This window comes from Spinacia oleracea, chromosome 2, assembly GCF_020520425.1.
Source record: "Spinacia oleracea cultivar Varoflay chromosome 2, BTI_SOV_V1, whole genome shotgun sequence".
In the NCBI taxonomy this organism is placed as follows: domain Eukaryota; kingdom Viridiplantae; phylum Streptophyta; class Magnoliopsida; order Caryophyllales; family Amaranthaceae; genus Spinacia; species Spinacia oleracea.
The window spans coordinates 16,121,666-16,193,754 of NC_079488.1; the positions used below are offsets into that span (position 1 = coordinate 16,121,666).

Consider the following 72,089-nt stretch of genomic DNA (forward strand, 5'->3'; position numbering starts at 1 on the left):
TTTCTTTCTTCTTGCACTTGAGAGGACAAAGCTGCAAGAATCTACTCATCACATGATCACATAATTTTTCTAGATGGTAACTTTTTAAAGCTTTGACGTCTATACTAATGCTTTGAGGCTCCGGCTGTTGTAGTCTGTAGAGTAAATATTCTGTTTAGTCATAGCTTGAAGTTGTAATCTTTTGCAGTTTATTCCTAGAGTATGCCAAAGATAAAGGATGGTTATAATATTATGTTTTGTGATGGCTTGAAGTCGTCCGTTTTGTTTTGACCATTGACATTAGTCTTTGGTGTAATATTTCTGAACAAGGGACGTAAAATATAAGTTTTGATTGCACAACTTATTCAAATATTCACATCTAATAGTATCTTACAAGATGTGTACTACTTTCATGTAGTATTTTACTTACGTGATAGTCAATTATGCTCGTGTTAAGGTTGTACATGCTGCTAGAGTGCGTGCTCGAAATTTTAGACTTGGTTGGGATGCCGGACTTTTAAGCTTGAATCATGAGGTATTAGCTCTCATTTTGACATTTCTCACTGAATTCTTTTCTGTTTGATTTGAGAGAACACAATTACCGCAGAGATCTGCTAGTGTGTGCTTCATGTTTGATGGAGAACAGTTATAACTGGTTTGGAATGCTGTTAGATTGCCTAGATAACAATCTTCAATAGCTAAGTGGTTGTGGTGGGATTAACGCCCGATGGTCCTTATGTTATCATGTTATGTCATCTCAACAAGAAAAATACAAACGGTTGCTGTCAAGACATGGGGTTTCTGTGTCCTGCCCAAATTAAATGGCTGTAGAATGTAGAATAAATGAAAAATAGTTCATATTGTGTTGTACTATGTAGTATACCTATTTCCAAATCCATGAATTTCGGAAATAATAGATGATTACGAACTAGGAAAAGGCTCGAGCTTAGGCAGCTCAGCCCAACTAAGGTTAAACCATACTCAAGTTCAATCAAAGTAGCCTATGGTTAGTTTATAGGGTTAGGGTTTTTGTGATTTGATAGCCATTCTAATTATCCTAACGAATATACGGATTTTCTAAACAGGATTTTATTTGAACTATTTACCTCTAGTAAAATACTGAAGTTTTGTTTGTTTGAATCTATTTACCGAATTGAATTGTACTAAGTATGATGGTGGATTTGTTATGGATGTTGTTGCATCTTTGTATAAGAAGTATTGATTTTATATTATCCACATATCGAGGTTGGATTAATTAGTCATCGAATGTGATCCTTTTGTATTGAATTTTCTGAGTATTTTTTTGACAGCAAATTATTTTCTGAGATTAGAGAGCTCTAACTTGCTTTGAAGATCTGCACAATAGCTGAACCTGCAAAGTTGTTAAATATCAACAAATTATCCAACTGGTGAGTAAACGATGGATGATATGTGTAAGCAGACATTATCCACATAACCTTATCTAGCCCAAAACCATATTCCTAAATCTGAGCTGCCTGAAATAAGTTTGATATGTGTAAGTAAATCGACCTCTCGAATGCTCTCTTCTCTGCCCCCTATTATGTCTTATGGTTTATGCGAACATGAATTGTTTGATCGCAAGGTCAAGTATTGGGAATAAATTCTTTCATGCATCCTTAAATAGATTTTGCCATCACCGGTATGGCAACAAGAAGTAATTTTTTTATGTATCTCTTGCAAAAGCCTAATTTAAGCAATGATGCTTGTGTGTGACTGTATCTTTACCAAATTTTGTCAGCCTGTAAATAATTTTTTTATGTTTCTCTTGAAAAAGCCTAATTTAAACAAAGATGTTTGCGTGTGACTGCATCTTTGCATAAATTTTTTCAGCTTGTAAGCAGATGTGTACTTTTGAATTTTTGTTAGTTCTTTTAATTCTGCTCTGTCCCTCTCCTGTACACTGCCCTGCATTATGCTATTTCTGCCTCAAGGAAAGGTCCAACTTTTAGAGATTCCGAGTTGGAAGTGGGAATGTACGTATCTCAATGGACTTTGTCACTTGTTTACCCTAGTCAAAAAGTGGAAATGACACCATTTGGGTAGTGGTGGATAGGATGACTAAGTCGGCAGTGTTCATACCGATGAAACAAACCTGGAAAATAGAACAACTTGCCAAAGATTACATCAATCATGTAGTGAGATTACATGGAGTTCCTAAGGATATCGTATCAGATAGAGATTCTAGGTTCCTTTCGAATTTCTGGAAAAGTGTGCAGAAGAACTTTGGTACAACATTGAAAATGAGTACAGCGTTCTACCCAACCACAGATGGACAAACCGAAAGGACTATTCAAACCTTAGGGGATATGCTAAGATCTTGTGTGATTGATTTTCAAGGTGGATGGGAAGATAGCCTAGATCTAATTGAGTTTTCATACAACAATAGCTATCATGCCAGTATTGGAATGGCACCATTCGAAGCCTTGTATGGGCGAAAATGCAGAAGTCCACTATGTTGGAGTGACGTTAGTGAAACCGTTGTACTAGGTCCCCAAATGATAGAGGACACTATGAATCAAGTTAGGACTATTCAATCCAAAATCCAAGCCGCGTAAGATCGCAAAAAGAGCTACGCAGACTTGAAGCGCAGGGATGAAGAGTTCCAAATAGGTGACAAAGTGTTGCTTAAGGTTTCACCAATGAAAGGTGTGATGAGATTTGGGAAGAAAGGAAAGCTGAGCCCGAAGTACATAGGCCCATATGAGATCCTGGAACGGATAGGGAAGGTAGCGTATAGATTAGCCTTGCCCATGGACTTGCATAGAGTGCATAACGTGTTTCATGTATCTCAGTTGAGAAAGTATGTCCCGGACAAGTCTCATGTACTACAACCGGAGACCATAGAGTTGACCAAAGTTTGACATTTGAGGAAAGACCTGTCAAAATCCTCTATAGTAAAGTGCGTAGTACACGGACTAAGGATGTTAAGATTTGTTGTGGTCTAACCATGAATCTGAGGAAGCTACCTGGGAAGCCGAGGAGGAAATGGGAAAGAAATATCCCGAGATTTTTCCCGAGGTTAGTTGAGTTACGGGGCCTTAACTTGTTTTCTTTAAGGGGGTAGAGTGCGGTAGAATTTCGCTCTTTTTACCTTATTTACCTAATTTTCCCCTTACGATATGCCTAAATTGTTGTTTCCAGTGAAGTTTCACTGTTTATTGTCATGTTGAATTACTTAAAGAGTACAGCAACTAAAAACCTTTTTTTTTGAAGAAAACGCACTAAAGTCTCATTATAGTCTCAAGTCTAGTTTTAAAGTTGTGATTTCCGTGCCCAAGTTTCGGGACGAAACTTCTTTTAAGGAGGGTAGACTGTAATACCTCGTATTTTTCTATAATTATAAATATATTTTATTATATTTATAAAGTATTTCGTTGTATTTGTAAAGTAATTTTATAAATTTAATTCCATTTAATGAGAATTAAACGCATTTTATTTTTAATTAATTTAATTATTAATTAATTACGAAAATCGTATTTTTATTAAATAGATTCAACGAATTTATTTAATCGGGATTTGTTGGGTCGTATTTTGAAAACGAATTTAATTTAATTAAAGCCCAGTTAATTCCCCATGATCAAACCCAACAAAGCTTGCAATGATTAAATTTAATTGAGCCCGGAAGTAAGCCCAACTCAAACTACCAAATCCTAGCCCATGTGGGAGAGAAAAAAACTATAAATACACCATCTCATTAAACGCTCACAAAATTTTCAGCACTCCCTCTATCTCCTCTTTTTCCTCTCTCCTTCCGGCACCCTCACCCTCTCCTTCGACCGTCCCCTTTCTTGCAGCCCAAGGCAAGAGCATTACTCGAGTGCCTTTCCTTGTCTTGCCTCGCCCCGCAGCCCCGCAGCGCCCACTCGTGCTGCTGCTGCCTTGTGCGCCCAGCACTCGCGTGCTCTCTCTCCCGTCCAAGCACTCGCGTGCCTCGCCCCTCTCGCCCAGAACTTTGCGTGCCTCGCCCCTCTCGCCCAGCACTCGCGTGCTCTCGTCGCTGCCCCGTTGCGCGTTGCCGCGCTGCTCGCGTGTGGTGTTGTGCGTGTTGTTGTTGTTGTTGCTCGACGCCCCACACACACAACACATCAATTGTTGTGTGTGTGTGTGTTGTTGATTGGTGATAATCAATTTTATACTTTTTGAACTTTAATTTCAATTTTTGAATTGTTTTAATTATTATGATTATTTAATAATTTGGGTTATTTAAATTGATTAGAACGGTTATGAACACCGTATTGGTTTATTGTCGTATTTAAATTAAAGAGATTGGTTTTGATTAATGAAATTATTATTTTCAGATTTAATGAGTTAATAAAGTGTCAATTTTTGAAGTCAAAACATGGTTTTTATGATAACCTATTGTTAGGGTTTTAATTCCAATTGATTAAGCGATTGATTCACATAATTTAATGACAATTTAAATTATGGGAATCAACTTAAATTTTCAGATTGTTTATAAGCTTTAAAAAGTTGGTTTTTAATGGTTATAAAGCTAAAAGGCCAATGTTTTTATGTTAGGACTTGAGTTGACTAATTGAGACTATAAATTAACGATTAACGATTGATTTCTAATTAAACTAAGGGTTTTAGAATCTTAAATAGTTGCTGGAAATTTAGTAAACATGCATAATAATTTAGCTTCTCCTTTGTGTTTATAGGAGTTGATTTCTAGTGAGTCATGATTCGCACAGTGGCCTCCGTACTTAGGTATTCCAGGTACATACAAGACTAGGGTGACCACCCATCCCTTGAGGACTTTGTGAAGTGTATTGAATACGAATCATGTGAACTTATATGTTGAGAATTCATGTTTGATATGTAGACAAGCATGTGGTTATTATTATTGAATCTATGTGAACGAGCATGTTATGAATTGAATTATGCTTTATAGATTCTGCTGAACTATCATGGTATGGACTTTATAATCGTTGAATTCTGTCAAGCATGTTGTTCAAGTTAGTTTGCATGTATGAGTATTGCGCATGCAAGTCATTATTATTATTATGCTATAGTACAGGATGTCTAGCATATGTTGAGCCTACTGAATATTGCCGGAGAGCAATATATATTCTACCAAGGGGTAGAATATTTTAGAGAGTCTATGTGAATTGAATTAAGGACAATTCGTGCTAAGGGCACACCCTGCTTGTTAATAGGCAATGTCGGGTTATCTCAAACAGTGTTTTTGAGAAGGAACAATGGGAGTGATTTCACTTGAGTTTATGTTTGATCACAAGTTCTAAAGGATAAAAAAAATGAAGTGTCATTGTTGAGTTGTTTAATGGTTTGCATGTTATGTCTTGTGTAGAGTCTTGAGCCGCCTTGAACATAACATACTAATTAACGTAAAGTGTAACCCGAATGAGTTTCAAAACTCTTGGAACGTATATACCTTGAGTATGAACAATGGGGGGAGTCTTGCCGGAAAACTTGTACTCCTTGAATGATACAAGACGTTGTTTCATTCTTCTTTTTATGTCGTTGTGCATTGGAATTCCGTCGGTATGGCCCGACTGTCGGTAGTAGCCCGACTTATTATTATTTGGTGTATGGTTGGCTCCCATCACCCTTTTCTTTCCTTTTGAGGATACTTTATTTTACCCGTTCGAAGCTACTTCTTTATTAAACTGTGAGTCAACAGTGGTGTCAAGTGTCGAATCTTGTCCGCATGTTTAGTTATTTATTAAATGGCTTTTGCATGTGGATTTTTAATTCGTTGAGTAAAGCATGTTAGGATAGAATGTTATTCTAGCTTGTTTGTACTCAGCTTTTGCTGACTTCGTGCTTCATGTCTTTTGGTCATGGCCTTTGCCTTAATGACCCTATGATGATCCATCAATTGCATTTGCGTTGTTGGGGAGTAGAATTTTAATAAAGCAGGTTTGTAGAGATAACTTGCGGGAGAAGTTATCATGGGGTTTGTGTTGAGAGTTTAATCTTCCGTATTTTATAAAGTACCTTTTATTTATAAAGTACCTTCTATTGCTACTATTTATAGTTAATGGATTTTTAAATGGTTTAATACTTTGGTTTTGGGCCTCAGTGGTTCCAACTTGTTTTAATAACCATTAACTATTTATTTCATATGTTTTGAAAGTTAGTTAATTCCGCTGCGTAATTCTGGTAAATAACCTTAGCCGTTATCACGGTGGCGGTAATATATTGGTAATTCCTGTGTTTTAAGTCGGAAAATGTTTTATAAAAAGAAAGGAATTATTAGGGTGTTACAAAGTGGTATCAGAGATCTAGTTTGAGAGCTGCTTTGCATTAATTAATAGTGCAAAGTGGTAAATCCTTAAACTACGATTGCGAAACTTTAGGAATTTTCAAAAATTATTTTCCTAAAGTCAAAACGCTGTTTTTGAGTACTCAATATTTCGAAAAGCCAAATACCAAATAAATTCAAGTATTTGAAATGTATTAATTTTATTTTTCGAATTTATTAAATTCGAATGAATTCGAATTATTTTTCGAATTTTCGAAATTTTTTCTTTCCTTTTCGGAAATTCCGGATTTTTCAATATATATATATATATATATATATATATATATATATATATATATATATATATATATATATATATATATATATATATATATATATATGGATTTCCCGAATTCAAAAAAAAAAAATGCCGAATTAATTAATTAATTATTTATTTATTTATTTTCGGAAAATGATCGATTTAATTAATTAAATTATTCGATTAATCATTTTAAATTTCAATTTTAATTTTAACAATTTCGTGTATATTTGAAGTTATTTATTTAAATTAATTTCGATTTTTTTTTATTTTACTCTAAGTGAGGAAAGGGTAGATTAAGAAGGGAATATTTAGACTAAGTATGCATTTAAGTTAAGTATGCATTTTAATCAAGTGTTTACGTGATGATGACTTGATTATGTGATCTTTTATTTAAAGTTGATCATGTTTTGTTTTGCTTTATGTGATTAATTGCATCACGATTCATGATTAAGCATGTACTTGTGCATTGAAATTGTATGGCTCAACGAACTTACTTTGTTTTTGGAACACTTTAGTAAGACTTTGTAGTTGCTAATTTTCAGGATTTAAGATGTTGCTTTCGAAGTACGCAAACCTAGGAAACCTAGAGAAGCTAGACTGTGAAATCCCACACATTTATGTGAAGAAGATCGAGTTTGCTTGCAACTATTTTGCTACAGTGCAGAACCTGTCCGAACTAAGGAAGAAGGATGTTATGGCGGAAATTGTTATTCATTGCTTATCCTCTAGGAACCCATACATAGAGCTTAAGAATCGGTTTCGTGATATGCAGTTGGACAATGGTATTCCTAACTATTACAAGTATGGTACTCCAGATGGTAGATGGAGATATGACTTGGAGATTATGACCACGATCATAGAGCTTGCGGAGGAAAGTTTTGATGATGGTAAAACAGTGGAAAACATCAACCTTACAGGATTAGATAATGAGGCAGAAACCCAGATGGATGAGGATAGTGAATGATGTTGTTGAAATTGAAAACCCTAATCCTATCATTCCTGAGCCTACTATTGAGATCTCCAGTGACACAGAAATTGAGCCTGAGACTAACAATGATTAAGTAAACGGTGAGCTACAACAGAATAATGAGGATATGGAGTATGAGTCTGAGACGGGGGAAGACTTTGATGACTTTGAAGGCCATGAGCACTCTTCACCAGTTTGTAGAGGAGGTTGGATAGTAGAGTAACATTTTGAAGACTTTTCTAATGTAATAGGTACTGCTTAAAATTTTAGTGAAGTAATAAAGTAGTAAACTACTATTTATGGTTTTAGTGGTTCAGTTTTGTGGTTTCTCGAATAAAGTACGATCCAAATGATGTATTATTTTCTCATTAAAGTAATAAAGTTTAGAGTTCTTTCTTTTACCTCTAATTCTAAATTTACGTTCTCTTTGAGCGATTATCGCAAAAGAATTTCATGTATTTCTTCAATGAAATTGTACTTGCAAGGTGGTTCAATTTTTCACCACTTAAACTTTGTGATACGGACTAAGAGAGGAAGCGTCCCAATAATAGGAGCCTATCTTGCTTAAGGGTCCGAAATTTTCGTGTATGTTGTACTAATTGTGTGGCTTGTTAGTGCAATGTTTTAGTAAGGCAGTGTCCAAACTCAGTTGTTGAAGTTAGTCTTTTGTTTTATTCAGGAGAAGGGAAATGACTACCCGAGGGATTGCCGATGTGGTTAGGCAACTAGCTGAAGTAGTGCAGAACTTAGCACAGAATAGGAATAACCAGGGAGTTGATCCAGCTGTTGAGATGTTTAAGAAGGTGGCCTAGAGTAAGCCTCCTTTGTATCAAGGGGAAATAGACCCAACTGTACTTGAGAACTGGCTAAGGGAGTTCGATAAGCTTATCCTAGCTGTGAATTGCCTTGAAAACCTTAGGGTTAATAGTGTTGTGTATTACCTTAGGGGAGAAGCTGATTTGTGGTGGCAGAGGTGTGAGAATTCTTTGAGAGCTACACCTGGATTTGGATGGGAATCATTCAAGGTAGCCTTAAGAAACAAGTTTTACCCACCATATCTGAAGAAGCAGAAAGCCCAAGAGTTCATCGAGTTGAAAATGGAAGGGATGTCTGTAACTGAGTACTATTCCAAGTTCATAGAGCTATCTAGATTTGCACCTGAAGTGGTGGCAACGGAGGAGCTTAGAGCTCAAAGATTCGAGAGTGGATTGACTATGGATTTGCAATTGATGCTTGTTGGAGAGACCTTTACATCTCTTGACACCCTGTATGGGAAAGCTGCCCATTTGTATGGTCTGCAGCAAAGGAAGAATGGAATTGGTGAAAAGAGGAATGATGTTGGTAACCAAAACCAAGGTGGTGGCCAGCAGAATCAGGGGAACTTTAAGAAAAACAAGGGAAACAACCATTTCCAGTTCAAGGGAGACCAGGGTGGAAACAGAAACAATTTCCACAATAGCAATCGAGATAAGAACCAGTCTGCAGGGAATGGAACGAGAGTCTACGAGTGTAGACGTTGCCATACTAATCACCCAGGTCGAGACTGTAATGGAAATCAAGTTGTCTGTAGGTTTTGTGAGAAGCTAGGCCATAGAGAATTTGAGTGTTGGGCCAAGAATGGGAAACCCAACCAAGGAAACCGCCAGAACAACAATCGGAATAACCAGAACCGGAATGGTGGAAACCAAAAGGGTTACCAGAATGGTAACAATGGCAATAATGGTAATGGAAAGCCCGGAGGAAACTATCAGCAGAATGGGAATCGAAATGCCAATGGAAATGCCAATGGAGGTGGCTATAACAAGGGAGTTGCCCAAGGAAAGCTGAATGTGATCACTAGGCAAGAAGCCGAAAACTCGTCCGTCATAGCTGGTACTTTTTCTATTAACTCCATTTTAGTTAAAGTACTATTTGATTCTGGTGCGACTTATTCATTTATATCAAAGGGTATCTTAGAGAAGTTAGGATTGAAAGAACCTGAAAAGATTGAAGTACCCATAGTGATACCAACCAGTGAGATCGTGAAATGCACTAAGATCCATATGAATGTACATTTAACCATAGCCAAGACCATATTCTTGTCTAGCCTAATTGAGTTCACATTTGTGCCTTTTGGATTGAGAAGTAGCATCAAGTACAATGTATAAGTAACATCAGCATAGAAAGTCAAGTAACACCAGTCTAGACAAGGTATCTATAACATGAAATTCAAGAAATTGTAATAAAACAAGAAAAGTAACAACGGATACAATGTATACGTAAAGTCAAGTAACATCAGTCTATACAAGGAACATCTAACACGAAATTCAAGAAACTATAATGAAACAAGAAAATTAACAGCGAATACAATGTATAAGTAACACCAACATAGAAAGTCAAGTAACACCAGTCTATACAATGAACCTCTAACACAAAATTCAAAAAATGCAATAAAATAAGAAAAGTAACAGTGAATACATGTATAAGTAACACCAGTATAGAAAGTCGAGTAACACCGGTTAATAACTTTTTGCGTAGTAGTTGCGAATGCGCGTCACACCATCAAGTTGATGGTGTGACTGGTCACACGGGAGACGCGCTGATAGTTTTTTTATGTATTTGTTAAAAGAGAGTCAAACTTTACACGATAGTTTTTTTTTAAAAAAAAATCAAAACTAATACTTCCTCTGTTTAGAAATAGTTGAACTACTTTCACTTTATGCACTATTCATATACGAAATATTAACTTTGACTCTCTTTTACACATATATAAAAAATAAATATTACTCCGTATCATACTTCGTATAAAAAATGGGTTGGATTAGTCTCAATGTCTACTTTTCAAATTAAAAACAAAAAAAATTACCAATAGATAATTAGAGATATTAACAGTCAAAGGTGTGCTTTGACAAACGTGTAAATCAAAATGGTGCAACTATTTCTAAATAAAGGAATTACTTTATATAGAAAAAATGTGCAAAGAATTTGAATCTTCTGTTTTATAATTTAGGTAAATGGTGCAGCTATTTTTAAAAGAAGTAAAATAATCAAATAATAATGTATGGTAAAAGAATTTTACAGGAGTTGAGAGAAGACAAAGTGCAGGAGAAGGTTCCCTCTAACCCAAGTTCAAGCCGTGAATCTCGGGTTGTTGCCTCCTCTAACTATGATATTATGTTGTTTGATTAATTTACTAATTGTGTGTTAGATTAATCAATGGTTTTGGTGGTCTCTACTAGTGTGTAATTAATTATTGTGTAAAGGTTGGGGATAATTGGGGATATGCATTTTAGAATGCTTTTTTAAAAGGAATCAATCATTCTAATATAGGATCATTATGGGAGGTTTAACGAGTTGATTTATAGATGAACTTTTTTTTCCTTCTTAATGAGATGAAAGGGGTGTTTGGCAATTTAGTGTTGGTTTCGCCTGATGGTTGTTTCACTTGACTTGTTTGACTAATAATTTTTGTTTGACTTTAAATGTTGATTGTTTGACTGTAAACTTTTTTAAAATGTGTTTGGTAAAGTTGATTGTTGGCTATTTGTTATTTCATACAATATGACATTTAAGGACACTAAAGAGAGAGAAAAATAATTGAAAATCAAAAGCCAACACTCATCACCAAAAGGATAGTGTTACTAGCTTTTTGATTTTGGCAAAAAAGCCGACTTTTAAGCTAAGGAAAAAACTATTTACCAGAAACGTATATAGTATATTGGTTCTTCGACCAAATGGGAAAGCCAAAAGCTAAATAAAAGGGGATTTTTATTCGTCGCCCCATTCCGTTAAAATTGCCCCAATTATTTGTGTGAAAGTACATGTTTGCCCTTTAAATTCATTTCACCCCCTCTCCCTTTTTCACCACCCATCTCTTCCCTTCACCCACCCACCTCTGTATTTCACCATCAACACCACCACTTCGCACACCTACCACCCACCACCAACGCCAAAGTTCAGTCCATCACCGCTCCCTTTCCGGTCCAAAAATCGTCACACCACCACCGCCACCAACTTAATTTTCTAAAATAAATAAAAATTTAATTATCATATTATATTCTAACTTTGCGCATAATAACTAACATAATTTCTAAAATATATAAATTCTAAAATAAATAAATTCTAAAATAACTACATAATTTCTAGAAATTTAAAATCACTAACATAATTTTCTAAAATAAATAAAAATACAATTAACAAATTATAATATTAATTTTGCGTATAAAAACTAACATAATTTGTAAAATATATAAATTCTAAAATAACTACATAATTTCTAGAAATTTCTAGAATTAGTAACATAATTTTCTTAAATAAGTAAAAATGAAATTAACAAATTATAAAATTAATTCGAATAAACTTTACATTAAAAATTTTAAAAAAAATTAAATAAATTTGAATTTCAGATTTACTCCCCGCGCACGGACTTTGCATGAATGACATGGGAGTGACGCACAGACTTTGCATGGACGACATGGAAGTGGCGCACGGAATTTGCATGGGTTCCATGTACACGACGCAAATTCTGTGCGCCAGTTCCATGTCATTCATGCACAGATTTTGCGCCACTTCCATGTGCACGGTGCAAAATCTGTGCGCCAGAAATGAATAAAAATAATAAAAAAAAAACACTATTTTTACCTCCTCCATTGAAGCTACAAGCCGAAATTTCGGGACAACTTCCACGACCATAACCACCGCCGCAGCTCCCACATGAATTATGAAGAAACTAACGTTGCCAACAACTTATTCCGATGAGATTACAAGTTAAGATACCATAATGAGTTAAAGAGGGGGGAAAAAATATCTCGCCGGAATTCCACTTTTCCGACCGAATTCCGGTAACCAGCCTGGTCGGGACACTACAAGAATTTGTATCTTTAACGACAACCTAATTACGACGGGTCAAAAATCCCGTCGCAAAAGGCTTTTGCGACGGGGCTAACAACCAAACAAATTAAGACGGGAACAACCGTCGCAAATGTCTTTTACGACGGATTAACGACGGGATTTTCCATTAACGACGGCCCCCTTTTATGACGGGTTCGCGACAGGAAACCCCGTCGTTAATCAACGATTATTGGCCTTTCGCGACAGGATTTCCCGTCGTTAATGGTACAATTTCTTGTAGTGGGAGGGGGGGTTGAGAGAGAGGTGAGGGAAAGGTGAGGTGAGAAGGGTAAAAAAATGAAAGGGAGGGGTAAGTTTTTATAAGAGTAATTTTGTACTTTCGCTATGAATAGTAGGGCGATTTTAGCGTGGACGGGCGTCAAATAGCGATATACAAATAAAAATCCCAATAAATAGCTAGTTGCAAACACCCTTAAAACACCCCTTGCAAGGAGGAGGCCAGGAAATATGTGGATCCCTCCTACAAGTAATGATCGAGATTCAGACCCTTGTCATGTGTTACGTATAAGGATAAAAAAAATAGCCTCTAACTAGCTAACCACTACACAATTTTCGGAGATATAATGAACATACAGTAATAATGCTTTAAAATACTCTGTATATTCTTATTTTGTAACATTTTGTTCTCTAATTATCGTTTTATTATGTCACATTTTGCTATACATATACCTCTCTCGAATCAAATAAATTACATATCCCAATTTAAGATTTAAACTTTGCAAAATGCTTTTTATGAGATTAAAGTTAGGAAAATGGAAAAAGAGAAGATTAGAGTGGGATTAGACCCCACCTTGAAAAATCATAATGGTGCACGTAAAAATGTCTCCTTAGAAGGACCTACTAAAATTGATTAAGGGGTGGTCACTTTAATCCAAGTGGATATGCACATTACATGAAAGCCCCGCAAAGATATAGTTGAATCACCTGGATGGAGACTCCACTGCACTGCCCCCATTTATTCTCTCTCTTTATTTGGATTTATGTTGTGTACTGTACTCTGCTTCATGAAGTTGTCCGATTAAATCTTGTTCTCATCTGGTCTATTTTCATCTGATCTGCTATGCTTTGGTCCGTTTATTTTCTGTGAGTGTTTTTCGTTTTTTCTGGTCTGATTTGTTTTTATTTTTCTGGTCTGATATAATAAGCAATAAGAATAAGGTGAAAAAAACAACGTCATATATCCGAGATTAACTAGAAAACGTATATTAGGGTTTTTTTAGTAAATTTGTTCCATAGTCGTCGTTGGTGGAGCATTCGAGGAGGACACGTATTGGATATTCAATTAAAGGTAAATGTTTTATGTTATAAAACAAACGTTGAGTATTCAATAATTATCGTTGTATATAAAATCGCAAATGTTGTATACGCAAATCAAAATTTAAGTGAAGGACCACTCGAGGAACGGTAGCCTAGGAAGGGCATCATTGTAGATGAAAGATGAAGAAGAGCGCCAACAACCAAAGTAGAAAATAATTTTCTTCTCGTCATTCTTTTTACGGATTTTTCATGAAATGACCCTGAGGTTTGCCTTAATGCACCAAATACCCCTAAACTTTCCAGAATGCACCAAATACCCCAAGGTATGGAATAATAACACAAAATGCCCTTAATGAGCATTTTCCGCCCATTCCGTTAAGCCTCCGTTAACGTGAATTTACTTTTTTTGCCCTTACTCAACTATTTTCTCAATTAATCTTAACATTAACCTTAATTAACTTAATTAAACACCTAAAAATACAATTAACTATTATCTAAAAAAAATTAACCTCAAAACTTTCTCCTTTCTCCTTTCTCTTTCCTCTTTCTTCGATCCATCCCTCCCAACCCCAACCTCCAACAATGGCATGTCAAACAAATCAGCTGGGAAATTCACCTCCCAGCCCTCTCTCCTCCCTGCCACCTCCATCATCGCTCTAGCACAGTCCGACCATCTCCACCACCACCCTGCCCTCTCTCCTCCCAACCTCCATCTCCACCACCACCCCGCCCTCTCTCATCCCAGTCGTCTCCATCACCGCTCTAGCACAGTTCGATCAGCCACAACCACCTTCTTTTGGCCAAGTACATCGATCTCCTTGCAGCCCCCGTCAAAAATCAAAATATTTCACCCACCACTTCACCACAAATGTTCCCCCTTCCTCCCTATGAAGATGTAAGAAAGAGAAAAGAGAAAGTCAATCATCAATTAACCATCCCAACCAAAACCCTAAAACCCTCTACCAACTCTCGAGTATTATTCCTGCGGTGGAGGGATCCTCGACGGGTGGCGTCGAAACTTTGTGTGGAAGAATATGTCGTGGTAAGGGTGGTATTTTGGGCCGGTGGTTGAGTTTGATATTGGAACTGGGTATTGGAGGAGAGAGAAAGGGGAAACCCTAATCGCGTCGAGAAGAATTGGGAAAAGATGAGGGACTAAAGATGGCGTAGTTGAAGGGAATTGAGGGGATAGAAACGCAGTAGCAGGATTTGGGAATTGAGAGTGGGAGTGAGTGAAAGAGAATATAATGAGAATTGGGGAAGAGATTTAGAATTCGCACTGGGACTTTCATTGATTTCTCCATCAAGTTTTGTTTAATGATTTTTGTTGTTCAAAGGAGATGATGATGTTGTTGATGATGATGATGAGTGGAGATGTAACATGGAAGAGGAGATGAGATGAGGGAGAAGGGGAGGAGGAGAGTAAAAAAAATTAAAAGTAAAACTTTATTGAAGGTAAGTTAAATTGTTAATTAGGGTTAAATTGAATCAATAATAAGTTGATTAGGGTTGATGGGGCGTTAATGACTAACGGCGTTAACGTCCGTTAGCCTTATGGACATTTTGTGTTATTATTCCATACCTCAAGGGTATTTGGTGCATTCTGAAAAGTTTAAGGGTATTTAGTGCATTAAGACAAATCTCATGGTCATTTCATGAAAAATCCGTTCTTTTTATCAAAAACTTTGCAATTTTTTCAAGTTTGTTAGCGATATATACTAATTAAGTATATACGTACGTAGTATCTGATATTGACTAGAAATTTCTCTTACAAAATTGCCATAAAAGTACTCCGTACGAAGTATGTAATATTTTACGGAGTAAGAATTAATTTCAAATCGCTATCAAAAAAAATTCATATATTAATCATCTATTTTTTCAACCTTGTACTTGATCTCATTTCACAAAACAAAATTACATTTCACAAAACAACATTACATTTCACAAAATATCTCAACTACCTCTAAATTTAAAGAATCCCTTTATCCTATCCTATGTCAAAAAAATATTTAAAAGAAGCACGCATAGAGTTGTAAAATCTCATTTTTGTTTACTTTAACTTTTCAAAATCACATCAATCACTTTGCATTATGAATATAACATCATTCTATAAGGTTAATTATTTTGTGAATTATAAAGAGATATTTTGGATACTTTAAAGGTTAGCATGAAATTTCAAATAAGTTATTTTGTTTCTTTTTCTTTCTTAGCACAGGGTTACGTTATCTCGAATATATTTCTTAATTTTTATTTTTATCTATACATCTTAGGGCTTCATTTAACATACACCATCCGAGTACTAAATTCCGTAGTCTGTCAATTAAACTTATTTTTTAAGTATTTGAAATGATTTGTAGATATAATTCTAAAAGTTAAATAGTGCAATCACAAATTCTTATTTACAATGGGTGTACAATAAATATTGTACACCGAAGTAAAAGTTAACTCAAAATGCTTAAAAGTTAAGCTATATATGTAAAAGTTATCTATTTTTAAGTGATTAATTTTTTCATTTTAATAAAACTTTTTTCTTCAAAATCACTTATAATGTATAGAATTAATCATTTAATCATTTCTATCAACTTTCTTTTTTACTAATATAAAAGTTAATTAAAACTAGGTTAAAGTTGCGAAAAAATGGGTAAAAGTTATCTTGGTGTACAATAAATTTATTGTACACCTTGTGCGCGCAAGACCTTTTGTAGTTCAATTCGTATTAGATATTTGTTATAACCGAAGCAAGAAAGATTATAAATAACGTAAATAAAGAACACAAAGACTTAACGTGGTTCACTAACAATGTGTAAGCTACGTCAACATGACCACGGGCAGAGGAGATAGAAGATTTATTGATCTTGAGTAGTGGAGTAAAAATTACAGAATACTACTAGATTATGACCTCACGAATTTATATTGTTAGATAGATATGGAAGAACAAACAGAAAATAGGCTCAAAAGAGATAACCCTAGTACATAATAATAGCATACTCTATGTTAGAATGTTACAATAAGGGATTTGACCGATTCAATACATATTCTAAAAATATCAAACATGTTAGTTCTTACATGGTGAATGGGGTTGGACTTGTACGAAAATGATCTAAAAACTTAAAAGGAAAGATATCGTTGTACAAATAGAAAAGTTAAGTTAAGTTTGTCCACTATCCTCACAATTGTCTCCATAAATATAAACATGTTTGAACTATATAATAACCAATATTTTAAATTAAAAAAATACATATAAGTAAGAAATGGTTTGGACAAATGTGGACGATCAAAGAAAAGTGTTTAACCTTGTCGGCCTTGGGCCAAACTACGTAGTACGTACTACCTGTTGCTATTGCTTCTTCGAACATTAAGAAATCCGATCTTATATATTAACCTCCCAATTTATAGGGGATCCATTGATTGATCATGCATGGATTACTACAAAATCTATCATGTATCCTCATAGATCTATCTAAAGATACCTTCCTTCGTTTCGTTTTTTTATAGCTGCAAAATGCCCTCTAATTATCTTACACGTATTATTCACAATATATACGTAGTAAACAATTTTAAACTATCAATTTTTTTTTTTATATACAAGTATAATTTTTAATCATAAATAACCTAAGATATTAAAAGTAGAAATTATTGAGATAATTTGAATTGGATTTTATTGTCTTTGTCTGCGTTTTCTTTCGACTTCTCAAAGTGAAATATGAATGGAGAATTAATTAACCTGGTTTAATTGTCCTTTTTTTTAAGTCCTTTCAACTTGCAAAGATTGGAAAAAAAAAAAAAAAGCCTAGCTGTCCTCCTCCCTTTTTTTCTCTCTAGGGTTTACAAATTTCAAAGGATTTTTAGGTCGGAAATAGTCAAATTTCTTCGGAAATTTAGCTATTTCCGGCCCTTTTGGTTTAATTATTCATGTGTTTGTCCTCAGATTCAATAAAACTACATCGTTTGAGTATAGTAAGTTCCCATATGGTGGGATTAGTGAGTGTAGTAATTTCCCCTATGGTGGGATTAGTTGAGTATTTGGGTTTTAGTATTAGTATAGTTTTGGTGGAGTATCGTCGTGAATTCGGTTCGTATGTTCATAAAGAATTATACGAGATTGAACCAGTTATCAAATTTTCAAATTGACTTAGATGAATCGGATGGAAACCGTCCTCGCGGCTACAACAAATCGTTAGACCGTCTCTCCGAAAAGGTTGTATGTTCCAGCGATATGTGCGAGAGATGTCCCACAGTGCAAGATCTTCCCAACGATGGTAGTTTTGATGAAGGAATACCTCTTTTTGATTCAATTTGTTATGTATTTGTTAAATTCGATTTCTATTGTAGATGTCGTATGACTTTTTATTAATGAATTGATTTTACATTCAAAAAATTAACCTTGTTTAATTAGTTTCCGTTTTAGTTTAGCAATGGCTTATTTTGTTGTTTGAAAATCTCTTATTCGAAGGCAACTCCCCAAATGGAAAAGTTGGGGGTTTATAGCTTGTCAGCAAAAGTATATCCAGAAGTTCAGGGTACCCATTTAATTTACATGCATGTAATTGTTACCCTGTTTACACAGTCAGACTGTGACAATTGGTTTTTTTTTTTTTTTTTGGTGAAAATGAGTTACTTGATTACTTAAATATTAGAGTGCACATACATAATAAGTTTTCAGCTAACTCCACTCCGTGTGGAGGTCAAAATACAGGCACATATCGCCCAATTACTTTGAAGCAAACATGCTCCCAAAAAATTAGTGTCATTGTTTGATGAGATATCAGTAGTTAAACTGGGGGGGGGGGTTCTAAATCACTGCCTTGATCCAACAGACTCAGCCTGTCCTTGGCCTTCCTTGCCACGTAGTCTGCTTCCATGATGTGCTCCCTTCTTCTGAATTTCACCCAGAGGCTCCCGTGGGTTCTTTGCAACTCCCTGCATTTAGCATATAGGTTAGACAGCCAAGAAATTGGAGGGTTGTCATTGTTTAGGTGTTCTGCTGCTGATTTGCAATCTGTAAATATAGTCACATTCTGCCATGCTTTGATGATGACCCATGAGCTAGCTATAAGGATAGATTGAGTTTCTGCAGCAGCAGCTGAGGTACTGGTGAAGGTTCCAGCTATTCCAGCCATGAATGTGTGATCTTCATTCCTGCAAATTGCTGCATAGGAGGCAAGGAGAGTGGAGGAACAGAAAGATGCATCGCATTTAACAAAGTAATTTGAGGGACTAGGGGGGTCCAAATGCACTGGCTTAATCTGTTGTGTTCCTTTACTCTCTATATTTCCATGCTCTTTTGCTAACCATAGAGTTTGGTGACACCAAGACTGAATATTTTTGTTTTCTTTTTGAAAAATCCATAAGTTCCTTCTATTCCATATTCTCCAAAGGCAAAAGATGAAAACTGTTTGGTTTGTAGTGTTCAAAACCTGGGATAGCCCAGTATCATTCAAGTTATCTAAGAACCAATTTTCAACATCAGAGTGGAGATGGTTATACTTGGGTTGAAACTCAATATTACTCCAAAATTCAGTAGCTCTGGGGCAGTTTAAAAACAAGTGTACCATGTCTTCCTGGGTATTAGGACAAAACTGGCAATTTCCATTAGGGATAATCTGTCTACTGGATAGGTGGGATGCAGTTGGGAGTCTTCCCCAAAGAATAAGCCAAAGGAATATTTTCAGTTTAGGTGGGCATCTAGCTTTCCAAATGCAACTCCATTTATCACTTGAGTCTGTGTCAGGGAAGTGGGTGTTCCAAATGGTGTTGTAAGCTGTTTTTGAGTCAAAGTGGAGCCCTTTTGATAGAGAGCAGAAGGGGGCATCCTCACCAAACTGAGGGATGGGAATGGCTTGAATCCATTGGATTAAGTCAGTGGGTAGGGTGAAGGAAATGCAGCTTAAGTTCCAATGGCCATCCCTCCTAATGTCACTAACAGTGTGTGCAAATTCATCTCTGGTTAGGGGTCCTTGTATTAAAGATCTAAGTGAACCTTTTCCTGTCCAATTATCTAGCCAAAGGTTGATCTGGGTTCCATCCCCTATACACCAAGCAGTAAGGTCCTTGTACATGTTCCACCCCTTTCCAACATTTTGCCAAATATGAGACCCTTTTGAGAAAGGGGCAGGGTAGGGTCTATTATCAACATACTTTTCCTTGATTAGGCTACAGGCTAGGTTTTCCCCTGTGTTAAATTTCCAGCAGAGTTTAGTCATTAGCACTTTATTCATCATTACAGCTGATCTAACACTAAGCCCTCCTACTTCCAATGGTCCACAGGCCTTGAGCCAAGCTACAAGGTGGGTTTTCTTTTTCTGGGGTTCTGAATCCCATAGGAAATTAGCACAAGCTTGGTCAATAGTCTGGAGGGTTTTCTTTGGTAAGTACAGAATTTGCATAGAGTAATTTACTATGGTGGTCAAGGTGGACTTTATAAGTACTAACCTACCAGCTTTGCTGAGGCATTTAGCCTTCCAGGAGGCCAGTTTGCTCTTAATTTTCCTGCAAATGTCTAAAGTTTGGTTCTTGGTTGGCCTTTTGTCTGTCAAGGGGAACCCTAGGTATGTTCCTAAGTCAGGGCTTGGTTGTACCTCTAGAGTGTTACAGAATAGATCTTTTTGGTTTTGGGGGGTGTGTTTGGAAAAATAAATCTTGCTCTTAGAGTTATTCATTTTTTGGCCAGAGCAGTCCCAGAAGTTCCTAAGGACCTCCTTCATGCCACTGAGAGTTTTGGCAGAAGTATCTCCAAACAGAAGCAGATCATCTGCAAACATCAAATGGGTGATGGGGATGCCATTTCTCTTCAAGTAGAAGGGTTTCCAGTTTTCCTTAGAGGCAGCCTCACTAATCATATCAGCTAAGTACTCCATGCAAATAATGAAAACATATGGGGATATTGGGTCTCCTTGTCTGATTCCTCTAGTGGTTTTAAAGGAGGGGGAGGGCTTTCCATTTACAATGATAGATGTTGCAGGAGAGGCAATGCAATTAAGAATGAGGTCTGTGGAATTTCTATCAAAGCCTTTCCTTGCTAAACAGAACCTAATGAAGTTCCACTCCAGCCTATCATAAGCTTTTTCAAGATCTATTTTAAGAGCAAACCACCCAAACTTCCCTTTTTTGGTTTTCATGGAGTGTAAGATTTCAGAAGCTGCAATGTAATTAACTTCACAGCCCCTTCCAGGAAGGAAACTATTCTGATTTGGGGAGATGATGTCCTTCAAAAGAGGTCTGATCCTGTTGACTAATATTTTTGACACTATTTTATAGCTGGCATTACACAGGCTTATGGGCCTAAATTGCTTTATGGACTCTGGTAGGGCAGTCTTGGGTATAATGCAGATAGTGGTATCATTGATGGACTGGGGAAAGGTTTTGGTCTGCAGTACATTATCCACATACTTATATAGGTCTTTCCACAAAACACCCCAGTGTTGTTGGTAGAAGTGGGCATGAAGGCCATCTATACCTGGGGCCTTAAGGGGACCTAGGTCAAACACAGCTCTCCCAACTTCTTCAATATTGGTGGCATGGTCAATACTGATTTCATTGGAGTAGTGGTGGTTTTCACAGGGGGGAATGGTCTGTTCAGAGGTGAAGAGGGTGGAAAAGTAGCTGACAATATGGGGCACTAGATCTTTCCCTTGGATATCCTGACCCACTTCTGACCTAAGGCTAGTGATTTTATTCCTTCTTCTTCTTATGATGACAGACTTCTGGAAATAGCTAGTGTTTTTGTCCCCATTTTCAATCCAACTAGTTCTAGCCCTAGCCATCCAGAAGGCTTCCTCTTGCTCATAAATGAGACCTAGCTCATTAGAGAGGTCCTCATTTAAGTCCAAGAGGTGCTTATTGGTTGGCTTGTGTTCTAGAGCTCGTTGGATACCCATGATTCTAGCACACAAGACTTTCCTTTTTTTGAAAATATTTCCTATATTGTCCTTAACCCAAGAAGACATGGTTTTGGAGATATTATTGAGTTTACTAACCAAGTCAGAATTATCAGCATTTAGGTTTTCATCCACCATGGTTGAGAAACCTGGTCCAGCATACCATAAAGGTTCCATTTTGAAAACATTTTGGTGACCATGATTTTGCAAACCAATATTTTCCGTTATTAGCTTAATTGGATTATGGTCAGAAGCTTCTCTAGGCAATGTAATTACAGTAGAGTTAGGAAACAGATTAAGCCAGTGCATATTTACCCAAGCCCTATCAAGTCTTTGGTAAATGGGTTTATCTTTCTGTTTATTAAACCAGGTAAACCTGCTACCCACACAGCCAGCATCAATTGGCTGACAATTGGTTCGTTCCACATCTTCCCTTGGGCTTACTGCATAGTGATAGCTCCGTCCTCTTTTTGGCTATTCGCCAAGTACTTTTGGTTTTGGGGAACACAAGTTGTTGGTTTTTCAGGTGATGCCTTCTAAAGGTGTTGAAGGGTCGTTTAAGCCATCTCAGCACTTCGAAGACGAAGATTTTTAATTTTCATGTTTTATGTTGTGGGGTTATAGGATTTATATATGATCTTAGTACGGTGTGTAAGGGTCTCTAACGACCTCAGTTTATTAGTTTGTAGATGTACGTATGTAAACTCTAATTCTTTTTTTACACAAATTTAGCCAAAGTCAAAAACCAAAAAAAAACAAAAAATAAAAGAAAGGAAAACAAGCGTGAAAAGTGAAATGTTCTATCTAAACAAACAGAAGAAGTACTTTGTATATATTTTCTTGTGCATTTGAAAAGTTTTACTCGTTTCTGATCCTCAAAACGAACAAAACTTATCAAATGAGTAAAAAGAACTCTTTGATACACCTAACTTGATCTAAATATATCCTGCTATAAGACTATTTTATCTTTCTAAAGTAAAACCAAATTATAAATTATTCGATTTACATTATCTGAATTTTCATCTTTTTCTAATTGACAATATCATTTCCAAATTACGTAACATTAAAGTTGCTCATCCAATGGATTTATACCTCCGCTTTAACTTGTTAGATGCTTGAAATGATGGATTTTTTTCATGTAGGCTTCAATTCATAATTCATTCTCTTTTTTCAAATAGTCAATTTTTAATGTAAATGTACATATTGTTCTTAATCAAATTAGTCTTATGGAGAATAGATGAATACTCCAATCTCAAAATTAAATAAAATTGAACCGGAACCTACTTACAAATAGTTAGGCATAAACAAAACGCTTGTATTTTCATTTTATTCTAATTAAACTATATATAAAATTAAAAACTAAGAACCTTTTCTGGACATGTTCGAACAGTATACTTCCTCTATTTCATAAAAATTGCAACACTTTTTAGTTTTGTCACTACTAGTGTGTGCCCGTGCATTAGCACGGGTAATGATATAACAAAAATTAAAAAGAAACCTACATAAAATTTATAGAAACTAAATAATACTTAATATTTTACACACAAAAAAAATCAAATTAAATATAAATGTTTGGCCGTACAAATCATTTTAATAAAAAATTTAAAGTTTTATACTGAATATGAATGAGAGACATAATTAAAAAAGTGTACAAAATTAAGGGTGTTTTTCTCCTATCTTTTCTCTCTCCTCTTCTAGGGCTTTATTTTCTTGGTTGTTCTAGGTCGTATCAATTAGAATAGTTAATAAATGTAATAGAGAATCTAGGGTTTTTTTTTTTTTTTAATCGTTGTGCATATTTTTTTTAAAGATATCTTTAAGATCTTAAGTTTCTTTTATGGGTTAGAAAGCATTTTTTTATTTACGTTGTCTACAAATACAACATTTGATCAATTCTACCAAAAAGGTGATTTTATTATATTCAAAAATCTAATATCATTACGATTTGAGAAATTACGATCAATTCTCTTATGGATAGAATTGTAACTTGGAATGTCAGGGGTCTTAATTTAGCTCATAAGCAAGGTGTAGTGAAGCAATTCATTCACAATCACCATGTGGGGCTAGTAGGACTTCTGGAGCATAAGGTGAAGGTTCCTAATCTTGGGAATCTTTACCAAAAAGTATTTTTGAATTGGTGTTTCACTAGTAATAGCAGTTATCATGATGGGGGTAGGATTGTGCTTGCTTGGAATCCTAGCAGTTTTTTTGTGACTATTCTACAAGTTACAAGCCAGCTTATTCACTGTCTGGTTAAGCCAGTGGGTGGTTCTTCTAGTTTTTATTGTACTTTCATCTATGCTTTCAATGAAAGTCATAAGAGATTGGATCTTTGGAGTGATCTCAAAGCTTTATACACTCAGGATGCTTGGATTATGTGTGGTGATTTTAATTGTGTAATGACCACTGAAGAGAAGATTGGGGCTCCTGTTAGGAATGCTGAGATTGTGGATATATGTCAATGTATGCATTTCTGTGGAATGGAAGATATTAAGAGTGTGGGGAATTATTACACTTGGAACAATAAACAGCAAGGTGCTGCCAGAGTATTTTCAAAGCTTGACAGAATTATGGCAAATTCTAATTGGCAAACTCAATTTCCCACAGCTGAGGTTTGTTTTATGAATGAGGGCACTTTTGATCATTCCCCTGGTTTGCTTACTGTTTATCCTAGAACTGGAGGGGGAAAGAAGCCTTTTAAATATTTCACTATGTGGAAGAGTTCTCCTGATTTTCTCTCTATCATTCAGCATCAATGGAACAAGCAATTTCATGGCACAAAGATGTATGTGGTTGTTAACAAATTGAAGCAAGTTAAGGGTGCTTTGAAGGATCTGAATAGAGTGGGTTTCTCTGATATTCAGGCTGCAGATATTAAGGCATTTAATGATATGAATGCAGCTCAACAGGCTATGCATCTGAATCCTTCTGATGTAACTTTGGCTGATCTGGAACTACAGGCTATCAGTGAATATAGATTAAAACATCAGGCTTATTTGGATTTTTTGAGACAAAAAGCAAAGATGGACTGGCTCAAAGCAGGTGATGAAAACACTACTCTTTTTCACCAGAGCATCAGACAGAGAAGAACTCTGAATCAGATTTATAGTATTTATGATATGCATGGCAATTGGAAAGAAGATTCTACTGAGGTGTCTATGGCTTTCTTGGAGTATTATACTTCCTTATTGGGTACTACTCAGACCAATAGGAAAGCAGTTCTCAGTCAAGTGGTCCAGCTAGGTCCTCTCATAAATGATCAACATAGAGCAATTCTGAATGGTCCATACACTGCAGATGAAGTAAGGAAAGCTTTATTCTCTATTCCTGGGGTTAAAGCTCCAGGTCCAGATGGTTTTGGTACCTTTTTCTTTAAAGATTCCTGGAGTATTGTTGGTGATGAAGTGGTGGCTGCTGTTTTAGATGTTCTACAGCAAAGGAAGCTTTTGAAAGAGCTTAATCACACAGTGATCACTCTTATTCCTAAGATTAAATGTCCTAATACAGTGAGTGATTTTAGACCCATTTCTTGCTGTAACACACTGTATAAGTGTGTTACTAAGGTGCTGTGTAATAGGCTTAGACAAATCTTACCTGATTTGATCATGGAAAATCAGGGTGGTTTTGTTCATGGAAGGCACATTGTCCATAACATTATGGTGGTGCAGGACTTAGTGAAGCACTATGGTAGGAAGGATGTCAAACCTAGTTGCTTAATGAAGATTGACTTACAAAAAGCTTATGATACTGTGGATTAGAATTTCTTACAGGAGATATTGGAGCAATTGGGTTTCCCTGAACATTTTGTGCATCTTGTGATGGAGTGTGTCACCACTCCTATGTTCTCCTTGATGATCAATGGCACTATGCATGGGTTTTTTAAATCTCAGAGAGGGCTAAGACAAGGTGATCCCATGTCTCCTTTGCTCTTTGTCATTTGCATGGAATATTTGTCCAGAGTTCTGCACAGCATGAGCTTGCTGCCTTTGTTCCAGTATCATCCAAGGTGTAAAGCTGTAAAGCTCACTCATCTCTGCTTTGCAGATGATCTGATCTTGTGCTGCAAAGGTGATTTTGCTTCTATCTGTCTGTTGCTACAGGCTTTCAAGCTATTCTCTGATACTTCTGGTTTACAGCCTAACAAACAGAAATCTTCTATCTATTGCTATGGGATGTCTGATTCTGATATTAATAGGGTAGAATTGGTTTCTGGTTTTACCAGAAGTGTTTTGCCTTTCAAGTACTTGGGGGTACCAATTTGTTCTAAGAAAATCACCACAGCTCAGTGTGATATGTTGGTGGACAAGATGATTGCAAGAATTAAAGTTTGGAGCTCCAGGAATCTCTCCTACTCAGCTAGAATGCAACTGATCAATTCAGTCTTATTGAGTTTGCATATGTATTGGGCCCAGGTGTATGTGCTCCCTAAGCAAGTTTTATATGAGATTAATAAGATCTGCAGGTCTTTTCTTTGGAGTGGCAAAGCTTACAGCACAAAACCAAGTAATATCTCTTGGGAACAGTCTTGCTGTCACAAGAAAGAGGGTGGTTTAGGCTTCAGAGATGTTGTTAAGTGGAACATTGCACTGATGGGAAAATATGTGTGGGCTGTTGCTTCCAAACAGGATAATGTTTGGATTAAGTGGGTCAATGCTGTATATGTTAAAGATGGGGTTTGGTGGGATTACCAGCCTAATGCTTCAGCCAGCTGGTATTGGAGGAAAGTTTGTGAAATTAAGGAGATTTTAAAGCAATATTACTCTCAGAATGAGTTTAGTACTATTGCTCAGTACTCAGTTAAAGTGGTATATGAGAAATTAATTGAGGCTAGACCTTTGGTCACCTGGGACAGGTTAGTTTGGAATAGGTTAAATGTTCCAAGACATAGATTTATTTGCTGGATGGCTGTTCAAGCTAGGCTTCAAACCACAGCAAAGCTTGCTAGAATTGGTGTTAGTGTGTCCCCACTGTGTTTATTGTGTGGACAACAGGATGAGGATCATAATCATTTGTTCTTCTCTTGCTCCTACAGTCAGCAATGCCTTAATGATATTAGAAGCTGGATGAGTATCCCTGGTATTTCTTCTGATCTTCAGCAGATCACAAGGGGGATTGATCATAGCAGGCATTCTCAGTTCAAGAAGCAAGTCTGGTATGCAGGCCTTGCAGCAATTGTCTATGTAGTTTGGCAGTGCAGAAATGGTAGCTTTTGGGATAAGTATGTTCCTACAGTGCAGAATTCTGTAAAGAGCATTAAGCATGCTGTGAGAGATAGAATCAAAGTTGTAATGCCTAAGAAGGTTAGTAGAAGGGATTGTACTTGGTTTTTGGCTCTGTGAGCTTGTATAGGTGTTTCTGTTTGCTTGCTTCTTGGTGGTAAGGTCCAACCTAGTTGGTTCGTGCCTCTTGAAGTTAAGCTTAGGTTGTAATTTGGTTTTTGTGCTTAATATTATCCTTACTTGCCTAGCAAAAAAAAAAAAAAAGATTTGAGAAATTAATACGATTGCGATTTGTTTTATATAGGATGTAAGAAAAAAAGAAAAAAAAACCAATGTAGGTGACTGCCCTTTTCTAAATGATTTCCGGGTAAAAGGTTAGATATCGAAATTCTTGAAATAAACCTCATGTAACTTTTATTCCAAATCTATTGTCTATGGAGTATGTTAGAAAGAAAAGCGGTTTATTTATTATCCGTCAATATGAAACCGCAAATGAATTAGCGATTACTTAAGATAAACCATATTAATTGAGGCGGTATCCTACTTAATGAACCGCCCACTCTGTTGGCAGTTTTATACAAATAATTTTCTACCATTTTGTTGCTACTCGAAACCCATAGAAAGTCAATTTCAATTCAACCAAAACTGAAGAGTTTTGCTTTAGTGGTTCTTGTCTAATGTCACCCACCCATTCACTACCCTTACCAGTTACCACCCATCGTAACTTCCATCCCTGTCGTCAACTCTACATTGATTAACAACCACCAGAAACTCAAATCACTACATGGTCAACTTAAGCATAATCAGAGAGCTATACTAAGAAACTCAATGTCCTAGCCACATTGCAGTACATAACATGATAAGATTACAACGACATGAGTAAATTAACAAAGTCATTGTAAAAGAAAAGAAAACATACTTTTCGAACGTATGCTTATTTGTTGAGTTGCATGTATATATCCTAGACTCCTACAGGCTACAGGCGCAACTTGCGAGTACGTAATACCTTCATTAGAAACTTCCTTCAGGGACTTAGGGTCTAAAATGTCTCACACTAACATTGGACATTGTCTGGCACCATCGTTTTTCGAAGAATCTTCCACCCATATAAATTACCTTCTACTAAATCGAGATCACACCATATAAATACCAAAAAGATTATCAATTACCCACTTCTACAACTTACATCACGTTCTAGAACTCAAATCACATGCATAAACCAGTGTTTAAATTTTGCTAAAATCAACAATAGATGGTCTAATACAAACATATTTAACAACATACACTTCAAAACTCAATACTTAATATAATTATGGTTTTATAAATTGGTAAATTTTCTTTTATTTCTCTCCGTAATCATTTTCTCCATAGAAAAAACCAAACTCAATTACATAAAATCCAAACATGCACTAAATCATTTTCCCTCATAAATAAGTGATAAAATTAAATTAAACATACTGCATAATAGAAGGAGAGTAGGGAGAAATACAATTTAGTGTACCAAGCTAATATTTATGTTTACTGGAAGAGATTGATGTCATTGTGTTGCCAATGTTGGTGGTTGTGTTCCTACTTGCCCAATTCTTCCAATAAACTAAATAACTCCATACATGCATACAAACATACAATAGTAATTTAATATAAATACGCAATAAAAAATCATAAATTGAAAAAATTAAACTACTTCGTATATGAAATAGACTGAAAATAATGATACAAACCTTGAATAACAAACCAATCGATCCCCTCCGCCATGGAACCTTGTCAATGAAGCCTCGGACGGAGAATGATGAGTATTTACATTTTAATTTTATATAGGGTAAGTATTAATTTTATATAGGATAAGTATTAAGAAGAGAGATTTCGTCAAAGAAAAGTATTAATAGGAAAAAAAAAGACATTTAATTTGAGACAAACATACTCCGTATGTGATTAATAAGAGGGAGTAAGTTTTTTTTTAATCTTATTATGGAGTATGAAAACGGGTGGCAGTTAATGAATTGAGGTAGGTTTTTTTTCCTAGGTAACTCCCTTATTTTGAAAATGTTTAAGATTTTTATTAATTTAAAATTTTAAAAAAGGGAATGAGAATTGGTTTTTGGAGGGAGTGAATGAGATTATTGGATTGGAGTTTTAGAGGCCTCACAATAGCCAATGACTTTTTTATTATTATATAGGATTATATTCATACATAAACTTTGACCATATACTTTACTAATTTATTAAAAGTAAATGTTATCAAATAAATATCATTGAATATATTTCATTATTTCATAATATTAAATTTTAAGATTTAAAACAAAAGATAAATTAGAGATAATTATGGTTAAAATTATATCTTGATAAACGTATTAGTCAAAGTGTTGCAATTTTTTTAAAATGGAGAAAGTACATGACATCTGATTTGGAATAAAGAAAATAGAAGTTCTAATTTCTTCCTAGAGGGAACATGCCAGGTTTGAAAAAATAAAAAAAAATTAAGCCAAAAGTTGACAAGTGGACAATTGCGGTTATCTATAGATGAATCTTTGGTCAATTAGAGCATATAAACATGAATGACAAAAAGGTACTAAATGACACCTTAAGAATGGATTAAAAACCTAGAGAATGAAAGAGAAATATAATTTGTGAGAAGATCGAGTGATGTAATTAACCTAGATCAAGTATGACCCTTTTAATCTACTTTGACTAAAAACATCTATTTATGTATGTCCTCTCAATGTTTTTATGTGGGAGTGGGACCACTAATCACATTGATTAATTTTGTTAATTAATCCCAAAAAAACTCCCTAGAATTGAGTTTAGATTGACAAAAGGAAATGGGAATCTTGATTTAGTACGTTAATGTGGGGAATAATCTCATGATTAGCTTAAGAGGGACGTTAATTAAATTAAATTAAACAAGATAATTAATTAAGAAAAGATTAGGCTTAATTGTAATTTGTTGTTTCAAAATTGTTTCCTTATTCCTTTGCTTTGAATATCTTGGGAGTCCCATGTGCAAGCCTAACATGGTATCATTTGGTTGGCGTGTCCACCGCCACGTGACCCCCTTCTATGCTAATTTTAGATGTTAAAATTATTTGTCCAACTATTGCTAATCACACTTGAGGATAAAAAAGTTAATTATTCGTATAATGTTCCTTTGTTGTTGAGTATGTCTCTCATATTATTACCTAATGAGTTTTCAATATCTATGCTTATATTCCATTTGTAAAGATTTGGTTTTGATAGTAGCAAGGACTAGCTAGGGTTAATCGGATTCCGGTACTCGTATAGTTGGGCATACGTTTGTGTTTGAGTGTCTTACAACTTATTTTATACAGAGTATGTACATTATTGTAATTTAAAAAGTTTTCTTGATATTTTGATCTAGAATAAATTAAAGTGTTATGTGAACATAATCGATTTTCTATGAATATGTATGTATTCAAGTGTCTTACTACTTATTCTGTACGTATGTGATTGTGATTTAAAAAGTTTCTTGATATTAGATTACATTTGGTGGTGGTGGGTGGTGGTGGTGGTTGTTCAACCTTTCAAAGTTGGGTATGTAGAGGTTTTTGGGCAGCAATGATGCGGTATGTGCGGTGGTTTGTAGTGGAAAGTGTTGTGTGTTTCGGTAGTGCTGGTGGTATGAATGAAGGAGAGAAAGCTATTGGTGGTAGTTGAATTAACGACCATGGTTATGGTGACTGGTGATGGGGTGGCGCCGGTGAGAGTGAAAAGTTTCCTAAAAAGACAAGTGATGAGAGGCGAGGGGTGAGTTTCTTTTAAAAGGGTAAAAATGTCTGTCTCCTTGCGGATTGGTTAGAAAACCGTGATGTTAGATTAAAATACGTCTGATTTTGTTAGAGAATGTCCAATATTGGATCTTCATGCTATTTATTGGAGGATTTTGATGGTCTGACTCGATCTACCTAAGAAGATTTATTCGGTGACAGCTTAGTTGTAACTTTTATTTTATGTTCTAGCTTTGTGTGTTTATTTTCGCGTTTTTCCTTTGTAGTTTGTAGTATAAGTTTTTGCTTTCTTTTGGGAATTGGGATTTACCCTTCTCTTACATCCAAAAAAAATAAATTATGGTAATTTTCTAGTAAAAGTGTGCGTCGTTTAACGCCACCCAAATATAATCTAATATAAAGTGATTTTGGCACAACAAAATTAAAGTGATTATGGCGCACACCAAATTTAAATTATAATTTCTTATACTCGACTCAATTAGAGATATGTCAAAATTGAAAATAATATTGTGCCTCTACGTATATAAGCAATGGAGAACTAAACTAGAAATGACAATCACAAAATGAAACCCAAAAAAAATCCCAAATGAGAAAATAACCATTGTCCATGTGATAGTTGGCCCCCAAATGGGCTATATGGTTACGAAATCAAATCAAGGTTCATTTATTAATCATTAATTAATAGGGAAAAAAAAAATGAATGAAGTCGCTAGGGCTAGCCATAGTTTTCAATTGATAATGAGAGATTGGCTTTGCAACGTGTTTCCTTTCGGACTTGACCTGTCTCTTGGTAGTTGGTACGGAATACGGACTTCCTTCGCTCCATTTTTTAATTCACTTTCATCGACTAATATAAGTACTTCGTATTTTTTAAAATACTATTTGAAGTCACAATTTTAAAGTTTGTTTCGGCTACGTTTTGGCACACACATCCCTTGATTGGTTATGTTTGTGTAATATAATATAACATCTCCTTTCTTGCGTAAAAAAAAAAAAAAAAAAAAAGTTCTCCTCAACTTATTCTTATTGTTTATTATATCGTATCTGAACCTACTACATCAGAAAACTACTCACAGAAAATATTCAAATCAGACCAAAACATATCAAATCAGACAAAAAGCTAGAAAAATCATAACAGATCAGGTGAAGAGAACAAGGCCTTACATGGTTGTGTTTCTCCAACATGAGCTCCGATGAGTGTGATGAGTCCGCTCATGAGATGATCAATTGTATCCTTGTATGTCTGTTTCGGGAAGCAAATTAAACAGCGTACTTCATGGCGAATCAAGGGCATTCCACTCCAGATCTCTGTTATTGGTTTTGTTCTGTTGCTTCTTTGTTCTCCCTCACCATCCGAAAGGATGTTTTAGATTCCCGACTTTGAGTACCTAACCTAGTTTTTCTCTCCATATATATATATATATAAAGTAGATGATAATACAAATTACACAGAGAAGAGAGATAATTGAACTGAAGACTTATAATGATCAAATATATGCATGTTAATTATCTTCGGGAATGTTGAGGAGTACTACCAGCCCTGTTTAGTTCACCTTATTTCTCCTGATCTGATATGATCTGGTCTGTTCTGATCTGATTTTTTCTGATCTGATTTAGTCTGATCTAATCTGGTTTGATTTGATTTGATCTGATTCTTTGTAATTAAGTTTAAACAAAAATCTACATTTACTAACATTAAACGACTTATGTGTAAAATAAATATTACACAAATTTAAAATATTGTTATTATTTATTTGACTTTGCTCATGATTTAACTATTCCTTATATTAGATAGACCTAGACATGATCTAGATAGATCGGTATGTTTTGGATATGATCTGTGCAGATTGGTTCTGATCTGAACATGATCTGTACACTTTAGTTCTAATATGAACATGATCTGTACATACCAGTTCTGATCTGGACATGATCTGTATAGTTCAGCTCTGATCTGGACATGATATGTACGGATCAGTTCTGATCTGGACGTGATCTATACATATCAGTTATGCTCTGGACTTGATCTGTACAGATTATTTCTGATCTGTATATGATCTGTACAGATTAGTTCTGATCTGGTTATGATATGTACAGACCAGTTCTGATCTAGTTATGATCAGTACAAATCAATTCTGATGTGGACATGATCTTTGTAGAAAAATTCTGATCTGAACATAATCTGTACAGAGTCGATATCTAGACCAGTTATAATCAGGACATATCGATTCTGATTTGGACATGATCTGTACAAATCGGTTTTGATCTGAACATATTGGTTATGTAAGGATTGGTTCTGATGTAGACAAGATCTTTGCAGATCTGAACATGATATGGACATGATCTGTACAGATCAGTTATGATCTGGATATTATCTGATCCTATCAGTTCTGGTCTAGATATATAATGGTTGTGATCTATAAAAATCAGTTTTGATATGGACATGACCTGATCATATCGTTTCTGATCTGGACTTAATGATTTTAATTTGGACATGATGAATTTGAATGTTTTGTTAATGTTTTTTTATGCCTTAAGTAATACTCCCTCCGTATTTATTTAAGGAGTAAACTTGGTCGGGCACGTGTATTAAGAAGAACAATTGAATGAAATAAAGTAATAAAACAAGTGAGGTTGGGTAGATATTTTAATAGGTAAAATAAGTGGGGACCATGTCATTTAGGGGGTGGGAGGTGGGGTGTAGTTCTGAAATTATTTGTGTTAATAGGGTGGTGGAACATATGATATAATTCGTATTAGATAGATTATTTAATTAGATGGTGGTGTTGATAAGTTACTAAAAATGGCAAGTGTGTCTCTTAAATAAAAACGGTCGGAAAAGACAAGTATATCCCTTAACAATGATATAAATATATAATAATAATAATTATCATAATATTCGGGTCTGGTCTGATCTGATCTGAACTTATTTTTTCTGATCTGATCTGATTTGAACTTATTTTTTCTGATCTGATCTGATCTGATTAAATCTGAAATAAGTAATAAGGTCCTGAAATAAGGTGAACTAAACATGGCCTAATATTTTACAATCATTTTTTCATAGGTAAAATAATTAGGAAAAGCAACAACTCGATATCAATCATAAGTTCATAACCGAAGAAAAATGCTTTTACTCAATAATTCTTTCCGTGTCATAAAAAAAAGACAATTTATTTTTTACCATCTACAAAAATCGAAAATTTATTTTTTGCCACGTAAAAAATTAAAACATGTTTTTTACCACCTCAAAATAAAAATTAAATAAAATTGTTAATGTGAGAAACCATAACAACGGTAATGTCTTTGATATCTTCTCTTATTCCACGATTTAATCTTTTTACATCCCTTCCCTTTCCCTGCTTCCTTTTCTTCCATGAGTTTTCTTTATTTTTCCTCACATAAATTTACAAAATGGACAAAGTTCAATAGTAGTAAAGTGAGTAGAGTGAAAGAGTTAAAGATTTTTTTTTGGTGCGAATGAGCTACAAGGGCGAGGATGAGAATCGATCCCAAGATTACCTGAAATCGGGAAGGAAGCTCTAACCAACTGAGCTATCCATCACTCTCAAAGAAAATCATAGAGGATTGTAAAATATTGGGATAAAATTGAATTAGTGGCCTCAGTAACGGTTTATTTTTTCATTTTTCAGGTGGTAAAAAATAAGTTTAATTTTTTGTTAGGTGGTAAAATACATGTTTTATTTATTTAGGGAGTTAAAAGCAATTTTTCGATATTTTAGATGTTAAAAAACAATTTATCCTAAAAAAACATAATGTTTGCCCTACTCGAGTACTCGATTGCAAATCATGGGTACTACCGACCTTTTGTAGCTTGACTTTTATTGCATCAGAATTTGGTATGCATGTATTGTTAGGTCATCACCTTTATTATTTTCATTTTTTTTTAAAAAAAAAGTCAGATAAGCGAAGTGTATGAAAAATAAATTAAGATAATTAAGTTTAGAAAATGTAAGGCCATTAAAGTTAAATTCACAACCAAAAAAAAAAGTTCAATGAGTTAGGAAAAAATAATTACCTCGACGAAAATGATAAAGATCGCAACAAACGATCTTTAAGACGCGTCACAATGATGACATGACATAATTAAGTGTCATGATTTAAATTGAAAACTAAAATATTTAACTTATATTAACCTATTATACATGTTTCAAAAATAGGTAGGAAACTTAATATTCTAATTTGTTTAATACTTTATATCCAATACCTTATTTACATATTTCATAGTAAAAATATTACAGCGATAAAAAATATTTTGATGACGCATAACATACATGACGCCTATATGTACCTATTAAACTCCGACACGTAAGATTGCGACAACTAAATATTGTTGCAACTTGCGACCTTTATCATCAACCTTACCCCAATTTTTATATCCAAGTTAAACTAGGACTTAAATTAAACTTTGTATGTGGACAAGTGGTCGAAAGTAACTAGCTAGTAAGCTAGTTAACAATTTAATTATGGCTATATAGTACGAAACTTTTTCTAATATAAACGAATTCGTAGAAAAAATAATTTAAGTTCAATAAAATTTTAGGTCAAAATAATAGTACTCCGTATGTGAGTACGAATTAAAATTTAAACTGTCGAACATTCAATAATATGAGAATTAATACTTCATAATAATTTCTCTAATTTCCGATTTTCCATCGATTTCACGCATTTAATTGGGTAGTAATTTTAATATTCAAGTGATTTTAGCAAATAATTCGTATATCTTATTGCACGCAATATTAGTTTATTATTTAAGGTAAGAGATCAACGCAATTTGGTATAGTAATGCAACGGAATATATTCTTTTCCCGGATTATAATATTTAGGAAGACATTACAAATTAAAAGATCTTGTTGCGTTTTATTCGAGGAAGGTGATCAACTCAATTTTAGTAAACTGACTAATATAAAATTCGACGAAAATATTTATAGTGATACTAGCTAGGAATATATTTCCTTAATATTTTTAGGAAAATAAATAAATTAAGTTTCATATTCCAAAATTTATGATCCGAATATATTTAATTTCCTAAATATTTTTAGGAAAATAAATAAATTAAGTTTCATATTCCAAATTTACTATCTAATATTCGCTATAAATTCAATACTGGTTGAACCTTTTATGCATCCCTAATAATCTAATATCATTCCAAGTAATCGTAATGCAGCTTCTCTATTTACCATTTTCTTTGTGTTCGTTGTTTTGTCTCTTTTGCTCATAGCCAATTGTAAGTTATGCAAATACTTTAATGTATCTTATAATACTAGGAAGTAATAGTTTATACATGTCCATAGGATGATTTTGCAGTACTACATTACTACGTGTATATATAATGTGAGCATCACTCAAATAGTCAAATGTATTATAATATGCATTTTATTCCTAGTGCATTTAAAATATTTTGATTTATTTTTTGATATATTATTATTTTTGAATTTATGTAGGTGATGTTGATAATGGTGAAAAGTCCGAAGGATTGGAGACAAGAGAACAAACCAAGGAAATATTGAATGGAGTTGAAATGATGAAGTTTAGCCGGAAACTTGCAAAACTAACATGTGTGGAAAGGGTTTGTGGCTTTGTAAACCCTTATGTTAATTGCTTTTGTTGTAATCCTTACTCATGTTATGATACTAAACAAGAGTGTGACAAAGTATGTCATTAAGCTTAGTTTTATATGAAGTATGACTTCAAAATAATTAAATAAAAGAGTATTACGGAGTACTTTATTCTCTTACGTAGGAGTATTAATTACCGAAGTTGCTTTCTCTTTTATTATAAGCATATTTATATACCCCTCATTTAAATGAATAAATACATTATACTAAATTCTTAGTTCCTACTTTTTCAATTGCGATTCAACCCTTTTCACCGTATTAAAAAGGGGAGGAGTTTCAAGCGATTAGAATTTGCCGGGTTTATGATTCAATAATTTAATTAATTAATCAACTTTTCCGAATTTTCTACTTTTACTAACGTATTAATTTTGTTTTAAGGGAAAAAAAAATCATCTACTAAATTACTCATTGTTCTATTTTCTCATATAGAATGTCACGCATTTAAAGTGTGCATTAACACTAGTTTAGTACGCAGTGGAATACAACTTACCAAGTTTACTAAGTAGTCGTAAAATTTATGTAATTTTAGCAAATATTTAAAATTGCACGCATTGTTTATTCACAAATTCTTATTTACAATGGGTGTACAATAAATATTATACACCGAAGTAAAAGTTAACTCAAAATGCTTAAAAGTTAAGCTTATATATGTAAAAGTTATCTATTTTTAAGTGATTAATTGTTTCATTTTAGTAAAACTTATTTATTCAAAATCACTAATAATGTATAAAATTAATCATTTAATCATTTCTATCAACTTTTTTTTTACTAATATAAAAGTTAATCAAAACCAGGTTAAAGTTACGAAAAAAGTGGTAAAAGTTATCTTGGTGTACAATAAATTTATTGTACACCTTGTGCGCGCAAGACCTTTTGTTGTTTATTTGTATAAGGAAATAAGGAGATTGACAGAATTTAGTATAGTAATGCTAGGAGCCTAGGAATATGTTTTCTTTATATATGGGATTATAAAATTTTGGGAAGGTTTTACTAATAAAATATCTCGTTATATTGCATCTTTATCATATTGGAGTACGGTTATGTATTTTTTAGTGATAAGCCATTTTTTCATTTTAATAAAAATTATTCTTTCAAAATTACTTATGTAGAAAGAACTAACTCTTTAGAATATCTACTTACTCCCTCCGTTCTTAAATATTAGTTATGTTTTGACTTTTCAACTCGTTTCTGTTGTGGGATCTTTTACGGTGCTGACGTGGCACGCGCTCCTCAGAGGTATCAAGTATGACCTGGCACGAACTTCTGGCAACCTACAAAACAAGAATATTCCCGTAGGAATATTCCCTCCGATGCTTAAGTAAGTATAAGCTAGAGAGATAAGTAACTTGTAGAGAGAAGGCAGAGCAAAAGTAAGTTTGTTGTTGGTGGGCAAGAATTGAATGCCCTTTTACCTAGGGATCTGCACTATTTATAGTGCTAGGGTTTCTCGGGAACTGGTCCTGCATGATTGAGTGTTTACGCAAGATTGGGACACGTGTCCTGCATTGGTTCTGGAGGCTTGTTTAGGACCAATGTGGGCCTCTTAATCGCTTGGGCCTAGGCCATGTGAAGTTTGAGAAATGCCCGTAGGCAAGCTTTTGGGCTCTTTCTTCTGGGCTTTGATAGTGCAGTCAGGTGGCATTCTTTTAGGCCACATCATTTGCCCCTCAAGGAGGATGCCCCTTGTCACTGAGGGGTAGGCTGCTTGATCGGAAGGAGCGCCACATGTGAGGGCTTTTCAGAGCTTAGATTTTCCTTTAAAAGCTTCAATTCCTCTTTCATTTTTCTTTTGTTACTTCAGAGCGATTTTTTCTTTAGAGAGAGAAAGTAAATTTCGTCCTGCCAAAGATCTGCTGGTGCTTGCGCTTGAGTGTTCTTGGATTTGCTGTCCAGTGTTCTTGAGGGTTTAGAGGATTTGCCAAGACTTCTCATCAGTTTGATCATTTTCTGGTAAGTTTTCTATCAACACCTTGTTGTTTGTATGCTTGTGGGACCTCTTTTGTTTATTGTTTATAGTATTCTGTGGAGGCGTCTTGGGGGTTATGACACCTATCCCTTTCATTCTTTTGCTAAAGTCAGACGTCCTGTCCCTTATGCAGGACGGCATGGCTCGAATTAGACAGACAGCTAACGTGCGTGCATGGGCTGCACCGCGAGAGGGGGACGATAGGGTTCCTTTTTCGAACCCGTCCCAAGTAAGTAGGAGTGGAGTCCGTTCCTCCCATAATACAGGAGACGGGGCCATTAGAACGGCACATTCTCCTAGGAGAAGGAAGAATGTGGCTTTCCGTCCCCGCGTTCCACGCGAGGATTTTGAAGATGACTCCTCTAGCTCCTCAGACGAGGAGTTTGCAAAAAATCTTCCTCCTATGGTCCGGGGGAAGGAGGACGTCAATCTGTTTCCGTCGGATATCTTTCCCAGCATGAAATGGCTGCGGTACCTGAGGGAGCAGGGACGTGACTTTGAGCGTTTTCTGCTCTTACCCCCAGGTTTTAGTCATAGGAGCCCTCAACCTCATGACTCCGTGAACCAACTCTCCCAAGGAGAGGTAGCCGTTTATACTGCTGCCTTTAGGTTGGGCCTTAGGTTTCCATTGCACCCCTTTGTGATGGACGTTTTAGAGGGGTATGACATTGGCCTTGCTCAATTGAAGCCCAACTCATGGGCAAATGTTTTTGATTTTATCGCCAAGTGTGCTTTGAGCGGCGTCACCCCTTCCTTTCCTGCTTTCCTTCGTCTCGTAGTCATTGCCCCTTCTTCTCGTTCTCCCCAGGGGTGGTTCACCCTCTACAGCCGTCGGGGATATAAGACAGTGGTGGGTAAGACCTCTAGCTGGGTTTGGTGGAGGAAGAAGTGGTCTGTTGTCCGAATGGAAGACCTCTCTCTTTCCAGACGTCTTTTTCGGTGGAACCGTCGGCCCCGCTATTTGTCTAGAGCTGACGCCTACCCTCGCCTCTCGTCCAGAGAGTGGGGACTAGTGAAGCCCTTGTTCCAGGCTGAGATGTATCGGCTGTCGTCAAAAAGCCATGTCTGGGAGCCTAATGCTTGACTTCCCCATGTCGGCCAGTTCACCAATATAGTCTTTCTTTCGGCCGTTGGTCTTTGTCCCCATTTGAGTAGAGGTAGTTCCCCAGTAGTTTTTCAAACATTTTTCTTCCATCTTTTTTTTTTTTTTTTTTCAACTAACCCTTGGCTTTGTAGGTTCTGCCATGGATCGCTTATCTCCCGAAGACAAGGGTGTAGTGGAAGTACCCGCTTGGCTGTCCGAGGTATATACCGAGGACATTCTCAAGGCCGTGGAGACCAAGAAGAAGGACTCCTCCAAGAAGTCCAGTGAGGGTGCCTCTGGCGACGTCGCCAAGGTAATACATATATATATATATATATATATATTTTGGTCATGATTTGGTCGCTGATTTCCTTTATCTTTAGGAACCCACCTTGCCGGCTACGAAGAAGCGTCCGGCATCTTCGACGGAGGCTCCTAAGCCAAAACAGCCCTTCTTTAAGAAGATGGGTCCGGCCGACGCTGTCACCAAGCCGTCGGTACCCAAACCGTCCGCTCCCCTGGCTGAGGGGGAGGTTCCTCCTATCCAGACGCCCATTCTTCCTCCTAAGCAAAAGGAGGTTCCTTCCCCGGTGGACACCGAAATGGATGGTACTGCCGGAGCAGCTGCTGACGAGGTAGCAGTCGATCAGACTGCGGCGGCTGACGCCACCACCTTGTCCCGAGAGGACAAGGGTAAAGGCAAGGAAACTGAGGCTCCTTCTACTGATAATGCCTCTACTCCTCCTATAGCCTCGCCAATTGGTTAGTGTCTCTGTACTTTAAATCTGTTATATCAGGTTGGGATTTGCATGATGTTTGTTAATCTTGGTGTTTGGTTCAGTTGAGATGTTCAAGCGGATGCGTCGGGCCGAGGTGGCGAGCATCCCTCCTTCTGCCGGTTTTAGCTCAGAGGCGAAGGATAAGATTATTGCCGATGTGTATGCGGCCATCCCTGAGGAATACGTGAGGTCACTCCCCGGGATTGACTTGGGATTCTTTGGGTCCATTCAGTCTCTCGTCCTTGATGTGAGACACTTACCCCTGGATTTCCGTGGTTATGATTATATGTGTACGCTATTTTTTAATTCTATATTGTCTTTGGCAGCTTTTCATTCGCTGTGTCGAGAGTAGGAACTACCGCTTTGATATGCACAATGAGATGCTCAAGCACAAGGACCAGATCGAGAATCATGAGCAATATGCTGAGAAGACGGCCAGGTTGATCAACTTGGACGCGGACAAGAAGATCGCTCTGAAGACGGAAGAGCTGAAGAAGGTCGAGGAGGACGCTGAGAAATATGAAGAGAAGCTGCGGGAACATGAGGGGCGGCTTGCCGAGCTGAGAAAGGAGTACTCTTCCGTCTTAGAACGGGTGACTGATTTCTCTTCTAAGGTGAACGTTTTGGAAGGTCAGCTCAAGGCCATGCAGGGGAAGATCGAGGCCGTGCGCAAGGAGGCTGCAAGCTCTTTTAAGTTGGGCGAGGAGTCTATCTTGGAGAGTGCCCAAAAGGCGTGGGATCAGTCTATGGACGGAAAGGATTTTTCCTGGTTCAAACGCCGTATCTCCCACCAGATAGCCGTTTCGACGGCTAGGCGCTTAGGCTTAGATCCTCCCGAGTTCGTTAGTGACGGGGAGGAATACATAGAAGAAGACGAGGTGAACTCCCCTGAAGGCCAAGACGTCCAGGACGGGAGTTCTATTGCCCCTTATCCTTGAGCAGTTTTTCTTGCAGTTGGTTTAGATGACGCCGTGGGCGTTTGTAATAACTTTGGTGCCTTCTGGAATTTATTTGATTTGGTTTGTTTGCGCTTTGGGCGTTATGTATAAACAGTTTGTGCCGTTGTGCACTGTATTTTAATTCTATCAGTTCGTTACTGATTTCTTGAATTTTTCTTTGGGTCCAATTGTTGGACAGAAACCTCAGTGTTTTAGGTGATCAGCCTAATTTGAGGTGCTAATCTAGGCCACTTCTCAGGCCGTCAAACGATTAGTCTTTTTAGACGCCATCCAAGGAGGAGGTCTTATGTCTGAATGTTTTGCGAGCCTAATTTGAGGCGCTAATCTAGGCCACTTCTCAGGCCGTCGAACGATTAGTTGTTTTTTTTTTTTAGACGCCATCCAAGGAGGAGGACTTATGTCTGAATGTTTTGCTCTTGTTTGAGTCTTTCCTTTTTTGGGCGCTTTGCAAAGAAAAGGCGTCATGCTGGATGTCTAAACCCTTTGTGTTTATTAGCACGGGGTACATCCAAACCCCTCGTGTTTATTAGCACTGGGTATTGTTTATTTAGCGGATAGGGACACCACTTTAGGAATTGTTTTCTGGTGAGTTTCTTTCAACTGGGACTTGTATTCGTCAGATAAGTGTTAATTTACTAAATTGCTTGCTACATTCACCGTGTCTTAGGCGGGTATTTACAGGCCGTTTTGTGGGCTCTGAGTACAATAGCTAGGCCGTTTGTAGGCTCTGAGTACAATGGTTACCCTAATGATGTTCTACTCTTAGCCACTTTCTTCAATTTTGACCGCTTCTATTTGGACGGGTTCAATTTCTTTGGTGACCTGGGGTTCATCTTCATGCTTTCGCTTTCCTCTGACTTCAGCAGAATCTTGCTTCCATGCTGACGGGTTGAGGGTCGTCAGGTAACAATCCCTAGCCTGTTGTTGATCTCCATGTATGGTACCTATAACTCCATCATCGCACACGAACTTCAGAAGCATCAGATGGGTGACGACTACGGCCTTGATCTTGTTTAAGGTGGGTCGTCCCAAGATGACATTGTATGCAGTCAGGTCTTTGACAATTAAAAAGTCCACCTCCATTTTTCGCCCATTCTTCCTATCTCCAATTCGAACTGGCAGAGTGATGACGCCAACAGGATGAATGATACTCCCTCCAAAACCAATGATGGGATAGTGAATTCTTTCGATGGTTTTGGGATTGTGTGCTAGGCGATTGAGGCATTCTAGACTCATTATGTCAGACGAGCTTCCCGTGTCTATTAGTATGCGTTTAACTCTCATGTTAGCTATCTTGAATTCAACCACAACGGGATCATCGTGCGGCGTGGCTATCCGTCCGCCGTCTGACTCACATATTTCAATCTTTGGGAATGGATCCATGGGCGCTTTGGCTGACAGCAGCACTTGTCCTAAGCGGCGCGCATAATCCTTCTGTCCTCTCATGGTAGGTCCTCCAGCGGCCGGTCCTCCAGATATGACGGCTACAAATCCTCCGTCGCTGTGTTGTCCCTTAGTCGGCGAGGCAGGGGACTTGTTCCTTTTATATTGGTTTTTCCCAAAGCCATGAGCATTCTTCTGTAAGTAGTTCTTGAGATGTCCTTTGGAGGCTAGACCATCTAAAGCCCTCTTCAAGCTTCTACAATTCTTGGTTTCATGTCCTATATCTTCATGGAACTGGCAATATAATTTGGGATCTCGAGTCTCAGCAGGAGACTTCATGGGGAAGGGTCGATCAAGGTTGTACCTTGCCCCCACGTCTTTTAGTATGGTGAGAAGGTCTGTGTTGTACTCAAAATATTCCCGTTCTTGCGGTCGTTTTCTCTTGTGCCCAGGAAAGTTGGTATCGTGCTCTTTTGAGAGAGCCCATGTGCCATTTACCTGTGGAGGTTTTCGGTCCACCTTATCCTTCTTCCCGGAGGAGTCGGTTGTTTCTCCAATCCTCCCTTCCTTTGACGCGCTGCATATTTCCGTTGCATGGATAAATTCTTCAGCCTCGTCTAGGACCTCTGCCATAGTCCTTACACTCTTCTTAACTAGGTCAAACTTGAAGGACCCCTTCTTCAATCCTCTGATAAAATTGTCAAAAGAGACACCATCAGGCAAGTCTGGGATCTGTCCCGCCTCCAGATTGAAACGCTTCACGTAGCTTCTTAGGGACTCGCCCTTCCCTTGCTGGATCCGTCCTAAATGCATGCTAGTTTTCCTTTCTTCCTTGTGTGCCATGAACCTTGTAGAGAACAAAGTCTGTAACTCGCTAAAAGAGGCAATTGATCCTGGGGGCAGCCGTTCAAACCATTTAGACGCTACTCCCTTGAGCGTGGCTGGGAAGTACTTGCACCAAGTGGCTTCATTGGTTCCCTGAACGTACATGTGGTGGCGGTATGCGACAAGATGCATGTCGGGATCGGTGGTCCCGTCATAAGCTTCAATGGTAGGGGTTTTTACTTTGGGTTCCTTCGGGGCATTCATGATCTCGTCAGAAAAAGGAGTACTCATGTGCCTTAACGTCAGGTTGTTGAGTCCTCTGAATATGATTAGTTGGTTCACGGCGGTTTGATAGCAGGCGGGGGCGCATGCTTACCCTATGGGGCGTCATCTGGGTCGGTCCACGTGTAGTGGGATAAAATGGCGGGTCTTCCATCACAGGGGTGGACCCGGTGTCTGATAGTTCCGATTCAGCCTCATAGTGTTCTTGACGCCTTGAAGCTGGTCGCAGGATGGCTGGGGGACTTCCCCTAGATGATGGTCGTATGACCGGGTCCCTTCGAGGTAAGAAGGTGGGTGGGTCACGGCCATCTTCCGAGTGCTCAGGCACAGGGCTAACTCCCCTGCTTGCTTGTGGACGAGAACCTTCTCCAGCTCTCCAGACGTTGGACCTGAGTGGCATTCTGCTTATCCGATTGACGCCTAGACTGAGGGGCCTCTGCGGAGCCGTCCTCTCGGCGCAGTAGATCAGCATGTTTTTCCGAATTTCATCTTGCAGTGTAGTGCTCATCTGTTGTCGAAAGGCCTGATTCATTTGCTGTTGGAATCCTGTTAAAATCTCGCGTAGGGAGCCCACCGATACTGGCAAATCTAGATTCTCATCCAACACGACGTCTCGGACGCTAGGGCTTAGATGGCCGCCTGGCGGAGACGCCTCGGTTATTGGTTCTTCTTCTACCACCACCTCAGCTTGCATTCGTCCTGGTGTGTTCCCTGCATTTGCAATTCGATTGGTCTCTTCAATGTGCCGTCTCTCTTCTTCTTCACCAGCATGCTCTCTGTCAGAGTGTAGTTCGGCCATGACACTGTACCTCCCCACAGACGGCGCCAAATGTTGTGGGATCTTTTACGGTGCTGACGTGGCACGCGCTCCTCGGAGGTATCAAGTATGTAATCCCCCTTAATTTAATTAAGTTTATCAATATATTTTAACGTATAGTTATTTATATTTTAATGAAATTTATGAAATTTATTAATATTTCTTAACGTATATTTATTTATATTTAAATAGAGTTGATGAATTTTAGTAATAAATGTATAATTAACAGATATTTATTTTATTTTAATTACGTTCTAAATATTTAACGATTTATGAAATCAAAATAGTTTTAGAATTTTACTTTGAAATGAATTCGAATTTGGAAAACTATCTTAATCGGTTTTGATCCAAACACTCATACTCAAATTCTAATCCTAGCCCAAATTGATAAAGCCCAAAACAAATAACCCATAATTTCCCATCATTGTTTTAATTTCACGTAAACAAGAATCTCTCTCCTCTCAATTCACAAACCCACAACAAAGAAAAGAAAAAGAAAAAAAGAACCACCTCTTTTCCTCCTTCACGTGCATATGCAAACCCTCAAACCTCCCCTTCCCTTCACGTGGACCTTGCTGAACCGTTGCACCCTTGCAGCGCCGCCATAGCCGTCGACCAACCACCACAGGGCCACCACTCCTCTACCATCCGGTATTTCTCCTTTTCCTTCTCTTGTTCTTTCTTTCTTTTCTCTCCTTCTTATTTCGTGTTCTCCTTGCTCACAGCCACCGTGCTGTCACTCACCACCACCAACAACGCACCACCGTCGTTGCTGCAGCCCCCCTTGTCGCGCCGCACCGCCCAGCCGCGGCCCAGCTTTCCTCTTTTCTCCTCCACGCACAGCAGCACCATTCATTCCTCCTTTTTGTTGTTGTTTCTCCCTGCTCTGAAAACTGCGCTGCCTGCAAGACCACCGCGAGAACCTGTAGCCACCAGCCGCGCCTCCTAGTCCCACTGTCGCGCCTCCCTACCGCCGGCAGTCCCTTCTCCTTTCTCCTCTTGATTTGGTTGATTTTCTTAAACCCTAAGCTAATTAAATGTTTTAATTATGTTGATTAATCCTAATTATGTTCTTGAATTAAATTTATAATCTTTATGGTTTGCATATGATTTTCAGATTTGGTGTTGATATTATAAACTAATTATTTTCAGTTTTGGTTGATTAAAATATAAGTTAGGGTTTAATCATGTTTTATTAATTCGAATTATGTTTTCTTGAATTAAAGTTATAGTTTTTATGATTTAAATTATAGATTTCAGATTATACGAATTATATAATAAAGTTACTAATTTTCAGATTATATTATATTGGTTAAATTAGTGCCTTTTAATGGCTTTAAATCATAATAGAACGATTATATATTATTAAAGTTATTATTTTTATGATTTTAAAGATGTTGAATATATTTTGAGCAAGTTTTTAATTATTTTAGATTGTTGGAAATTTAAAAAGGAAAGTTTATTGGAGTTTAAGATTTTGGATCCTTAATATAATTATTATTATGCTTGGAGGTTAATTAATTAAGTTTCGATATTGGAGAATGTTCTAAATACGTTGGGATGTGTTTAGAGTACGTAGTGTTGCTGTAAATTGTTAGAAAATTGATTGGGGAAGTTTATTGGTTGTTTCTAGGCGGAGAATTCTTTGTAGGCGACTTTTGAATTTGTTAAAGTGGGCTATCAGTTTGTTTACACAAGGTACGTACATACCTGTGTGCTTGGAATGTGTGTTGTTTGTTGAAACCATGTTGAGATTGTTGATGAACTTGGTTATGTTGAATTTACATGTTTAATATTGTTGGATGGACATGTTGAACATATATTTCGTTATGGGAATTATAACATGTTAGTATGGATGATTGATGCAAGCATGTTGGTTGGGAACACTAGATTATTTCATATATATTGGTCTAGATCGATTGATCGTTGTTCCCTTTTAGCTTTTCACTACTTTATGAGGGTCGAGGACCTTGTTTAGTAAGTTGAAACCTTATACCCATATACAGGGGTTGATCAGTATTAAAGGAAATGTTGAATTTAATTGGAATGAGTCTTGATTGATACCTTTGTGATCACTTACTTAATTCCAAGATAAAAACAATTGTGAATAATTATTGATTGTATGACTTATGTGTTTGTTGAGTCATAACAGAGTTTTAATATATAAATCATGTAAAGTGAAACTGAATAGCAATAGCTCTAGACTGTGCACGTCTGAAGTGACGGACAAACATGAGTTGGGGTTCATGGTGGTAGCCCATGGCCTTTTCTGGGACCGGATTGATCACCGTGTTCTATTTTTATTCAAACGTTCCTCGATATCGCAGGTCACTGAGGTTACGGAGTCGCGCCCGTACCTCTTCTTCCTTAGTGAAGACTTCTGGTTGGACAACTCGGTCCATTGACTATTTCAATTAAAATAATATTAATGTTATAAAAGTCTAGTCTAGTCTAGTCTAGTCTAGTCTAGTTAAGTGTGGTTTCAAATTATTATGTTTTGGTTGCCCTTATGTACGTTATTAGAATCATGTTAGGATTGTTCGTTTAATAGAATCGTGTTAGGATTATTATTGATTTAGTATGTAGTACTCAGCTTTGCTGATTACGTGCTTTTGCTTGTGCATGTTGATCATGGCTATGCCTTATTGATCATGTGATGACCCAATCTTTGGTGAGCAGTCTCTAGGGATCAATAACCATTGTCCATTGCAGGTTTGAAGAAGATGCATCACTGGGGTTCGGGATCTGGAGAGATTTGTGTAGTCGTTATTTTATCTCATTTGAATTTGGTTTTGTTGAACTTGTTTTAATGGACTTGAATTTGATTTGAACTAATTAGGTCGACTTCGGTTTGTTGGTTTTGGTGGTTGACTTATTTAAATTATGAAAGTTATTTATTATGTTTTCCGCTGTAAAATTCTGAATAACCGTTACGTTTTCACACGGGCGATAATGCCTTGATAATTCTCTATGTTTTATATTAAAAGAGTATTTTAGAAAAGAGAGAATTGTCGGGGTGTTACAAAGTGGTATCAGAGCTAAGGTTTTACTTTAACAAATTTTTTTAGGCGCCTAACTATCTAGTTATTTAAAATAAATTTCTTAAAAATCGAGCTTCTACGTATTATAGTGTTCAAAAATTGGTACTTTTTTTTTGGGGGGCCGATTTCCTTTTATCTTGTTTGAAAGTATATAATATTTCTTATTTAAGTTCGAAATCAAATTATTTATTCGAATTAAAGTGACTTTTGAAATTTTTATTCTTTTTCTTATTATTTATTATTCAAAAAAAATGAGTACAATTATTTTTAGAAGTTCAAATTTTTTTTAAAGTTGTTTCAAGAGTTAGAATTTGTTATTTAGGAAATATAAATCTTTTTCGAATTAATAACTTTATTTTCGAATTTATTCGCTACGCATTTCCTTAATTTATTTTACTTTATTTATTTCATATTTATATTTATGTTATTATTTTATGTTATAATTTTCTTATATTATCGTTCTTTTACTTTGTCATTTAAATTATTTCAATGCTTTAGTTTATGAGAGATGGGTAGTATAAGAAGGGCATATAAGATAGAATTATATGTGCATTAGTAGCTAGTCAATGCTAGCATAAGAAATTGATTGTTATGTACGTGCGTGTGCTAATTGTTTATTGTTACATTTAAATGTGCATAAATAATTGTTTGCTTCCACCAAACTTATTGCATTATTGAACTTTGTTTATGATTTGGTTGGAAAATCGTTAGTGAGACATGGAATTGTTTATTTCAGGAATAAAATGTTTCTTTCCAAGTATACCAACATAGGATCCTTCGAGAAACTTGATATAGAAACCCCTGACATTTACGTGAAGAAAATTGTGTTTGGATGTGAATATCATGCTAAAGTTCAAGGGCAACCTATCTTAATGAGAAAGGATACCATAGCAGCCACTATCATTAATTGCTTACCTAACAAATTTCCATACCTAGAACTCAAGGAAAAGTTTAAAGACATGCATTCTGAAAATGGAACTCCAAACTTGGCTAAGTATGGGACTTGGGATGGTAGATGGGAATATGACTCAAAAATTCTGACCACCATTATTGAGGCGGCAGAAAGTGGGTTTAGAGACGGTAAAATCGTAGGGAGTCATGTTGGAGATGCAGTTACAGAAGAACCTATGGGAGTAAGTGTAAATAATGACCTAGAGGAAAATGATGTAGTTGTGGAGAATGAGAATGTAGGTGTTGAGGCAGAGAATCCTAACCCAGCGGCCCATGAGCCAACCATTGAGATTTCTAGTGATTCAGATGCAGAGCTCGAAAGTGAACAGGAGATTGCAAGTGAGCCTAATCAAGATGAAGACGTGGAAGAAGATGAAGACCCTGAGGAAGAGTTTGATGATCTTGAGATCTAAATTTCACTCCGCAAGTCTCAGGAGCAATGGATAGGCAAGAGGCCACAAATACTTTGAAGTCATAATAGTTAATTAGCTCTTTTATGTTTTAAAGAATAAGTAGCAAAGCTATAACAGTTTAAGGTTAAAGTTTATTGAAGTTTGAAATGTTCTTTATTATTTTGAAGGATGTAATAAACCTTTATGGAGTTAGCAATAAAAGTTAAAGTTTTCAAGGAATTGTTCTTTATTCTATTTTGAGGATTCCATAATACCCCAACCTTTAGGTAACACGTCATGGATTAATTTTTCTATTGGTTGCATACTCAGTGTGAATTGTGGATCAATTTAATTGCCACAATAATATTAAATGATTTGAGTACATAAAGGAAGTGAGGGCCAATCTAGACCCTCATGACCAATATGATTCAAAATGTTATGCCTTATGTGCAGTGTGTGAATGTCTTTCGTGAATTATTGAGGATGATTATTTTTCAATGATTATTGCATCTTGTAGACGATCGTTGCACCTTCGTAAACGATTGTCGTGCCTTCGTAAATGATGTGTATTAATGTGAACATTGTTGGTTGAGGCGATCTTTATGGTCAATTCAAGTATTAAATTGTATGGGATAACGTATAGGTGATGTTTCAAACCTAAAGTAGAGTATACTAATTGCAGGTCGCGTTCTAGAATGGCCAACAACAATGATCTAGCCGTTGCTATTCGCCTCTTGGCGGAAAAGCTAACTCAGGAAAGAACTGAGCGCCCCAATTCTGCAGGGGAAATGTTTGAAAGACTTGCTAGGGTTAAACCACCATACTTCAAGGGGCAATCAGACCCTACCTTCTTAGAAAATTGGATTAGGGAGTTTGAGAAACTGTTTGAGGCTGTGAGTTGCCCTAGGAGTATGAGAGTAGGTCAAGCTGTCCTTTACCTAAAAGATGAAGCCGATTTGTAGTGGAGAGAGAATGAAACTAGGCTAAGTACTGCCGAGGGATTTAATTGGGACTCATTTGTTGTTGCATTGAGGGAAAAGTTAAAACGAAAAGCGCAGGAATTCATAAACCTTGGGATGGGGAGTATGACCATCGCTGAATATTATAGCAAATTTATAGCGCTGTCGAAGTTTGCACCTGAGGTTGTAGCCACAGAGCAGATAAAGGCTCAGATGTTTGAGCAAAGGTTGACCGATGAGATCCAGTTGGGATTAGGTGGAGAAACCTTTACACCTTTAGAGAATGTGTATGAGAGAACCGCCCATATTCGTGGTTTACAGTCTAGAAGGGACAAGAAAAATGTTGTTGGGGAGAAAAGAAAAGAGTTTAATGCTGGGAAAAACCGAGGGAATTTCAAGAAGAATAGAAACGTGAATAGGAATGAGAGTGGAAATGGAAATTTTCAAGGAAGAAGCAATCAGGAGCACCACAATAACTCGAACCAATCTAAGAGAGTGCATCATTGCAAGATGTGCAGTAGCAATCACCCTGGTAAGAACTGCAGAGGAGAACTAGTGACCTGCAACTATTGTCAGAAAAGGGGGCATAGGGAGTATGAGTGCTTCACTAAGCACAGAAAGGAACAAAATAGTAATGGAGGTGGAAACCAAGTGAGGTTTAACCAGTCTGGAGGTCAAAATTCAAAGCCCGGAGGGGCACAAGACAATCAAGAGAACTATAATAAGCCTGCAAATGATAACAACAACCCAAATAAAGCTCCAGGAAAGTTGTACATGATGAATCAGAATGAGGATACACGATCTGCCGATATAGATTCTGGTACTTTTTCTATTAACTCCGCCCAAGTTAAGCATTATTTAATTCGTGGTGACTTGTTCCTTTGTTTCGTCACATGTTGTGAAAAGTCTAAAGTTAGTAGTTTTAGTGAAATAGGAATTTTGAGGATAGAATTCGTCGAAAGAAAATTTTGGTTAGCTATTCCATGAGGTGAGTTACGAGGGCGTAACTCGTTTTCTTTAAGGGGGGTAGAATGCGATAGAAATTCGCGCTTTTTACCTATTTTATGTCATTTTTATGCATTTTTATGCTCATTTTAGCAAATTTTACAAGTTTATGCAAAGCAAATAGATTCTCCGCATAAGAAAAGGTGTTCATGAGTAACACAAACAGCTTTGAGTTGGCAAAAGAGTGCATATAGGTGCCACAAGTACTTCTCTAGTTAGAATAAGTTAAAAGCTTTTGGGAAGATGTGGGAATTTTCGTGTCAAGTTTCGGGACGAAACTTCTTTTAAGAGGGGTAGATTGTAATCCCCCTTAATTTAATTAAGTTTATCAATATATTTTAACGTATAGTTATTTATATTTTAATGAAATTTATGAAATTTATTAATATTTCTTAACGTATATTTATTTATATTTAAATAGAGTTGATGAATTTTAGTAATAAATGTATAATTAACAGATATTTATTTTATTTTAATTACGTTCTAAATATTTAACGATTTATGAAATCAAAATAGTTTTAGAATATTACTTTGAAATGAATTCGAATTTGGAAAACTATCTTTATCGGTTTTGATCCAAACACTCTTACTCAAATTCTAATCCTAGCCCAAATTGATAAAGCCCAAAACAAATAACCCATAATTACCCATCATTGTTTTAATTTCACGTAAACAAGAATCTCTCTCCTCTCAATTCACAAACCCACGACAAAGAAAAGAAAATGAAAAAAGGAACCACCTCTTTCCCTCCTTCACGTGCATATGCAAACCCTCAAACCTCCCCTTCCCTTCACGTGGACCTTGCTGAACCGTTGCACCCTTGCAGCGCCGCCATAGCCGTCGACCAACCACCACATGGCCACCACTCCTCCACCATCCGGTATTTTTCCTTTTCCTTCACTTGTTCTTTCTTTCTTTTCTCTCCTTCTTATTTCGTGTTCTCCTTGCTCACAGCCATCGTGCTGTCACTCACCACCACCAACAACGCACCACCGTCGTTGCTGCAGCCCCCCTTGTCGCGCCGCACCGCCCAGCCGCGGCCCAGTTTCCTCTTTTCTCCTCCACGCACAGCAGCACCATTCATTCCTCCTTTTCGTTGTTGTTGCTCCCTGCTCTGCAAACTGCGCCGCCTGCAAGACCACCGCGAGAACCTGCAGCCACCAGCCGCGCCTCCTAGTCCCACTGTCGCGCCTCCCTACCGCCGGCAGTCCCTTCTCCTTTCTCCTCTTGATTTGGTTGATTCTCTTAAACCCTAAGCTAATTAAATGTTTTAATTATGTTGATTAATCCTAATTATGTTCTTGAATTAAATTTATAATCTTTATGGTTTGCATATGATTTTCAGATTTGGTGTTGATATTATAAACTAATTATTTTCAGTTTTGGTTGATTAAAATATAAGTTAGGGTTTAATCATGTTTTATTAATTCGAATTATGTTTTCTTGAATTAAAGTTATAGTTTTTATGATTTAAATTATAGATTTCAGATTATACGAATTATATAATAAAGTTACTAATTTTCAGATTATATTATATTGGTTAAATTAGTGCCTTTTAATGGCTTTAAATCATAATAGAACGATTATATATTATTAAAGTTATTATTTTTATGATTTTAAAGATGTTGAATATATTTTGAGCAAGTTTTTAATTATTTTAGATTGCTGGAAATTTAAAAAGGAAAGTTTATTGGAGTTTAAGATTTTGGATCCTTAATATAATTATTATTATGCTTGGAGGTTAATTAATTAAGTTTCGATATTGGAGAATGTTCTAAATACGTTTGGGATGTGTTTAGAGTACGTAGTGTTGCTGTAAATTGTTAAAAAATTGATTGGGGAAGTTTATTGGTTGTTTTTAGGCGGAGAATTCTTTGTAGGCGACTTTTGAATTCGTTAAAGTGGGCTATCAGTTTGTTTACACAAGGTACGTAAATACCTGTGTGCTTGGAATGTGTGTTGTTTGTTGAAACCATGTTGAGATTGTTGATGAACTTGGTTATGTTGAATTTACATATTTAATATTGTTGGATGGACATGTTGAACATATATTTCGTTTTGAGAATTATAACATGTTAGTATGGATGATTGATGCAAGCATGTTGGTTGGGAACACTAGATTATTTCATATATATTGGTCTAGATCGATTGATCGTTGTTCCCTTTTAGCTTTTCACTACTTTATGAGGGCCGAGGACCTTGTTTAGTAAGTTGAAACCTTATACCCATATACAGGGGTTGATCAGTATTAAAGGAAAGGTTGAATTTAATTGGAATGAGTCTTGATTGATACCTTTGTGATCACTTACTTAATTCCAAGATAAAAACAATTGTGAATAATTATTGATTGTATGACTTATGTGATTGTTGAGTCATAACAGAGTTTTAATATGTAAATCATGTAAAGTGAAACTGAATAATAATAGCTCTAGACTGTGCACGTCTGAAGTGACGGACAAACAGGAGTTGGGGTTCATGGTGGTGGCCCATGGCCTTTTCTGGGACCGGATTGATCACCGTGTTCTATTTTTATTCAAACGTTCCTCGATATCGTAGGTCACTGAGGTTACGGAGTCGCGCCCGTACCTCTTCTTCCTTAGTGAAAACTTCTGGTTGGACAACTCGGTCCATTGACTATTTCAATTAAAATAATATTAATGTTATAAAAGTCTAGTCTAGTCTAGTCTAGTCTAGTCTAGTTAAGTGTGGTTTCAAATTATTATGTTTTGGTTGCCCTTATGTACGTTATTAGAATCATGTTAGGATTGTTCGTTTAATATAATCATGTTAGGATTATTATTGATTTAGTATGTAGTACTCAGCTTTGCTGATTACGTGCTTTTGCTTGTGCATGTTGATCATGGCTATGCCTTATTGATCATGTGATGACCCAATCTTTGGTGAGCAGTCTCTAGGGATCAATAAGCATTGTCCATTGCAGGTTTGAAGATGATGCATCACTGGGGTTCGGGATCTGGAGAGATTTGTGTAGTCGTTATTTTATCTCATTTGAATTTGGTTTTGTTGAACTTGTTTTAATGGACTTGAATTTGATTTGAACTAATTAGGTCGACTTCGGTTTGTTGGTTTTGGTGGTTGACTTATTTAAATTATTAAAGTTATTTATTATGTTTTCCGCTGTAAAATTCTGAATAAGCCGTTACTTTTTCACACGGGCGATAATGCCTTGATAATTCTCTATGTTTTATATTAAAAGAGTATTTTAGAAAAGAGAGAATTGTCGGGGTGTTACAAAGTATGACCTGGCACGAACTTCTGGCAACCTGCAAAACAAGAATATTCCCGTAGGAATATTCCCTCCGATGCTTAAGTAAGTATAAGCTAGAGAGATAAGTAACTTGTAGAGAGAAGGCAGAGCAAAGGTAAGTTTGTTGTTGGTGGGCAAGAATTGAATGCCCTTTTACCTAGGGATCTGCACTATTTATAGTGCTAGGGTTTTTCGGGAACTGGTCCTGCATGATTGAGTGTTTACGCAAGATTGGGACACGTGTCCTGCATTGGTTCTGGAGGCTTGTTTAGGACCAATGTGGGCCTCTTAATCGCTTGGGCCTGGGCCCTGTGAAGTTTGAGAAATGCCCGTAGGCAAGCTTTTGGGCTCTTTCTTCTGGGCTTTGATAGTGCAGTCAGGTGGCATTCTTTTAGGCCACATCAGTTTCAACTCAATATTTAAAAGTAATTATCTTCAAATACGTATGTTAAAAAAATATAAAAGTTTGATATTGTTAAACTACACATAAAGACAAACAAAATAAGATCTCACATGAATATGTTTTGAAATACGCATTGAAAATTAATTAGAAGATTCTCTTCAATTGTGAATAGTGACAAGATTCCAAATGAGACTAATATTCGAGAACAGAAGGAGCATTAATTTTTTTTTTTTTATGATATAAAAGTTAATAAAAACATATTAAAATTTACCTAAAAAAATAGATAAAAGTTATCCCGATATACAATAGATTACACCTTGTGTTTACAAGATCTTTTGGTTGGAGTAAGGTTATGAATACAGTTTATTGTTATACCCAAAATAATACGGAATACTTGAGATATTATACTTGATTTCACCACAAGAAAAAACGTGCTTTAGCGATTGAATTTTGCGACTACTAAAATTCCAGTCACAAAATTAGTTTTTGCAACTGAAGGAGACAAGTAGTTGCAATATTAAGACGGTCATGTGATGTCTGCAATTAAGTTGTTATCGTATACAATACAATTTATGAGTATTACTCCTTCCGTTCCATAATACTCGATTTTTTTTTACTGGATACGCTTGCCAATGCACAACTTTGACAACCAATTTCTTCAACTATATATTATAAAAACTTATAACAATATTAATATTTTGAAAATGCATATTAAGATGAAGCCAACAATATATCACAAATTCTTAAATGGATTTGGTCCACACTAAATTTATTTTGGACCTTGCCTTAAAATAAAGCCAACAACTTGTTGCTAATTTATTTTGACAATTTATTAGGATTATTATGAAAAAATATATCAAATTAGTGTCGTTGATACATGTTGTGTTTGAATAATGTGATTTAAGTCACAATCCGCTTTTAAAAACATAGGGTTACTATGCTTCAAAAGATGGTTACTATGTGTGATAATTTTGGTGTTTAATTTATTATAGTTACTATACGAACAATAAAGGTCAATATGAATGTAAAAAGGGTGCTAGAGAAAACTATTGATTTTGGGTCTACACTAATATTATTGTGGACCAGGTCCATGCAAGAATAATCCACAATATATTATATACTAACATTTGTTTTCATATACTAGAAATAAAATAGGGTCAAAGTGAATTATGTGAATATTGCAAAAAGTCATAGCGGGTCGAGTATTAAGGGACAGAGGGAGTATATCTTATTTACTACAACGATGATAATACAGTAGAACACAAAAGCTCAAGTGCGGGCTCATTTTAAGGGGTTAAGTGCGGGCTTTTACATGTGCAGCACATGGCTTGCCAGCACTTGATGTTTCTCAAGTGCTGCCAAAATATTGGCAGCACTTGATACTTCAAGTGCTGCCAATTTCCAAAATGAGCCCGCACTTGACAAATTTGGTGCTTCCAATTTTGCAATATGAGCCCGCACTTGACAAAGTTTGTGCTGCCAATTTTGAAAATGAGCCCGCACTTGACAAATTTTGTGCTGCCAATTGTGGAAATTAGCCCGCACTTGACATAAAAATGGGCAGCACAAGCATAAAAAAGAGCCGCACTTGATATATAAATGAGCCGCAATTGATCTAGAAATTTTTTATATAACTGATATCCCTGCTACACATATTATACAATTAGACCACGCCCACTAGTTAACCTCCATACATCACATAAAAAAAGTATCCAATTATATAGATAATTAAATTGAATAGTATATACTTATAAATATAAAAATTGATTACATTACAATCCTATGAAAAACTAGCATCCATAATCTAAGATACACAACAAGAAAATATCAAAGACAATAAATGGTAATGAACTTTGCCAACTTTTCTCGAACTTCATTTATCTACTCAATGGTAAAAGGCTTCTCCCTCGGATTGTTGAATACCTAAAGAAGGTCGAACATCGAGAAAAAAAATATGTTAGTTATATTGTAAATATTGTATGGTACTTTAAAGTAAGACATAATTTGCTCACAACAACGAAATAATGAACCTTATAATAATAAAAATGGCTTATTTCTCACGAAACATTAAAAAATAATGAAATAATAAACCTTATAATAGTATACATGTTATCTACACAAATGGGTGTTATTGACTTGAAACATTTCAAAGAGACTAATAGAAACATTTCAAACAACAATAATCTTACATCCATATGATGCCAGTCACCACTGATCTCATGTGGAGACCAACCTCAAATAGAGATATAGAATGCAAAAGAATTAATCACACAGAAAATGGAAATAAAGCGAATGCAGGAGTACAATCCATACGTTTTGTAAGTCCAAAGCATATCTGATTACAAGAGAATTTGCGTCGCAATGGCTGATAGAGCACAATTGATTTGTTTGTCGTGACTCAGCGCTGTAAAGATGGAAAAAAGTGAATAAAAACACAAAGCTAGAGGAACTCCTCTCAAATAAACAGAGAATGATTTAAAAGCTTCTGTTGAACGAAAAACACAATGCCCTCGACAATATTTTCTAACTCAAACAAGCAAATTGCAATTATCCCATAAGTCAATTGAAGAAATAAAAAATTATGACTCCATGAACTGATACACTGTTTTCCCTGGTTGCGGAGGGTTGAAGGGGGGGGGGGGGGGTAGATGACTTATAGAAGGATACAGCTTTAGACTGACTCATAGAAGGATTAAAATGAAGTGCTTAATCATTGTTTTGAAGGAAACTAGCAGAGCACTAAACAACACTAATAGTAAAGCGAATGTAAAGAAAATCAAGACGAACAAACTTAAGAATTAGCTTTTAAATTAGTAACACCAGATCATCAAAACACCAAAGAAAATAGAATGTCATTCTAAAATGTTCCAAGAAGAATGTCAGGCAATCCACCAATTTTCGATAGGAATCAGTGAAGTCAACAGACTCAACACATATTTATGTATCAGATTTACAGGAAGTGACAAAACTAACAAACAAGGAAGGAAATACGGCAGGATCTGTAAGAAAATCTTAATTATTAAAGGAAAAATTTATAACTTGGAAAGATACAGTTTAGAGCAGGTCAGGAAACTTTATAGAATTCTTAAGTTCATCTTTCATTCAAATAGTTTGTTCATCAGTACATAGTGCAATAAAACTAAAGTGTTAATCTAGCTTTCAAGCTTCTGTCTACAAATATATGAGCTTACATTCATATAACGAGCAAGAAATCAAGGTTTCTAAGACCGGTCCCTGTATTTCCATAAATCCACACAATATAATTAAATCAAAGAGGCATGAAAACGAAGAACTGAAATACAATACCTAGAAATTAATCAAAAGCATATACCATTGTTTGAGTCCTCAAGGGAGGACACCTTCCTACAAGGAAAACAATCAACTCTTTGATCTTCAGTCCTCTTGTGGTCATCGTGTTATCAACTTTCAGTACTCTTTATATGAACAATAAATTATTTATCTTATTCTCATATTCAATACAACATCTTGAACAGGGCTTCTGAATATGTGATGAGGATGAATCTTGAAGCAATCATCAATTATCAAGAAACTTCTGAGCATCAAGAAGCATCACGTAACTCATAATTTTTCTCTAAACCTTCAAGTTTCTACCAAAAAACTAAAAACATGTGGACGTCTTCCTGTTGCTGGAGTACCAGAATCACAAAAGGCCTAATATTAATCAGAATACCATTACGAGAAAAATCTTTAGATTCAAGCCAATTAATCAAGGTCAACTTTGGCTTAATCCTAGCATTAACAGCTTTATTCACAGAACCAAAGAACAGAACAGCAGCACAGGATCAACATAACAACCAACAGAAAATCATAGATCAGATCAGCCAAGCATATCAGAAACAATAGTAAAAGAGAAGATAACAGAGAGACTATTGCAATAGCTGCAAGGGTGGGAGAGAAACTAGGAATAGTTCATTGCATAGCATTCAAGTGGAAAAGTTCATACACCTTACTTCCCCAAACCATATAGCCCGATAAATACAACCATGCATGAAGTTTAGACAACTGTGTTTATGTATTAACAGTTCAGCAAAAACACCATATAATATAAATAAATAAAAGCTGCAATCTGGGAAACGTGAAGAGTTAAAGCCTCCAAGAACTTCCATACAAAAGCAGGCAAGTGCGCACACACACACACAAAATTTTAGAGCATTAGCAGGAGATTCAAATCATAATGGTTACCTTAATCAGGTGAGGGCGTGGGAGAGTGGATGCACATTGGCCATAAAGCATACACGAAAGCCAACAAGAATAAGATAGCCCCAAGTGCAGCTCGCTCCTTTCTTACACATGTTTAGAGAATTAGTTGATCTGGAAGAAGGTAGAAGCAAATTATCTAGATTCTAGCTAGACCTTTTCTTGTTTCTTCCTAAAGAACGTGATGATGCAGAGAAGCAGAGATGAAAAGCCAGCTGTTGGAACAAAGGCTCTTGTTATGTAAAATTCCACGCTCTTGACAGTATGCTTCACTGCTCCATTAAAAAAAATTAGAATAAGTCAGAAAAAAGTGCCAACTATGTAGTTAACAGCATTATTAAGTCTCTCTTTGGCTGGTTCTGAATCTTTTAAACTAAAGTAGTATTCCATCTGAAACGGATACAATATAAGCAACCACGAAAACAACTGAGGTAATCACGCATGACTTTATTAATCAAAATAAGGATGCAAGTGGAGAATTAGCTAATTATTAATTTGATATTTCGGAACTGAAATATCTGAATTCATACAACTTCAAGCTAATTACATTTGCAAGCCAAAATGTATAGCTTAATCAAGAACAAACAACAACAATTCAAAGTCTGACTATAGTCTAAGGTTCATAAGTAACTGAGTTCACAATGTTGGAAGATAAGTCATATATACACTTTTATAGCAAATAAAAAAAGAAGCTTTATGAATGAAACCTAACCAGATAACAGAAAGACGAGAAACAGAAATATAAGTAGAGAAAATGATTGAACAACTAATCATGATTGATGGTAATTTCTTAATGTATTCTTCTTTTCGATCCTTACTATTAAGTTAGAAAAAGAAAATCCATTTGCATGACGTAGGGGATACAAGAACACACTCCTAAGTTATGATTGATGGTATTTTTTGAACGTATTCTTCTTTTCGATCCCTACTACTAAGTTAGAAAAAGGAAATACATTTGAATGACGTATGGGATACAAGAACACACTGCTAAGTTATGATTGATAGTAATTTCTTAACGTATTTTTCTTTTCGATCCCTACTACTAAGTTAGAAAAAGAAAATCCATTTGACGACAATTTCTAACTAACCATGAATTCATGATTGATGGTAATTTCTGAACGTATTCTTCTTTTCGATCCCACTAAGTTAGAAAAAGAAAAGCCATTTGCATGACGTATGGGATACAAGAACACACTGCTAATTCCTCTTGTTTTAATATTGCCAATGATCAGAGTTTTAAAAGGGCATGACCCATTTGTAGACAATAGTAAAGATGGAGCTTCTGCATGTACTGCCGTTTACAAAAGACCATCTCTAGATTTTAATTAGTCGTTCAGAAACTTCCTAAGTAATACACCCAAGTCTAAGAAGCTGCGAGGTCAGCAGTCCCACAAAGGGGAAAAAATGGGAAGAAATGGTGTAGGTAAAATATCCAGAACAGAAGACAGATAAAATACAGAATGAATGGAGGAAGGTTTGAAGAGGCCGAAAAAGGTCCCAATCTATATAAGAAGCCAAAAAAAGTACTGAACAATTTAGCTTTCCCTACACAAATAAAATACATCAAAAGCTATACAAACTAAACATTGAATTTAATAGAGCATCATACCCTCAACAACATGTGGATATCTCAACTATGGTCTAAATGCATATAATGATGCAGTAAACTAACCATAGAAAGTGAAATAAAATGTGGAACATGATTGGAAACATACCAATAAAAACAACTTCTTGTGGGCATTCACTAAAAGGAAATAACATTAATGAAATGTTACTCACAAACAGAGAGATAATGGCAGCAGAGATACTTTCTACAAACTCAAACATTCATCTTATGTAATCAGTTTCTTTCCCAACAATAGATTTTTCTGTTCTCTCTAGCATGAAATCTATAATTAACAAAATAAACTTGAAAATTATCAACCAAAAAATACAGAAATTAAAGTATTAAGAACTACAAACTACGGAGTATTACTTAAATAGTATGAACAGGAAGAAAAATTGAATTATTTCAGTTAGAATATGCATCCAGATAGAGAAGGTATCAACACTTACTAGAATTTTGATGTCATGGCCGCAATCGCCCAAGGAGAAAGAAGGTAACAACGAAGAAGCCCCAATTTGATATGAAAATCCGAACATTAAAGTTAGTTTTCGCGAATTTGAGATTGAAACCCTAATTTTTAATAAGAACTCTATGAACAGCGAAAAACTCTACGAACGCTAGTCTAATTACCCCACTCCAATAGGTTATCGAAAGAAGATTAAGGAAAACCATTGATAACTTGCAAAAGATGAATCGTCAAGTGTAATCAAAAGAAAAACTTACTGATTTTGTGGGAATTTCTGTTGATTTGAAGAAATTCTTGAGAAAAAAACTCAGGCTTCGAGTGAAAAGAACCCAATTTTTTTGAGAGAATTTGAGAATATGTAACGATAAGGAAAGATGGTTACCTGAGACAAGGTTTTCCAACAAAACACGAATCGCCAAAATAAAAAAACGAAAATGAGAACCAGAGAGGAGGAGCAGAGAACCCAGAAAAGGAAAGGAGAGAGAACCGGGAAAATGAAATGTTTTTGGGAAATATTTTGTGCGGCTCGTTTGTAAGATGAGCCCGCACTTAAACTCAAGTGCTGCCAATTTTCTAAAATAAGCCCGCACTTGTGAAAATGTATTTATTTTTTATTTTTTTGTGCTCTCAAGTGCTGCCAATTTACTAAATGAGCCGCACTTGAAGGGAAGCACATGGCGATTTTTCTACTAGTGATACACGGTGTTATACGAGTACATTATATCAAAAGAAACACCAAGAGGGACACGTGTTACGTTATACTTTTACCGAGTCTTAACTGAATTTGGTTCAGACTAAATTGATTGTGGACCATGCCTAAAAGAAGGTCAACATTTTGTTCCTAATTTATTTTGGCATGTTTATTAGGATTATTACAGAAAAATATATCAAATTGGTGTTGTTGATACATGTTGTGCTTGAATAACATCATTTTAAGTCACAATTCACTTTTAGAAAGTACGGTTATTATGATTCAAAAAATGGTTACTATATAAAAAAATTGGTGTATAGTCACTATAGGAACGATAAAGGTTCTTATGTACGTAAAAAGGGTGTTGGGGAAATTAATTAATGATATTGGGTCCACACTAATATTATTGTGGACCAGGTCCACACAAGATTAACAGTGTCACTTCTTGGTGAAAAAATTATGCGCCAAAACGTTTCTTTTATTTATTATTTATAAATCTCAAATAACTTTAATGGAAAAGATTAAGTATTTTGACTAAATTTAAATCTATAACAAACTGTAATTAATTTTATTTCTCAAAAATAAATTTGCAAAATCATAAATTATCAAAACTTAGTAAATACAAAATTCAATATAATTCTAAAATAACTACATTACGAGTACAATTTATCCATACCTCAAGTCTTATATGTGACCAACCACACCATCAACTTGATGGTGTAACATGTTCACACTTATAAATTAGCCCAACGTGTTTAAAATCCCATAAAATAAAGTAACATCAGCAAATAATATAGAGTAACACCGGCATATAAAATAAAGTAACATCAGTATATACAAAGAACCTCTAACATGAAAATGCAATAAAACAAGAAAACTAACAACGAAAACAATGTATAAGTAACACTAGCATAGAAAGTCAAGTAACATCGGTTATATAATAAACCTCTAACATGAAATTGAACAAACTGCAATAACTAAAAGGTAACACCAACATAAAAAGTCAAGTAACACCCGTCTATTTAAAGAATCTCGAACATGACATTCAAGAAATTGTAGTAAAACAAAAAAATAACAATGAATACAACGTATAAATAACATTATCATAGAAAGTCAAGTAACACCGGTCTATATACAAGGAACCTCTAACATGAAACTGCAATAAAACAAGAAAAGTAACAACGATTACAATGTATAACTAACACCAGCATAGAAAATCAAGTAATACCAGTCTATACAAGGAACCTCTAACATGAAATTAAAGAAACTGCAGAAAAACAAGAAAAGTAATTTAACAACGAATATAAGTAACACCAGCCTAGAAAGTCAAGTAACACCCGTCAATAACTTTATACGTATTAGCTACACACGTCATGAAGGAAATAATGCCCTTGGTCCAAGTATGCATATAATATTAAGTCTAATAAACGCGGTTCAGTATTAATTAACAAGTTAATAATTCAGTGAGATCAAGTGAGCTGAATGCCTAGCTAGAGGCCGCTTCAGTTCAAGTGGAATTAATGATATTAATCCACAGCTTACTCTTGACTGAACCCGAAGGGTCACACAAATAGTACGTAAACGGATCAAGTATTTAATGGCATTAAATACTCCATCTATGGATATTCGGAATCGACAGATCTTGGTTTCTGTGGGAGCTGAGACCGTCACAAGCAAGAAATAAATACTCCGGAAACGATGATATTACCGGAAACGGAAATATGGATCATATCGGAAATATAAATATTATCCAAGTCGTAAATGTTGCCGGAAACAGAAACATGGTACGTATCGGAAAATATTAATGAAAATGGAAATATCGCCGGAATCGGAAATATTGCCGGAAACGAAATATTGTCATAATCGGAAATATTATCGGAATCGGAAAATAATTCCGGAAACGGAAATATTAAATATTTGTTCGAAACGGAAATTAATTCTGGAATCGGAAATATTAAATATTGTTTGTATCGAAAATAAATTCCGGAATCGGGAATTTAATCGGAAGCGTATCGTACGAATTAGCATCGGACGAGGCCTGCCAGATGAAGGCCCAGCACGAAGCCGGGCCATCGCCCAGCAAGCCAGCGCGCCACAACGCACCAGCCAAGGCTCCGCCAGGCCCACCGCAAGGCAGGCCCAGCGCGCGCAAAGGTTGCGGCAGCGTGTGGGCCTCGTGGCAATGGGCTGCGAGTGCTCGCGGGCTGCGCGCGCGCGCATGGCGCCCCTCGTGGGCTGCTGTGCGTGCGTGTGTGTGTGTTTGTGTTCATATACAAATCCTAAAGCTATCAGGATTCGATATATGATTAAATTCCTAATCCTATAAGGATAAATTAATTAAATAAGAGTTCTACTAGGATTCTAGTTTAATTAATTCGTATCCTAGTAGGATTCCAGTTCCTTTTCCATACCTCTATAATTAGGTGCCTAGGGTCATAATTTATAGACGACAATTGAAGTATTCTAAAGGTAAGATTTTGAAGAAAAATCAGCCATACACTTGCACCTAAATAGCCGAAATTCCTAAGCTACCTTAAGGGCGATTCTAGTTGGTCAAGCTTAAGGCGGATCCGGACGTGCTGTGGACTATCTATGGCGGGACGACACTTGGAGTCCTAAAGGCTTGTTCTTGTTCGGTTCGGGCGCAGCTAGGGAGGGCACGCAACAAAGTGTATGCATCTAAACTATGCTAAATGATTATGTGTAAATAATATGCTTTCCTGGCTTTATGGTTTTTCCGCATGATTTATGTTTTGTCATATGAATCATAACCTAGCAGTGGTATCACGAGCCTCTTATTATTTTCATAATCTAAATTGCATAAACATGGTTAAATATTACAAATTTGCAAAGAATTAAAAGGGGTGATTAATTTTCGTAATTGTTAATTAATTGCAAATTGCGTTTATTTAATTATATGTACGCAGTTTTTCGGCAGAATGTTCGTTACTCAACCAAATCGAGTGATTTTTGTGTCAATTCCGCATGTAAAAGGCATTCTAAAATTTTGACAAAAAAAGTATTTTCCGCCGAAACCCAGAATTCCCAAAGTCGAAGCCTAACTATGACTTTTCGGAGGTTTTAGTTTTTCGAACGCAAAAGTTTGTAAATTTAAGATGTTAAATTAAGTATTTGCGATTCTTGTTGATAAATCTTGAAATTTTGATTGACCTATAGTATATGTTTAACAAGTTTGAATGCCTAGCCTTGTTAATTATACAACCTAATTTGTAATTATGATTAATTTGTTGAAATTCGAATAATTTAGAATTAATTTGATTTTCATAATTAATTAATAATTTAATTAGGTATCCATGATTAAAATCCACCATAAAAATTGTTAATTTATGTTAAAATTTTAATTTTTATGACCTAGATTTGAATCCATGTTAATCGGAAATTAATTGATTAATAAAATTTTCGATTTTTCGCCCTAAAATTATGAAATTAATATGTTTTATTAATTTGTCATTAATTTTGAATTAGAAATTTAAATTTTTTATGAAAACGCTCATTAATGTTGCACGCACAAAGCAATGGAAGCTACGTGTTACCCTTAAGGGGTGTTGTATAGTGCGGGCACGTGACGACGAGCAAGGGAGCTCGTCGCCCGTGCGGTACGAATGCAACGAGCAACGATGTGTGCGGCACGCTAGGCTCAACGCCTAGGCATGCACGTAGCACAATGAGCGAGGGCGAGGCACACAAGGCACTGCACGATGCGTGTGGGCAGAAGAACGCTGTGCCATAACGCACCATGCGCGCCAAGACAAGCAGCAGCCACGACGCAGCAATGCTGCGCGCAACGTAGCCCGCAAGGGGTGCGTGTGTGCGTGGCCTTGTGCATGGGAGTGTGTGGCTGTGCTAGGGATGTGCGACGATCAATTCTCACGGAGCATGGGCCTCGTAGCTCGATGGGGCTTGGGCGCAAGCCCAAGTGCCTCGTCTTGCAAAGTATTGATGCGTTTCGTTTTAATTTTAAATTTTCAGTTCGGAAATAATTTTAATTAAATTTAAAATTAATTATTTAAATTGTTTTCTCGGATTTAATTTTGAATATTATAATTATTATAAATTTTATTTATACTAATTATTTTACTAAAATTAAAAACCTTGAATTAATTTAAATTCGACTGAAAATAAATTAAATAAGTGGATTCAATTATAAATTTATATGAGCTTTAAATTTTAATTAAATTTGTATGTTTCCGGTTAGACTAGAAATACATTTTTATGTTTAAAAATTAGTAAAGCATATGAATTTATTGGTTTAAGTGGGAGCATTTTTAGTCATAAACTCTTGATTAGGTCTACAAATCCTTTAAGGTTAAACAACTTGATTAGAATTAATAAGGACTGAATAATTGGTAGATTATTGGTGCCCTTAATTAATTGCTGCAAATATTTATGTGATGCATAACGTGTTTTACTAACCAGCTATGTGGGCCATTCATGATAATGAATGGGTGAATGGTATATATTGTATATGTACTGTTTTGCAGGTTATGGAGTGACTAGTATGGCCCAAATAGGATAGAAAATATGGTATGTGTACCATTAATTTGAATGTAATTGGTCTAATGCACCAAATTTGTTTTTCAATTTAAATATGGTCTGCGTACCATCAAATTGTTGTAATTAGTTTAATTATAGCTTATCCTATTTGAAGAAAATGGCGCCTCCCACGGTGAAATTAAAGACGAAGTTACCATTTTCGAGACGGACTTTGAAGTTGAAGCTTCAAGATGAAGTCGGGCCATACTAGATCACATTTATCTTATGCATGCTTTAAGTTATTTATTGCTTTAAATATGACTTAAATATGCATGAGATTGTGGCTTGATTATGTTAAATGATTAAGGATTTTAGTTCACTTAAAATCAAACCAACATAGTAAGAGCCTTAAGTTTCAAACTTAAAAATTGAGTTAAAAGGTGCCATGCCAAAATAAACACTTGCTTGGATATCCTTTACATCAATCTAGTAATAGTTTTCGCTCAGCGAGGTGTTACTTATTGGTCCTAAAGGGGTAAGGTACACAAATAATTGTGAGTACATGTTAGTTTTGGTGAAACTCAACGATGTAAGTAAGGAGTCCTTTTATGTCGTGGCGAAATCGATAGGTTTACCTAATAAGTTCTTAGACGTACCTATCAACCAAGAGTAGTTTCTAGACTATTAGCAAAAGGTTTTTGCTTACCTAAAATGTTTTAGAATTGAGTCAAAATACATAATGTGCTTAATTCTTCAATGGTTTTAGGGTCTTGGAATCATTTTATTCACACCTGCCGGAACAATAAATTCGAATAAAATGCTAATAGCTTGTTTGAATTGCATGAATGCTTTAATTTTCAAGTTATTACTCATGATAAATGTTTAGACTTTGCATGCTTCAATGAATATTTTAATTATTGTTTATAATTAAATATCTTGCACTGCAGTAAATCCATTTAGAAAGGTAACAATAAATTTCCTCGATTGGTAGTGAATCCAAGAACGATTCACGGAAATGAGAGAAAATGAGCAATTTAAAATGTACATTTCTTTTAGCAACTTTTATGGTTGTTTTTTAGTATCAAAGTCGAATGGCAAACCGATTGGTGCTTGTAAATTCAAAATACAATGTAGTTTTGAGATCATAAAGCATTGAGTTTAAACGCTCAGCTTTACCAATGGTTAACAACCTAATATCTTTGTCCATTTAATTCTCGAATGAGTCTAGTCCCTAGACATTCGAATAGATCGATGCTTAGAGAACTTTAGAAGCTTCTGGTAAGATCATGTAGTTGAAACAAAAATATTCAACATAAATGGTAAGAACTTTGTTGGAGTGACATTGGACATGTCTAAACAATGTATAAAAGTCAACACTAAAGAATTCAATTCTTAAGACTATAAGAAAGGGTACAAGAAATAGGAAAACAAGGAACAAGTGAAAGGAATTTACGATTCCGTTTCTACCTATAAGTTTATGTTTACAGAGAAGTGACCTAGCAATCAAACTTCCTTGGTATCATATACCGCTTGAGGTTCTTACTTCGGTAATAACTCAAACAATGGAAGCTAGGCTACACTAATGGCCTACAAGTAGGAAATGAAGTATGGCAATGCTACATTAGTTGTAGGGTCATCTAGTTTGTTTTAAGTCCTTTCAAAGGCTGGAACTTAATGGCTATTTTGTTCCATAATCAGCATACCTAAATTTCTGCTTCAAACACAGAAAGACTCACATTCAGAAGAACAAAAACAATGTTTGTTTGTTTTATTTGAATGAAATGGTCATTTACGGGTTCAGTCAATATGCTTGATTAAAACAAACAAATCTTTAGCAATAAAACTTTACTAGGTTCAAATCAATCTCTTGATTTGAGTTCCACTAACCTTTAGCATTGTTGCTTAGACCATATCAACAAGTTAACATTCAAAAGCTCTATTTTGATGGACTTTTGAAAGTTCATTGATTTCTAAATCAATTTAAGACAACTGAACTATTGTTAGAAAACCTAGACAATAGAGTTCAAAGCTAAAAAGAGATTTTATGACTTTATTATTTCACCTAAATATGAGTGAATATTGGTTTATTTACTCAATGTGATATAAGTTTGAATCTGTTTGGCTAGTTCAAAGATTCAGAAGTATAAAATCCACTTGGCAAGAAATCATAAAGATCTAGGTTAGATCATGTTGATGATTACTTGAGACCAAGAATGATCATCAAAGATTGTGTGTTGTAATTTCACGATCTAGCTCCATAAGATATTGCATATCTAAGTTGGAATGATCGAAGTCAATTAGTACTTGATTCGATCAATGATGAATCATAAAGACTTTTCCTATAATTTCTAAAACAAAATGCTCAACTACCACCAAACTAAACCAAATTCGTCAAAGCTATTGAAAAGTAATTTCAGAATATCTTTTCATAATTATATATCTAAAGAGTTGCTAAACTCAGTGGGAGCTTAGTGTTTGTTATACAACAAACTAAGGCCCAAGTATAGATATATGTTTCATTGTGATTTATTCAAATGAGACACAAGGGTATTGTTTCTACCAAATTTTTTTGAGAACATAATGTTTGTTTGCTCGAAATAATGTCCTTTTGGAGATTCGTTTCCAAAATGACAAGTGGGAGAAAATAGACCTCGAAAGGTCTTCGAGGCGAACAACAAACATAAACGGACATTCCGGAGGATTTTCGAAGTTCTTTAGAAAATTCGAACACGTATTCTTTAAGGACTTTAGAAGTGGCTTTAAAGAATAGACATCTCTTAGAAACTTTACAAATGCTTCAAGGAGAACAGAATATTCAAAGGACTTTCAAGTGGCTGTTGATATTCTATTATTTGATCGATGTTCTATACCCAAGTAGGCATAGAGTTCAAGTCACTGAAACTATGAGATTCTTCTATTAGATAGTGAAGAAACATGGAGTTCAGGTCACTGAAGCTATGCGATTCTTCTATTAGATAGTGAAGAAACCTACAACTTGCAGTCAAACTATTATCATATAGATTAATGAGTTTGTGACCTGTAAGAAAGCTATGACGAAACCTATATTCCCTAAAATGGTTAGAGGCCATAAAACATACTTAATGTTTTGATGACAAAATTGAAATTTTGTTGATTTGCAAGAATAGTTTCACACCTATTGGTTGCAAGTTTGTTTTAAGGATAAAAACCATCAAACATGAAATTATGTTCACACACAAAGCTAGATTAGTTGCTAAATGTTACAAGCAAATTCACGGTGTGGATTGTGTTGAAACCTCATGCAAAATCGTAATGCTTAAGTCTATAATTCAAGCAATAATTGCATATGGAAATTGGATGACAAAACGTATTCCTCAATCAAATGTTGGAAGAAAACTATGTACATGGCATGTCATAGGATTTGTGGATCCAAATAAATGCTTGAAAAGAAAGCTATCTTATGAAATCTAAGTACAGATTTAAGCAAGCAAATTGGGAATTAGAAATGTATTTTAGTGAAGCTAATAAGTATTTTAGTTTCATAAAATGTACATGACTCTTATAGATATATAAGAAGTTTAGTGGGAGTACATAAAACTTAATTGGTCCTATGTGTATCACACACACATCTCTCTATTGTGAAATAACATTCAAATGCTAATGACTTAGATTTGAAATTATTCATCAATGATGGACCAAGGAGAAACTTAGTACATATTGGGTATTAAGATCTATTTACAAAGATCTTATAATATTGTTTTGGATTAAGTAATGGCATTTACTAAATCAAACACGAAAGACTCCATTGGAGATATTCGACCCATGTGAATAAATCTAAGTAATGAATGTTTGAACTATGTATAAGCATTTACTAAGTTAAACATCAAAGGATCTAAGTAAGATTCTTAACCTATATTATATGTCAAAGAATTTAGCTGGATTCAGTATCTACTGAAATTGAATGAGCTAAAGTTACATGAATAGAATTCAATTGGGAATTATTCTGCAAAAGAATTTATCATGTATGATATAATATGAGGATCGCCAAAAATGTATCGTATGACTTTAGGCATACGAATAATACCAATCTCTATTGATCTAGTGAAGATCAACTAGATTGAGATCAAGAATACTTATGGTACTTGAAAAGGTACATAGGAATAGTTCTTGATTCAAGGAAATAAAGATATGCTAAATATTGATGCTACACGCATAAGCACTGGCAAAGGATCAAGCAAGATTCCTTTGGAGTTAACCATTGACAAGGACGAGCTAAAGAGCATCGTGTTTTGAAATGGCAACATGGATTGGAGACCATGAGTTGTTGCGTGGGAAATTAAAATAATAATTTCTATGTTCTAAGATACAGCTGGAAAGTCTTCCACATATCCGTGAACTGCTTGGATAGGTAAATCCAAACAAAGCATCACTGGCAACCTATACAATTGAAGTAAAAGTACTTATTGCCTAAGAAGCAATGAAACAGAGTTGTTTACATAAAGAGTTCTTCACTGAACTTGGGTAGATCACATGTCTGTTGACTTAATGGTTCTTCATTGCAAAATGCGTAGAACCACTATTGAAGTAAGAAAGACTAGATCACATAATAAACAAACTCTCTTATCATCCTATCTCAAAGAACATTCGATGAAAAGGATATTAAGATTGGCAAAACATAATAACTAAACCTATGCAATAAGTGAGAGGCAACACTCACATTGTAGCACTGGAAATCAAGCATAGCTTTGAATTCCACGAACTGTTTTAAAGATGGGTTTGAGGCCCATGGTTGTAAAACATTGGGGTTGAACATTTATCATATATGAAATGTATTTTCATATTCCATTTAATCTTGGTTTAGTATTAAATGATGAGTCCCTTCAAATTTGAAGATATATTCAAGATAGACTGCCAGGACCAGTCCTGTTACTAAGAAATGTCTATCAAGTGAACTTGAATGTCAAAAGTTGAAAATGGTCCCTGGTCGGAGTTTTCTATAAAGATGGACGCATAGAAAACGTTAGACGACTAGAATGCAAGATGACTAGTAGTTCTGTTTCTTGAACTATGTGGGCATGGCAATGTCATAATCATTTGCATAGATACTTACTTTGGGAAGACTAGTATCGGACAGACCTATGAAACTTTACTGTAAGAGATGAAAATCTGTCATAAGTAAATTTCATTAAAATTATTAGACACTAAATCCTCAATACCTGAGTGATTTGAGATTACTTGTTTGAGAACTGGTTGCTTTGACGTTGACCAACCGTCGCACCGTAAAAGGAGGCTATAAAGGCAACGCTCAGGTAATCACCTATCAAACGAAGTCTAATCTCAAGATCGCAAGATTGGGATTGTCCTCCCATAAATCGGGATGAGATGCTTAAAAGTTGTACAAGGCCACTCGGAGAGCTAGAAACTGTAAAATGCATGGCCGTGCTCGGATGAATCATAGGCTATGATTATCTGTTTATTTGATCAGTTGAACTCTGAAACCGAGAAACACCTCTGGACATAATAAGGATGACAACTCTTACCTTATGTTTGATGAATCATATTTATATAGGGTATTCTAGGCTCATTTAGGTTGCATTTCTAGGCATTCGTCTCATTTTAGTTGCATTTAGAGTCATAATTGCATAAGTCGTCGTTATTGTACTCTATTACGCTCCGTTTGTGTTTTCTTTGATATTTCAGGTGATTTTACAATCATTTGGGTGCTTTCGGAGTGTTTGGAGGTGGAACGAATGATCACCGGATGGTTTGAGTCGGAGACGAAGTGTTTGATCGGAGAATTGAGTTTTCCGGGGATGATTAACTCGATATATCGCTTGTGCATAGCTCGCAAGACCCCTCGTTGGCTCGCAAGACATCTATCGTAGGCTCGCTACATTTATCGTTGGCTCGCAAGATCCCTCGTTGGCTCGCAAGATCCCTCGTTGGCTCGCAAGACATTTATCGTAGGCTCGCTACATTTATCGTTGGCTCGCTACATCCATCGTCGTGCCTCATCGCTTCATGGTTGCTTGCTTCACTAGGCCAGCGAGGGATGGCTCGCTAGCTCCCTCGCTGCCTCGTTGCTCGTCGCCTTGGCCTGCTATGCATCTCACTAGGCCAGCGAGGGATGGCTCGCTAGCTCCCTCGCTGCCTCGTTGCTCGTCGTCTTGTCTTGCTGCACTTCACTAGGCCAGCGAGGGATGGCTCGCTAGCTCCCTCGCTGCCTATAGCTTCGTCGTCTTGTCTTGCTGCACTTCACTAGGCCAGCGAGGGATGGCTCGCTAGCTCCCTCGCTGCCTATAGCTTCGTCGCTTGGCTTGCTACACACACGCGCAGGGCAGCGAGGGATGGCTCGCTAGCTCCCTCGCTGCTCTACCTTCTTGCTAGTCGCTGCCCATGCCTCGCCAT

General features: G+C 36.0%; 2 protein-coding genes across 2 annotated transcripts; both read left to right on the forward strand.

The window, feature by feature from the left end:
* Positions 1-25,336: 25,336 nt before the first annotated feature.
* Positions 25,337-26,857, forward strand: LOC110776044 (uncharacterized). The gene has a single exon (XM_056835707.1). It carries the CDS (start codon positions 25,337-25,339, stop codon positions 26,855-26,857), a length of 1,521 nt encoding a protein of 506 aa, XP_056691685.1.
* Positions 26,858-39,323: 12,466 nt separating this feature from the next.
* Positions 39,324-40,880, forward strand: LOC130467250 (uncharacterized). The gene is made up of 4 exons (XM_056835708.1): positions 39,324-39,383; positions 39,547-39,925; positions 40,074-40,189; positions 40,269-40,880. Exons 1-4 carry the CDS (start codon positions 39,324-39,326, stop codon positions 40,878-40,880), a joined length of 1,167 nt encoding a protein of 388 aa, XP_056691686.1.
* The last annotated feature ends 31,209 nt before the right edge of the window (positions 40,881-72,089 follow it).

Coding starts and splice junctions, on each gene's coding strand:
- LOC110776044 (XM_056835707.1), top strand. CDS start 25,337: ATGGAGTGTGTCACCACTCCTATGTTCTCCTTGATGATCAATGGCACT.
- LOC130467250 (XM_056835708.1), top strand. CDS start 39,324: ATGGATCGCTTATCTCCCGAAGACAAGGGTGTAGTGGAAGTACCCGCT. Junction 39,926..40,073: donor TCCTATAGCCTCGCCAATTG/GTTAGTGTCTCT, acceptor GTTTTAGCTCAG/AGGCGAAGGATAAGATTATT. Junction 40,190..40,268: donor TTCAGTCTCTCGTCCTTGAT/GTGAGACACTTA, acceptor TGTCTTTGGCAG/CTTTTCATTCGCTGTGTCGA.